Source organism: Ictalurus punctatus, chromosome 18 (genome assembly GCF_001660625.3).
Source record: "Ictalurus punctatus breed USDA103 chromosome 18, Coco_2.0, whole genome shotgun sequence".
NCBI lineage: Eukaryota > Metazoa > Chordata > Actinopteri > Siluriformes > Ictaluridae > Ictalurus > Ictalurus punctatus.
This window is the reverse complement of record NC_030433.2, coordinates 15,297,545-15,369,633: the sequence shown is the minus strand read 5'-3', so window position 1 is coordinate 15,369,633 and position 72,089 is coordinate 15,297,545. Positions and strand designations below refer to the sequence as shown.

The 72,089-nt window shown below is 39.2% G+C and overlaps 2 protein-coding genes across 2 annotated transcripts in view; both read left to right on the top strand.

The window, feature by feature from the left end:
• The first annotated feature begins 12,951 nt into the window (after nucleotides 1–12,951).
• caln2 (calneuron 2) lies at nucleotides 12,952–69,843 on the top strand. The gene is made up of 6 exons (XM_047161629.2): nucleotides 12,952–13,409; nucleotides 26,517–26,638; nucleotides 30,240–30,383; nucleotides 37,493–37,605; nucleotides 63,113–63,269; nucleotides 66,270–69,843. Exons 2-6 carry the CDS (start codon nucleotides 26,524–26,526, stop codon nucleotides 66,395–66,397), a joined length of 657 nt encoding a protein of 218 aa, XP_047017585.1. The 5' UTR covers nucleotides 12,952–13,409; nucleotides 26,517–26,523; the 3' UTR covers nucleotides 66,398–69,843.
• A 2,115-nt stretch (nucleotides 69,844–71,958) lies between these two features.
• Nucleotides 71,959–72,089, top strand: part of LOC108278728 (legumain) — a 6,909-nt gene continuing 6,778 nt past the window's right edge. Inside the window, exon 1 of the mRNA XM_017492237.3 lies at nucleotides 71,959–72,083. The gene's annotated coding sequence lies outside the window, so the exon portion shown is untranslated. The remainder of the gene's footprint in view (nucleotides 72,084–72,089) is intronic.

Sequence of the window (72,089 nt, the reverse complement as noted above, 5' to 3'; positions counted from 1 at the left end):
GCTTAGGGGCAGTCCATAGGGGCAACATGTTAATGTTTGTTAAGTCCTCATTCGCAAATCCATACATTTTAAATTCTTTGGAAATATTAATTATCTCTTTTGAGTGAATAACCACTTTTAAAAAATTTTGCTATTTGATATTCCATTAATTTGCTGATTTTCCATCAATTTGCTCACCTTTCTAGATGTTGTGCAATTGTGGTGCAGTAAGTTACGGTCTCATTTAGATCCATTGACGTTCAGTTATTGCTGAACCTAGTGGTCAAAATGGGAACTGCAACAAACATGAGCAACAGCGAGCCTTGGTGAATAGATATGGGCGTGTCCAGCATAGACAAAGTTGAGGAAAGTTTAACTTTATGGACATTTGGAGCAACTTGGTGCAGCAACTATCAATGGGAATGAAGACAGTAGAGCGCACATGATCCGTGATCCGGCATGCTGCGTGTAAGTCTGGATTGTTTCATGGATCCAGACAGACTGGCGCTTACACTTTCACCAAAGATAGATTGCTGCAATGGCAAAGAGCAAACACTGCTTCTGCATCATATCTCATATGTATATATATATATATATATATATATATATATATATATATATATATATATATATATATATATATATATATATATATATACACTGGTGAATTTTATTTACAAATGCTCTCCCTCCAGAATGTTTCATTTTAGTGGCAAGAAAACTGGTTTAATGTCAAAAATGGAATGGTAGTTGCGCCACCCACTGATAAATGTTACTATGGCAACCAGTAGTAGAAACACCTACTGGTGACTTTATAGTACAGCGAGTACAGCAACTTGCATCGCTAAAATCGCTGTATGTGTGAATTTACTTTAAAAGAGGCCTATCAGGGGAGGAATCATGCTGACCTGTGCTCATTCTGTAAACATTTTCATGGGAGTAGGAGCAGTGGATAAGACAGGGTTGCCTGGGTTATGACAAATTGGGCTAGTTTTAAATTACTCTCATTACTGTCATCCACCAAGATATTGTTTTGTAGCAAATAATCAGAATTTAATGTGAAAAAAATATTTGCAAAGACAAAATGTAAGTGCAGAAAGTGTGCCTACTATTTACAGAACCATATCTATTAGAGGAATTTTAGCCCATTCGCAATACAGAACAGCTTCAACTCTAGGATAATTGATGGGTTTCTTTACATGAACTGCTTGCTTCAGGTCCTTCCACAACATTTCTACTGGATTAAGGTCAGGACTTTGATTTGGCCATTCCAAAACATTAACTTTCTTCTTCTTTAAGCATTCTTTGGTAGAACAACTTGCGTGCTCAGGGTCGTTGTCTTGCTACAGGCCCCACTTTCTCTTGAGATTCAGTTCATGGCCAGATGTCCTGACATTTTCCTTTAGAATTCGCTGGTATAATTCAGAATGCATTGTTCCATCAATGATGGCAAGCCATCCTGGCCCAGATGCAGCAAAACAGGCCCAAACCACGATACTACCACCACCATGTTTCACAGATGGGATAAGGTTCTTATGCTGGAATGCAGTTTTCCTTTCTCCAAACATAACACTTCTCATTTAAACCAAAAAGTCCACAAAACATTTTTCCATTATCCTTCTGGCTTGTCCACATGATCTTTAGCAAACTGCAGATGAGCACCAATGTTCTTTATGGAGAGCACTGGCTTTCTCTTTGCAACCTTGCCATGCACACCATTGTTGTTCACTGTTCTCCTGATGGTGGAATCATGAACATTAACATCAGCCTACATGAGAGCAGTCTTTAGTTGCTTAGAAGTTACTCTAGGTTCCCTTGCGGACTATTAAACATCTTGCTCTTGGAGTGAACTTTGTTGGTCAGCCACTCCTGGGGAAGGTAACAATGGTCTTGAATTTCCTCCACTTGTACACAGTCTGTCTGACTGTGGATTGGCAGAGTCCGAACTCTTTAGAGATGGCTTTGTAACCTTTTATAGCCTGATGAGCATCAACAACTCTTTTTCTGAGGTCCTCAGAAACCTCCTTTGTTCGTGCCATGATACACTTCCACAAACATGTGTTGTGAAGATCAGACTTTGATAGATCCCTGTTCTTTAAACAAAACAGGGTGTGTACCTGATTGTCAACCTACTGAGTGAAAACACCTGACTATAATTTCACCTTCAAATTAACTGCTAATCCTAGATGTTCACATACATTTGCCAGTCACGTATATGTAATATTGGATCAATTCCTTAATGAATAAATGACCAAGTATAATATTTTTGTCTTATTTGTTTAATTGGGATCTTATTGTCTACTTTTAGGACTTTTTTTAGGTCATATTTATGCAGATATATAGAAGATTCTGAAGCGCTCAAAACTTTCAAGCAACTTTCAAATAACCGCACACACTAGGGTGACTTTTTTCAGAGAATTCAGAGAAAAGGAAGAAAAGATCCCTCCATTTTCCAAGGTCCAAATTATTAGGCTTAGTTTCAGGTATTTTTATGTGTTTTTTTTTTTTTCAATGTACTTGGGCTGAAATTTTACTGAAACCTCGCAACCCTGGTTAATGATATTAGCTCTTTGGGAAACACACCTGGTTTATAGAACAAAGTTGAACAAAGGTATGTCTAAAACCTAGAACCAAAATAAGCTGCTAGACTGTAAGCTGGATGGCTGTATGCAGTCTATTATGGGGTTACTCTAAAAATTTAATAGATAGTCACCTATAGCTACCATCAAGTGTAATAACTTCTCTACTTAATCTTGTATGAGGCTATGTTCTTAATGTCATCCTGCCCTCAAAATTGATGGTCACGAGTGACTGCTGTAAGAGTTACTACAAAAAGAAATGAAAAAATTAGGAACGAATCTGATCCCCCCCCCACCACCACCACCACCCCCCACCACCCCCATGTTCATTTTTAATTTATTTCTTTCTCCTCAGGAAAGTTTGCATATATAAGACAAACTGGCCAGCTTTCAATTAAAAATGCTTTTGGCTACTTTGTTTGATATATTAAACTTTCTAGAGGAGGACAGATTTCTTTGCTTCACTCTTTATTCATAGCAAATCCCTTATGTGTCATGCACATGTTTTAATGCCTAATAACTAAATTGCCTTCCTCAAGGGCAAAGCAGCAGCTCAAGATTTTCCTCTGCTTTGAATCCGAACAGATCCGTCTAAACGGTGGGAGTGGAAGTAAATAAACAGATGGGGTTTGGCGAGAGCGTGAGTGGATTAGTGACGAGGAAACCCAGACATTCATATTTGGTTCACAGCTCAGGATGAGAGCAGGCTGACAGTGAAGGGTTACACTCTTTTAATATAGTGTGACTTTGCACACAATCTGCCCAAGGTTTCAGCTAAATTCCAGTCATTCTCATACATAAATCAGTGTTAGTGAGCATTACACACAGAGGGAGAAAAGGTGTCTTTCACCAAGTTCAAGTACAGCATGCTGTGAAATCTGTTTTATACATTTTCAGAACATTATTAATGTCAGTGTAAAGGTTTTTGAAGTCCCAGACTGCAAAAACGACACATCCAAGCTGACATTTGCATTCAAACGAAAGATTACAGTAATAGTGTGTGTGAAATTCGACTGCTTATCCATCAGTGTGCTCTTTAATCACATTGACTGAATTCTTAAAATCCTTATCTATATTTGAATTATTTCAAAGTTGCAATTCACGTTGTTTTTCATTTTATGTATTTTTTTAAAAAAAAACTGTTTACTAAAACGGGTATTAGATTTCTGCTAAATCCTCTACATCTCTGTTAAAGCCCATAAAAGAAATTGCAATCTTGGATTATTCATTTGTTGCAGCTAAATAACACTTTTTTTTTTAATAGTTTGGACATCGCAATCTGTGCAATCTCACAGCAAAGGAAATCAGCTTTAAAATTAGCCCTGATGAATCTGGTGTATGTCCAACTCACAGTAGCAGAAGCAAGAAATAAGAGCTGCACATTAGAGGAGTGAGGATGGCCAGCTTCCTCCATTACAGTCCCGTGTCCATGTTATATTCACAATGTTTTGCATTATTCATTTGTGGTCACCTTCAGAGACTCCTTTAAATTCCTCACTTTATTTATTCATATGGCTCTGTTTCCATTTAATGGCTGGATACAGAGCTGCTCTATTTTTATAAGATAAAAACAGGTGCAATAGTTTTTTTTGCATGTTTGTTTCTTAATAGAGCAGTTAACCTGGAAAATGTAGATGATATAAATAATAATAGTTAAAGCTGCAAGCAGCGATGAATGAGCCCTCGCACCCAGGTGCATGTTGGGGCTGCTCTGTCAGGGGAACTCCATTCCATTTTCTTTACCACTTTTTAGCACTTACATGTTGTTAGGAGTGTATCACGATGTAAAACATGTAATTTCATGTTGCCAGTGGGTGGCGCTATGGCTATAACTGAATATTGGCATGTAGATGTCTTCAGGACTTTTATCAAACATGTGAAGTTTCGAGCCTACTGGACATTGTATGATTGAGTTATAACAACTTCCTGTTTTATGGCGAAACATCGAAATTAGTGAGACTGCCACATCCATGCTGTGCAGTGAAAATTCAAAAGCTTCGCAATTTAGCATTAACAAGGCCTATTCAGTAAACAAGTTAATCTAAGACTCTTCCTTAAAAACAGCAGAAAGTTTTACACAGTTCCAGTTTGCAATTACATCCTAAAACACAACAGAAATGTGCCTACTACCCTCAACCACACCTTTACAAATATAGGCTATCTCACCACAAGTGGTTTTACAAACTATATCTTTGTGCCCTTTCTCTTTAAGCATCTACATGTTACCTCCCTTTTCAACTCTATTTGGCTTCATGTGTATGCCATTTCTGTTTGAAGCCCACTTAACATTGCAAAACCATATTGAGCATCCATGCAGAAAAATTTGACACACATCTCACATATTGTATCTACACATTGATGTAGATAAATTTCAGGTAAATCAAACAAACCTCATACTAATATATCAAAGTGCAGTGCACCTACTTTTCCGTATAGGTGGCGCTAAAACTAAAAGCACAAAAGTCAAATAGATGTAATCAAATGGATGTAATCTTGCTATTGACTAACTACTTGATGTTTGAAGCCCAAACCAGCACAGAATTATTCACACTTCCTATTTAGCATGGCATCATTTATGACAATGACAACACCTTAATCACACATCACTGAACCCTATTCAAATATATCATCCACCTTAAGTTTCTAGGTTTATGTGACTAATTTTCAAGCAAATCAGACAAACGCTCTAGTAAATCAACATAAATCCATATGGTAAACCATTCATTTTTTTTTAAGTGCAATATAACAGTTTCAGTTTAGGTGGCGCTATAACAATGACTCATAATTGTCACATTACTGTAATCAGGAGTAACCCATTAGTAGCCATGCACAAGCTGAGGCTGATCAAACCAAACATCATCAAGTTATGTCCACTTCCTGGTTTGCCGTGGCATCTCATGCAAATCAATTTGCAGCCATTATGTCCTCATTTGGGATATCCATTATTCCTTCCCAATTTATAATCACATATATCTAAGTTTTTTCCAACCAAATTTAAAGGAAATCTGCTGAACTCTCTAGGAGGAGTATGAAAGAGTTTCTGAAAAATATGGAAATGAATTCCAAAATTGGCCAACTTTCTGTTGTGCGGAGTCACTCAAACAAATGTTAACAACTTGTACATTGATGACATTCATGCTCATGCCAAATTTCATCATGGTAAAATCAACTGTCTCCTTACCATTAAAATTTTTGAATCTGATTTAATTTTGTGCGTCAAGCAAATCTATTGCCCACTTTTATACCCTTGTTTAAGATATCCAATATTCCTTCGCAATGTATAATCACATATGTCTGGAGTTAATAATAATTAAATTTCAAGTGAATCTGATTATGTTTCTAGAAGGAGTATGAAAGAGTTTGTTAAAATTATATGAAGAAACACAAATCTTTCAAAATGGCCAACTACCTGTTGTTCGGAGTACAAGCCAATGGGAAATATGTCTGACATGATGTGTAAATATCAGACATACTTTGTGGCAACCACAACAATAAGCACATTCAGAAATGTGAGGGGCACTATGGAGTCAACTGGCCAAAACCTAAAAGAAATCCCCAAAGAATTATAAAATTTGGGCATAAATCGGATGAGTACGCCAAATTTCCCTCACTTTTCATACACTACAAGGGTCTCAAATTAGTGTTCAAAACCTAGGTGTCATTATGGAGCTCAGGAGGTACAACTATGCAAAACTGCAATATCAAGTGAAAAGTTGTCCTAACAAAACTAGAAATGCAAAGTGTCATGTGTTTTGATCCAATGTACGCCTCTCAAATCACAGTGGGAATGTTTGAAAACCCCACATTCTAGCTAGCATTGCTGACTTCCTTTTGGGCGGAGTCAGATGTGAACCAAGTGAACCTTGTCATAAATGATGAGTTCAAGGACCATACCAAATCTTGTGCTCCTCTGAGAAAATTAATCAAACTCCATTCCACCGTTCAGGGGCGCTATGGAGCTGCCAAACCACGGCCAAGCCTATTTACTACATCGTGTTTTAATTTTTAACGGGTATGATGCGTATGCTGAATTTCATTCATTTTGAAGCATCACAAATGAGTGAAATTGTAAAATAAATTAATAATAATAAATGCACAAAAACAATATGCTTTGCACCTTTGATGCTCGGGCCCTAATAATAAACGGAGCAGATCCAATAGGGCCTCACACCATTGGTGCTCAGGCCCTAATAATAATTGTTTAGGCAATGGCATCAGTGCAAGTGGCTGTGCTTCTCTGTGTTTCCATGGGCCTCCTGTCAGTCGCCCAGAACACCCTAGCAACCACCTGGCAACCACCCAGAGTACCCTAGCAACCACCTAAAACACCCTAGTAATCACCTAAAATACCCTAGCATCTACCTAGCAACCACCAAGAACACCCTAGCAACTGCCTAGCAACCACCCAGAACAACCTAGCGACCACATAGTAACAGCCTAGCAACCCCCCAGAACACCCTAGTTTATAGCTATAAAAAATCCCTGAGACGCTATGAGGAAGAAACCTTGAGAGAAACCAGATTCAGCAGGAAATCCATCTTCATCTGGGTGACACTGGATAGTATGCTTATAAATAATTTTCTTCTATAAATGTGCTAATACTACATGGTCAAATAGTTGTGTAACCAGGAAAATTCATTACAGTTTTTACATGAAGTCTGTTTTGATTGAACTTATCCACTGTTCACTGATGGAGACTTGAGTGCAAAACTGTTTGTGTCAATTACAGTCCTAAAGCTATCATAGCAATTGTAGTCCTAGCCATCATAGCATAACTGTTCATATGAATCGAGGTCCAAAGCCATCTGTATGGTTTTTAAGTAGTACCATCTTTAGGCTGTGCCATGCGGGGCCATCCTCAGCAGCAACATGTGACTTCCAATTGATAAGAACTCCAAGCAGAAGTAGGGCATCAGGATGGATCAGGCAGGTCCGGATAACAGAAGGGGTCAGGATCATTGGTATCTCAGGAGTATCATGTGTAGCTCGACAGAAAAAGAGAGGGAGCAAGAGGGAGAGATTACTATGCATGCTTTTTGTCCTGTAATGGTTAAGGACAATGTACTTTGCGTGAGTGCAAACAGGGACTCTACAGATGCAACATTTCTACTTTTCACTACGTTTGGATCATTAACCACATTCCATACATAAAAGGTCATGCATTTATCATTTGTATTTTAAAAAATCTCATCTTACCTACCCCTGTTTTTGCAAAACATTGATATAATTAATTTAATGTGTCCGATATGCCAACATATAGGGGGGGGGGGGGGGTGTTATGGCTGTATTAGTAGTATTACTACTACTACTACTACTAATAATAATTATTATTATTATTATTATTATTATTATTATTATTATTATTATTATTATTATTTGACATGATTGACATTATGACATCACAATTTATGAACAACCTTTGTCTGGTATGCACTTTATAAATAAATTTCACTTCTAACTTGCTAAGCAAAAACTATAAATAATGAGCAATTTAATTTCATACAAAGGTAATAATAGTACATAACTATATAATTCATGTTTGACTCAGTGCTTGTGAAGATTTAGGAGTAGGTTACATGGAAATGTGGATATATCTGGGCCTCAGTCCAAAACCTAACATCTTAAACATTTTGTGAGTGGGATTTGAGCCTGCCTGATCTTGTGTTCCTCAAACACATGGGACTCTATTTATATCTCAGTGTAATGTTACATAACACATAAATCAGACCCTACTATTAGCAGGCCGTTAACAGTGCTAGAATATTATGGGCTAAGATAAATTGCTCATATTATCAAAGCAAGGACAATTGGTCCTGTTTTCCCTCGTTGTTGATTGGGCTCTTTAATCCTAATCCACAGGAAGTCAATATATCACACTAAGACAATGATTACAATCTAAAGGTAATTTTCAAAGTGATTGGGTTCCTTTATTTATCTCATTATCTTCTTAATTAAAACACATTGGATCCTCCCTCTTAAACATCCACTGATCCCATGCCCATCAGGCTTCTCTCCATCTCAGACCTTGAATAGAACACAATCTGAGCTTAATATGGGCCTACATAACAGTATTACTAATAACAGTTTTAATCAGTTTATGATGATAATGATATGGAAAGTTATGTTTGTCTGTAGTACATTTGTTGAATGCTGTATGGAAGTACAGCAGTAAATGTGGAGAGCCAGTCAGATTTCAGCCCGCAAGATTCTGAAGCTTGTGGCAAGAAAAGTGTACAAAATCAGGTGATTCCTGAGCTGTGGAAGAAGCACATGATTGTTATTACTTAATAACCTCACTTGTGGTATTGTCACATGACATTTTTAATTACAGTCTTGCAGTATGCTCCGTTCTATTAGAACGTTTTCTTGCTATCATTTCTCCTACAAGACAGTCTAGGGCCAATAGACAGTGCTAGTGTGTGCAGTGTCATGTGACTTCTTTGACCCATAGAGTTAATTATCTTTCTCAGTGTTTTTTTTCTTCCTGCCCTGTTCTCAAGATCACAATCAGGTGGAGATTTCAGAGGATGTTTGCAATTTCCCTCAGAGTGGCACAGCCAAGTGTCTCAAGGTAAAGGTAAAACAAAAATCTCAACATTTTCATAGGAAGTAGTCAGAAAACAAGGCACGTGGTAAAATATATACATTTTTAACTATTATAGATTTGTTTCTATAGATCAGAAATATGACATTAGTGTATTTAAAAATGGATGCATGCACTGTAAAACTGGTTAGTTTATTTAATTCAAAAAATTTGAGGAAACTAATTACCTCAAAATTTTTAAGTTGATAAATCAATTTCTTTAAGCCAAATACACTTAAATATAACAAAAAATTAACTCAATTAACTCTATTTAAGTGTATTTGGCTTAAAGAAATTGATTTATCAACTTAAAAATTTTGAGGTAATTAATTTCCTCAATTTTTTTTAGTTAAATGAACTTATCCGGTTTTACAGTGTGCATCATCACACAAATTTAGTATTGATATGGAGAGCAGAAGCAACATAACATTCAGCCAAGTTAGGTGTGATAGCTAGCAGTATTGGTTAATACCAGACTATACGTGCTTCATTTTATGGCTTGCTGTCAGCAAAACTTTGTTCTCGTACCCCTTTCAAACCATTTGTTGTGGAAGTTTTTAATAGAAGTGTGTTTAACAGTTCACTTCAAAACTTCACAGTTCTAAAAATCATACTCACACAGCTAACACGGGATGCCCAAATAACTTGGATACTTGGATACCATCATCTGGTTATTTTATGAATGATATGTCATATACATGTTGTAAATCACAATACCATTACTCTGAAAGGACATTAAACTGTGTACATATTAGAGCCGGTGTTCTAAATGTCTCTATAACAGCATTAACATACTTTTGGAACATTCTGAAGACATTAAAAGGGACGTCCTTTTTACTGTTTACTGGACCTTACAAAATAACGACTTTATGACATTGAGAAGATGTCATTTTGTTAGATCAATATGTTCCTACCGCCTTATCTTGTCAGTTTCCTTTTTAAAATATGGATATAACTTTGATTTGGTCAAAGACAAAATAAATGTTCCTGAAAACTGAGAAAAATATTTAAAAATATTTTCTTGTTGTATTTGTTTTATATTTTAAATATTCACTATGAGTTGCAATACTTTTGGCAACATATCTTTGATAGAAATTCATTCTTAAAAGATTCTTAAAAGAATACTTTGTTAGAGGAATGGTATTTAAAATTTGTTTGAATGGAAAATGTAAAACATTTGGTGTAGTGTTTATTTTATGCTATAGTTTTGCCCGTCTCTTGAAGGGTGCCAGTAATTCTAGCTGACTGTACTGTATATAGTTCATTTAGGAGGACCACAAATAGAAATTTGCTGAAGGACCAAGTAGAATAGCATCAGTATTGATAAGCTTGTTGCTAATATATAGTATAACCAGTCAGTTACAGTTAATTTTGTCCACAAACAGAATGGCACCACACAGGATTCAGCCATTTTCATAAATTTAATAATTAAGTAATCAAAAATGTACAATGCTCAGTTTTTTCAGCATTACATTACATACATGACAGCCAAAAGATACATTTATACATGTTGGTGCAATCCTAATTAATAATGAGTAGTAGCTTCAGCTGCCCACTTATCTTTAGAATTTCAATTAGATCTGTGAAATAAAGAATGTATAAATCAAAGTCACTACAAATCAGTAACATTTGTACTTCTCATGATGATGTCTCACACTGCTGGATCTCAGGCACCCAGGGCACAAAGTGAGGTGTAATGGATGTCAAGGAGGAGAAGAGTATATCAGTCAATGCCTCCATATTAGTTCACCTTCATTTTAAACCTGTATTGATCTCCTGTACAGCGTCCGCACAGCTAATTCCACTCATTAGTCAATTATCAGTCCCTCTCGTCAAGTTTGTTAACACAGAGAAATCACTTAAACTGTGCTACGCCGAAACAGTAAGCAACATGTAGAACATGCATGGAGGCAATGTTCTTCTTGGTCCTTGGTTTGCTGTCCAGAGCTCTGTGAGTTTCTAATATTCTCCGCATGTCTGCGTTGGTTTTCTCTGGGTTCCAGAGTGTATGAATGCGTTTCGTGTATATTGTCAATCAGTGGACTGGTGTCCCATCCAGGGTATATTCCAGCCTTGCACAGAATGTTCCCATGATGGCCAGGATAAGGCACTCACTGAAAATTAATGAATGAATAAATGACTACCCTGAAAATGCTATTCTTGAATTAGACAAACTATCATTTGTACCTTTTATCATTACCATTATGAATCCATTTAACATTTGCAGGGTTTTTTTTTTTTTTTGTAAGAACTGCTTGGTAAAAATAATGAATCCACTGATGATGTTAATTTAGTGGATACATGTTTTATTCATAAACGTGAACAGCATAACCTACTTCCCGTATTGCTTACATTTTTTCCTCAAGGGTTCTTTAAATAGGGTTCTTAGCTTTTTGGACAGGAAACCCTCTATTGTAGTATTCCACAGAAAACAATTAAGGGCTCCTATGGAAAGATCAACCAAATAAACCAAAGAACCCTTAAGGGCTCTAGATTCAACTTTTTTCTACAATTTCCAAAATAAAGCTACCAAATTGTGCTTTTTCTTTGTAAATGGTGTGGTACCATCCTGGGGTACTTTGAGCAGAATAAATGTCCATTTGTGCAGCTCAAAGCAGCCACATAAATGGACATTCTACTGAGAGTGTTAGATTGTCTTTTTATGCAGCTTCTTTGAGTTTTTCATGTAAATTATTGAAAGTTGCATTTCCACAACTAGCTATGATGACACAAAAGTCTGGATCTTGGTAGTTTTGGAAGATTTTTTTTTTTTTTTTATGTCTTACATATTTGCCAATTCAATAGTCAAACAGTGACAGCTTCATAATGTGGGTGCAGAATATAGTCTACTAGAAAAGCTTTTATTCAAAGATGCAATCAGTAGTGAGGACACTATAGTTTTGCCCCATTGCCCATTATGCTTAGCTCTCACAAGACTGAAACTGGAGTGTGCATATATTGTACTGTATACATGGTCTTATGATACACATCAAGCATTTAGGGGTGAAATTTGCTGTCATGGTATTAGTTACTTAGTAACTAATTAGTTGTATTAGCATGTCCACATCTCTGTTTGTCTGCAACACTTGCAGTCTTTTTGAATTTGTTAATAAGTTTGGCAAAAGTGTCATGTGTGATGTGTCCATCGCAACCCGATCCAGCCATGAGAATTATTTCAATGCGTTCTTATTTTGTCGAAGACATTCTTAAAGGGTATCTGAAACACAATATATAACATCAACTAATGTATGTATGAAAAATTCTGGAAGACATTCTTCTAAGAAGTGTTAATTTCCCTTATGTGTGGATGCTTTTGGCACATGTATAATTTGCAATATCTAAATAAATAGATGAATTGGTTTAGTAGATTTCACTAAATTCTCTCTCTCTCTCTCTCTCTCTCTCTCTCTCTCTCTCTCTCTCTCTCTCTCTCTGATTCTCTCAGTGTCCTGGTCTATGTGTTGTCTTTCATTTGGTGGATGCTGTCTTTGTCTTGACTTGACCCGTACTTGCATACCTGTTGAGGTAAATTACAATGTAAACAAAAATATTATTTAATAGAAATTAAGGATTTAGAAAGTAGGATCTAGGTCAATGATGAAGCAGTAACTTGTGGCCTAGCTACAAACATACAATATTGCACTGGTAAACTGCTGGAGGAGCTATTTCGTACTGTTCCACCCTCCACCACTTTGGTAGAAAATGGGGGAAACGGGAAGCCACTGCGGAGCCGAGTGAAGGTGCGCGCGCGCACACACACACACATGCACACACACACACACACACACACACACACACATAGACGCGCGCGCGCTCAACCACACAAACACACGCCAAGCGACATGACACTTCGCGTTTTCCTGGCGTTTGACGACATTCACATGTAAACCTGGCAACCGTTTAGCAGGTAATTGTGAATGTTTATGGGAAGGTACTGGCAGGAGGACAGTGCACCTGCTGGAGAGCGGTGGTGGTAAAGGTGGTAAAGAGTGAGCGCTTTTCAACACAACAGCACCTCTTTATACATCTTGATGCCATGGAGACTGACGGAGCATCATTCCCCATCACTGAACTCCCCGCTGTGGAGTCTGCACACACCATCAGCGCCAAGAAGGATCTATGAAACCTGCATGGATTTGTGAAATGTTTTCTCATTCCCCCCTGAGTTTTCTAGGATGATATGAGACCACGGCTAGCGGACATTTCCCCCGCATCCTGGGCATCCTGAGAACTCATCCGCAACAGGACTCAGCCTTCACAGCCTTCAGGTAGGAGATGTAGTTCACTTCACACTGGCAGCCGGGTTGAAGTGCTCGCTGTAACAGTCGGCTCGGAATGTTTGTGCACCTGTTGTAAATCTTGTGCTTTGTGCCATTTGTAAAACTGAAATGCCATGGGCGAGGCATTTCTCCCACAGTGTCCCAGATATTGCTGTGTGGCGGAGTGAAGGTGGACATGCTGACTGCCCACTGAATGAATTTCTCTCCCTTTTCACTGATCAAGCCTGAGGACTTCAAGTAAGCTAGACATCTGATCAGTTTTTATCCGTTTTATGCTACAATACGCTTACTGTGTTTCTGTGCGTCATGGTGACCGTAATCCTGTAGTATGATCCTGAAGGCGTCCTCACTGTATGGATTGGATCGTGGCGGAGTGAAGGTGGACATGCTGACTGCTCACTGAATGAAAAAGAAAGTAAACTGGTAGGATATCCATGTCTGGTGTCCGGAAACAAGTTGGGGCTTGTGGTCACAGCGTCCGGCTTCAGTGAAGTGAGAAAAGGAGCGCAGGCGGATCAGGAGTCCTCAGCGCCGGGAGATTTGGGCTCTGCAGGTGGCCGGGGAGCGCATGTGCTCTGGGCTGAGTTTAACCCTAAAACCGGCTTGCTGGAGTAACCCACCTTCCATCAGCCGTTTCATAAGGGAGTGAAGTATGAATGCTGAGGGGTTTTTTTGTTCTGTTTTTTTTTGTGGTTGTTTTTTTGTTTTGTTTTGTTTTTTGATGTTCTCATATATTTTTGTTTAGATGCTTTGATGGGATGTTTTCCCCTTACACTAGCATTTTGAATCATCATGATCTCAACTTAATGGTGTAAAAAGTCAGGTATAAGGTCAAGGGGTGAAGGTTGTCTGTAGGCCACCAAATGAAAATCCACTAAATTGTAGCACAAAAATTTTAAAACACCGGAATCTCTAGAAGTAGAATTTTTACGAACTTTGTAAGATCTGATTCGTGCGTGCGTGTGTGTGTGTGTGTGTGTGTGTGCGTGTGTGTGTGCGTGCGCGCGTGCAAGTGCGCAGTGAATGCGACTTGCTGCTATTTTCATCCTTTTTCTAAAAGCATTTATTTGGCATATATTGTATAATACTGTCAGGTCCATAAGTATGTGGACAGTGACACAATTTACGTAACTTTGCCTCTGTACCACAACAGTGGATTTGAAATGAAGTAATCAAGATGTGATTTTAAATGTAGACTTTCAGCGTATTGCATTAAGTGTTTAGGAATTATAGCCATTTATTTTACATAGTCTCACCATTTTCTCAGGCTCAAAAGTAATTAGACAAACGAACATAATTATAAATATTAGGATTGTTTTTAATACTTGGATGCGAATCCTTTGCAGTCAATGACTGTCTTAATTCTGGAACCCATGGACATCACCAAATGCTGAGTTTCCTCCATCGAGATGCTTTGCGAGGCCTTTACTGCAGTCGTCTTCGGTTGCTGCTTGTTTGTGGGTTTTTCCACCTTCAGTTCTGTCTTCAGTAAATAAAAAGCATGCTCAGTTGGATTGAGATTAAAGAAAATTTAATTTATTTGCCTTAATATGCTCTTGGGTTGCTTTTGTGGTACGTTTTGAGTCATTATGGCATTATCCATCTGTACTGTGAAGCACTGTCCTAATGGCTTTGCAGCATTTGACTGAATCTTAGCAGAATGAAGAATTTTACATTCATGACTTGTCGTTCCCCAGTGAGCACTGACTAACCAGTGTCATCCACAGAGATCCATTACTGGGTCAAAGTTAAACTGGTCCATAAAACAACATTTGTGACCTTTGAATGATAAGATTCTATGTGGGTGAAAAATGAATGGCAGATAGAACCTTATAATAGAAAGCTCACACACTGTTATTGGTCAGTTATGGTCTGCCATAATTTGGCCCTTTAATGTACATGTATAAGCATGATGACTTGTGTATGACGTCCCAAAGATGTCTTTTAATTTGTTTTTGTTTTTTTTATATATACACGTTTGTGTTTACTTTGTAGTGTTTAGTAATGCAAGCTGACATAACTGGCTATTGAATGAAAAGTATGTTCACAGTTCTGACACTTAGCCTGTCTATTTGATTTAGGAGGAGATATTACTGTAGGCTAATGTATAGTGGCACAACAAATCTGTTCCAAAACAAGGTCTTCTGCATTGTTTTGAAGCAGAGTATATGCACTGAAAGGAGATCTGACTTCTGAAACAAACGCAGTGTCTAGTTTTTATGTGTTACAGTTTAGTATTACAATACATTACACTATAAACACTGTCCTGATATTACAGTCCACTCTAAAACGCTCTTAAAATCTAGCCTTTCCATTTGGATTATTTATGTTATACATAAAGGTTTAACGTAAACATATTGACCTGCCGATTTAGTGCATATTGTAAAGGTTGTTTATATGAAATAAACATTTGTCTTGTACAGGTTGGACTTTTTATTCCCGGCATTCCCATCGCTCTTGGCCAGGCATGCCCATTTAAGTTTTAAATTATGGCAGCTCAGAGCAACAGCCCCTGCAGCAATTGTCTGCCAGTTGTAAGTGCAACCTTTAGTCTTTGGCAGGGCTTCAACTGTCTACACTTTATTTATATTTGCACTTTTTATACATAAAAGGCAGCTCAAAGTGCTCCATATAAATAAAACAATATCACAAGAGAGAAAATTAAATGAGCTTTGAAGATAAATAAGTTGAGTGAAAGAAAATTAGAGATCATGGTGCAGTGCATTGCTGCCTCATGGCTCAAGCGATCCTGAGCTTGGGTTTCCTCTGGGTTCTTCGGGTTCCTCCTTCCTCCCAAAAACATGTCAGGAGCTGGTTAGGGTACTGTCTTGCCCTTTTGTGTGGGTGGGTGTGCAAGTGTGTTTTTGCATGGGGCCTTGCAATGTGCTGGCATCCCATACAGGGTGTAATCCCGCGTCATGTCTAGTGTTCCCAGAATAGACTCCTGATTCACCACAATCTTGATCAGGATAAGGCAGTTACTAAAGATGAATGAAAAACAATGAGGAAGGGCATAGCATTTTCGAAGAATAAACCACAAAATTAAAAGTAAAACAAATGTTCCTACCTTATAATTGTAGGATACCTGCAATGCCGTTCAGCTACCTGCTGATAGTGTCGCCAGTAGAAATTAAAACATGCTTAATCTCTACATGAAGAGAGAGATGCAGCACCACTTTAGTCCTTAAATCTGTCCAGTTTTCTCACCTCCGCATCTGTACACCCTGCTCAAACAGATTAGCATCTCATCATCCCAACTACCATAGCTAAGTCTTTTCTGTAACTCACCATAGCTGTGTCGTATAGCTGCATTGCATTCTGGAACTTTATCCAGATGTTTGTCCAGATGATGTTTGTCCAGATGTCCAATGTTTGTTGTTTCCACTACTTATACATTGGATTTCTTATAAATATGACATTAAATGTCACTGGGGTGCATGGTGGCTTAGTGCTTAGCACGTTTGCCTCTGTCCAGTGTGCACAGAGTTTACATGTTCTCCCCGTGCTTTGGGGGGTAATCTGGTTTCCTCCCCAGTAGAAAGTCATGCTTTGTAGGTTGACTGGCATCTCTAAATTGTCCGTAATGTGTGAATATCTGTGCGATTGTGTCCTGCAGTGGGTTGGCACCCCATCCAGAGTGTCCCCCACCTTGTGCCTTGAATGACCCTGTATAGGATAAGCAGTACAAAAACTGACTGAATCGATGTCATTGGAAAATGATGAGTAAAAAAACAGCTCTTTTCTTTTTCAGGCCTAACAGCAAAACCTAATCATTATTCCTTATGTTGGATATCACTGATTCTTTTTTTTTCTCTTATTAAATGGCATTGTAACCAACAATGTCCCCCTGTGATGTCAACGCAGTACACAACTCCTGACTTCTCATGGGAGAAAAGAAACTACAGCACCAACCAACAAATTAGCAACACAATTACTAAGCAGATCACAAATATTTCAATAGTCAGTAATGCTTCAGGGTAGAGCTTTACTTTGATACATCAATGTTAGCTTTTTCTATGGCCAAGACTAATGAGATGACAACTTATTTGACGCTTATGTGATCACGTTAATCAGTTCATACTGGATTTCACCGAGTTTTTTTGTGATTGTCGCAGCCAAAAATGCTTGATTTTGCTGTGGCTTTTTTCAAAAGTTTTGATGCAACTTTTTGAGTTTTTGGTGCTTTTTTGCAGAAAACTACTTGAATTTGCGAAATTGTAATCGCACGAAATCAAAAAGGGCTTTGGCTGAATGTGCGTTGTGATGACGTCACATGACGTGTCTTGGCCCAAATCTGTGGAAAATCTGCATTAATTCTGAAACATTGCAAGCTCCTCAGAATATTGCAGTGTTTGCTTGATTTTTGCTTAATTTCTGCGATTACAAAATCCTGGAGGAAGTGGTTCATTGGTACTTATTCTCAGTGGTCCCAAATGGTGCTCTTGTGTCATTGCAACTCTGCAAATTTTTCACGACCATTTGAGTGAGCAATAACAGTGATACAAATGCTTGGTTTTTAAACCCATATGCCCTTGATGGCTGGCAGTGCACACTTGTAGGAAGAATACAGGGCTTGAGGCTCTAGATTTCCTGCCTAATAGCCTTTTATTGCTCTTTCATTTCAGTCCAATGCAAATGAAGATCTATATTTAGGTGCATGTACTGTGTAGGTGGGTTTGATGTGCATCGCTGTATTATTATTATAAGTTTGGCTGACTGAAGAAAGCCAAGGTTATAGATACACACATTAGTAGATGCTAAGAGCGTTATGGTGAGGGGTCGTCTATGTGTCCCTAGAATTCCACTGACATTTCTGACAACCCTACAGCAAATCTGTGACAAATCAGAGAGTATCTTAGAGTATTCCTTTGACGGTCTGTCTGTCTGTCTGTCTGTCTGTCTCTCTCTCTCTCTCTCTCACACACACACACACACACACATTCTCTCTCATCCATTTTCCCTTCATACCAGTGATGCCAATGTTTTCATTACATTTTCATTATTATGATTTCTCTTCATGAGTAGGCTTTTGTCCTCATGAACTTTCTTATTTAATATTCATCACTGATCTCTTTATAAGCTTGTCAATGTCAGCTTTTGCCCTGACTAAATCGGAATCCAATGTACTTGTCAGCATGAGGATTGCAGTTAACCTTGTTGAAGGCACTAGCCACTTTTTCGAGGATCATTATCAGGACAAGCCCATGCATGCCTTTGCAGAGCTAGTTTTAATGACATGCCAGCAGCTGTGGCCGGTAGGTGCAGTGTCTGTGACCCAAATGCCACCAATGGCTTTGTTACTGATGCAGACCCAAAGACAGTCACTGGCACCTACAACTCACAAGAATATAAGCTTCATATCTGCACCAGCTCACTTCTAATACCTCTGTTGACATTTGAAAATTTCAGTAGTTCTGGTTCACTGAGAGCCACTTCAAGCTTAACCTGAATCCATCATGTCTTTGAAAAATGGCACAGACGATTTAGCACTTTAGATTACCCAGTTTTATTATCTATGTAAGGAATAAAACACAAAGGAAAATAATCAAATATTATGTAGAGTTGCTATTAACATCTCAAGATTCATTATTTTCCTATAAAAACACAAGTGTTTAATTCCTCTTATACTACAGCAATTTGCCAGCTTGTCATTTTTTTTAAAAGAAGGGTATATACTTTTTATCCCATTGTAGTTACTTTTAATCTTATTACATGTTAGTTTTAACAGCTACAAAGTCATTTCCTCACAACCCTCTCTTCTCTCACTCCCTCTCTCTCTATCAAAAAAGTAGTTTTCCACAAAAAATACAAAACTCTGCAAATTGCATCTCAGTTTTTTTTTTTTAAAAAGCCACAGCAAAATCAAGCATTTTTACTCACAACAATCACCAAAAAAACCTCAGTGAAATTCTGTACAGACTGGATAATGATGTTGCAATATTCCCAGGTGCACCACATGCAATGTGCTTTAAGTTTCTGAAAGACAGTGGTCTACATTTGTAAGAAAAAGAAATTCTACCCTGCATATTGAACTGCAGGGGCACAATACTTACTCTTTGTTCTATGGCACCTTTACACTATCCTCTTTGAAACTGTCAAGGTGATGTACTAGAAATCATGAAACTGGCTTGTCAAATTATCATACCATGAAATTATCCAGACTGCCCCATTTTGAGTTCAGATGGCACTTTTGCATAACCTTAGGCAGGAGGAAAGTCATGGTTCTTGAAGCACAAAAATAGTCATGGATTCAGGCTGTGAAATCAGCAGTGCCTTTCTACTTGTATACTCTGGTAAGAATCCCCACCAGATGGAAAGGAGGTGTGTCAAAATTCTTCTAAAGCTTGTATGAGATTTCCGATGGTCTGTAATTACCTGCAGAAACTTAAAGAAGTGAGAAAAAGTCTCCAGAAGAACTGTGGGAGGTTCTCCAAGTTGCTTGGAAAAACTGTATGAAAGGGCAGGACTGATGCGGTTTTAAATGCAAAGGGTAGTCATGCCAGATATTGATTTGCCTTAGTTACTGTCTACCGCTATACGTAGTGATTGATTTGATATAGAAAATTTCTTTGCCTCACAGATTTTATTTATACAGCTGCGTCTCAAAAATTTGAATATCATGGAAAAGTTCATTTTTTCCCCATAATTTAATTCAAAAAGTGGAACTTTTATATGTTCTAGATTCATTACACATAAAGTGAAATATTTCAACCTTTTTTTGTTTTAATCTTGATGATTATGGCTCATCATGGAAATCAAAAATCCAGTATCTCAAAATATTAGAATAAAGAATTTACAATACAGTAATGTCGACCTTCTGAAAAGTACAGTAGCTCACAAAAGTGAGTACACCCCTCACATTTTTGTAAATATTTGATTATATCTTTTCATGTGACAACACTGAAGAAATGACACTTTGCTACAATATAAAGTAGTGAGTGTACAGCTTGTATAACAGTGTACATTTGCTGTCCCTCAAAATAACTCAACACACAGCCATTAATGTCTAAACCTCTGGCAAAAAAAGTGAGTACACCCCTAAGTGAAAATGTCCAAATTGGGCCCAAATAGCCATTTTCCCTCCCCGGTGTCATGTGACTTGTTGGTGTTACAGGGTCTCAGGTGTGAATGGGGAGCAGGTGTGTTAAATTTGGTGTCATCGCTCTCACACTCCCTCATACTGGTCACTGGAAGTTCAACATGGCACCTCATGGCAAAGAACTCTCTGAGGATCTGAAGAAAAGAATTGTTGCTCTACATAAAGATGGCCTAGGCTATAAGAAGATTGCCAAGACCCTGACACTGAGCTGCAGCACGGTGGCCAAGACCATGCAGCAGTTTAACAGGACCGGTTCCACTCAGAACAGGCCTCGCCATGGTCGACCAAAGAAGTTGAGTGTCCATGCTCAGCGTCATATCCAGAGGTTGTCTTTGGGAAATAGACGTATGAGTGCTGCCAGCATTGCTGCAGAGGTTGAAGGGGTGGGGGGGTCAGCCTGTCAGTGCTCAGACCATACACCGCACACTACATCAAATTGGTCTGCATGGCTGTCGTCCCAGAAGGAAGCCTCTTCTAAAGATGATGCACAAGAAAGCCCGCAAACAGTTTGCTGAAGACAAGCAGACTAAGGACATGGATTACTGGAACCATGTCCTGTGGTCTGATGAGACCAAGATAAACTTATTTGGTTCAGATGGTGTCAAGCGTGTGTGGCAGCAACCAGGTGAGGAGTACAAAGACAAGTGTGTCTTGCCTACAGTCAAGCATGGTGGTGGGAGTGTCATGGGCTGGGACTGCATGAGTGCTGCTGGCACTATGGAGTTACAGTTCATTGAGGGAACCTTGAATGCCAACATGTACTGTGACATACTGAAGCAGAGCATGATCCCCTCCCTTCGGAGACTGGGCCGCAGGGCAGTATTCCAGCATGATGACGACCCCAAACACACCTCCAAGACTGAGGGTGATGGTGATGGACTGGCCAAGGATGTCTCCAGACCTAAACCCTATTGAGCATCTGTGGGGCATCCTCAAACGGATGGTGGAGGAGCACAAGGTCTCTAACATCCACCAGCTCCGTGATGTCGTCATGGAGGAGTGGAAGAGGACTCCAGTGGCAACCTGTGAAGCTCTGGTGAACTCCATGCCCAAGAGGGTTAAGGTAATGGTGCCATACAAAATATTGACACTTTGGGCCCAATTTGGACATTTTCACTTAGGGGTGTACTTACTTTTGTTGCCAGCGGTTTAGACATTAATGGCTGTGTGTTGAGTTATTTTGAGGGGACAGCAAATTTACACTGTTATACAAGCTGTACACTCACTACTTTACATTGTAGCAAAGTGTCATTTCTTCAGTGTTGTACATTAAAAGATATAATCAAATATTTACAAAAATGTGAGGGGTGTACTCACTTTTGTGAGATACTGTATGTTCATTTATGCACTCAATACATGGTCACGGCTCCTTTTGCAGGAATTACTGCATCAATGTGTACATATCCTTTTGTTTTAATGAAACAATCATTTAATCAAAAATGCTTGTTAACAATACAGATACCACCCCAATTCCGAAAAAGTTGGGACAGTATGGAAAATACAAAAAAAAAAACAGTCATTTGAAAATTCTATTCACCCTGTACTATATTGAAACCACATTACTAAGACATTATTTGATGTTTTACTTTGTGAATTTAATTTCTTTTTGAAAATATACACTCATTTCAAATCTGATGACTGCAACAGACTCCAAAAAAGTTGGGACAGTCAACTGCTTACCACTGTGTAACATCACTTTTTGTTTTAATAACACTTATTAAGCTTTTTTGGATGCTGAAGACACCAGTTGGTTAAGTTTAGCAAGCGGAATTTTTTCCCATTCATCCATTATGCATTTCTTCAGCTGCGCAACTGTATGGAGCCTTCGTTGCCTTATTTTGCGCTTCATAATGCACCACATATTCTCACTCGGAGACAGGTCAGGACTGCAGGCAGGCCATGCTAGCACCTGCACTTTCTGCTTACACAGCCAGGCACTTGTAATCTGTGCAGAATGTGGTTTAGCGTTGTCCTGCTCTGGATGGCAGCACATGTTGTTCCAAAATCTGTACGTATCTTTCTGCATTAACGGTGTCCTCACAGATGTGCAAGTTACCCATGAACACTGTCTATGGGGCCCTGACACACCCCCATACCATGACAGACGCTGGCTTTTGGACCTGACGCTGATGATAACAGCTTGGATGATCATTTTCCTCTTTGGCCCAGAGAGCATGACGTCTGTTTGGTCCAAAAAATATTTAAAATGTTGACTCATCGGACCACAAAACACGATTCCACTGTGCTACTGTTCATCTCAGATGAGACCGAGCACAGAGAAGTCGGCGGCGCTTCTGGACAGTGTTGATGTATGGCTTCTGCTTTGCAAAGTAAAGCCTTAACTTTCATCTGTGGATGCAGCGGCGAAAGGTGTTGACTTACAAAGGTCTACCAAAGTATTCCCGAGCCCATGTCAGGATATCCATTACAGACTCATGACGGTTTTTAAGACAGTGATGTCTGAGGGATTGGAGATCACACGAATTCAGAAGTGGTTTTCGGCCTTGCCCTTTATGCGCCAAGATTTGACCGGATTCCTTGAATCTTATAATTATATTGTGTACTGTAGAAGGTGAAATGCCCAAAATCCTACTGATTTGTCTTTGGGGAATGTTGTTCTCAAAGTGTTGGATTATTCACTGATGCATCTGTTGGTAGATTGGCGAGCCTTGCCACCATCCTTGCTTTTGAAGGACTAGGCCTTTTCTGGAGGCTCCTTATATACAATGATTAGACGATTGCCTCACCTGTTTCACATCTCCTTCTTATTTCAACTCGTCACATCGCTATTAGTCATAAATTGCCCATTTACAAATCACTCCTCTTTGTTTTTATTAGTATTTTCCGTACTGGTCCAACAGAATTGGGGTTGTAGATTACAGAAATAGATGGGTGGATGGGTAGATAGATAGAAAGATAGATAAGCAGAGGATAATTATGTAATGACACTGCAGATATAACAAAGTCGGTTGTTGGGTTGTTTTTTTTGTTTTTTTTTTAATTTTGTGTTTTTCACATAATTATTTTGATGTTTTAAACACAATTCTTTGTAAACTGTAGACTGTGTTGTGGATGAAAATCCCAGGAGATCAGCGGTTTCTGAAATACTCAAACTAGCCGTTCTGCCACCACCAACCATGCCATGGACAAAGTCACTGAGATCACAAAGTCACTGAGATCAAAAATCTACATTTTTCTTTACATTGAAAAAAAAAAAAAACCATGTGATCCCACTTCTGTTTTAGAGATATAGACTGTAACCTAATACCAGTGCAGCATTAGTATTTCATTCAGGAACTAACATATATGTGTCAGAGAAACTCTTTCAGGGAGGACAGAAAGGATCCAGAGGAGGAATCCCGAAGTTTATCCCTCACTCTGCTACAAAGACCTAAATCCCCCTGTCAGAAATATTGACATTTGAAGCAGGAGTTTAGAGCAGCTCAATGAAAAGCTTCCCCACTGTGGTCACTATGAAAGTGCTTTGTTGATTATTTATTTATATTATTTTTGGCCAGTGTGCCAGATACTGTAAGAGGTGTGTGTGTGTATGTGTGTGTGTGTGTGTGTGTGTGTGTGTATGTGTGTGTGTGTGTGTGTTAACAATATATTTTTCACACATGATTTTATATTAACTTGGCCGTAGCTTAATCTTCTGCGAGATATCCAACCACCAGCCAGGCAGATGGCTGTATTAAGCACTGCTGTGGATTTGTGCTGTGGTGTAAGATGAGTATGAGAGACCCACTGCACCAGAGTCTCTAGAGAATCACGCATGAATGAATTCTGGTTCAAAAACTCACAACGACAGAGATCTTGTGGATAAGACAAAAAAGCAAACACATACTCTCAGGATCATAAGTAATAAGTAAAGTAATTTTTCCTCTGTATATCACCATAATGGATTTGAAATGAAGCAATCAAGATGTGATTGAAGTGGAGTTTCACCTTTAAATTAAACGTTAAACAATCAAGAGATGCCTTCATGAATGTGAATACAGAGGGTTTACCTCAAGATGCAAACCACTGGTAACACTCAAGAACAGAAATGGCAGATTAGTCTTTGCTAGAAAACATCTAAAATAATAATAATAATTCAGATTCAGTCAAATGCTGCAAAACTGATAGGACAGCGTTTCCCAGTACAGGTGGATAATGACCCAAAACATGCTGCAAAAGCGACCCAAGGGCTGCTTACGGTAAAGAAATGGAATGTTCTTAAATAGCCCAGTCAGTCACCTGAGCTCAGCCCAATTGAGCATGCTTTCACTTACTGAAGACAAAACGGAAGGCAGAAAGAACCACAAACAAGCAGCAACTGAAGGTGGCTGCAGTAAAGGTCTGGCAAAGCATCTCAAGGGAGGAAATTCAGCATTAGGTGATGTTCATGGGTTCCAGACTTCAGGCAGTCATTGACTGCAAAGGATTTGCATCCAAGTATTAAAAATAATCCTTATATTTATCATTATGTTATGTTTGTCCAATTACTTTTGAGCCTGTGAAAATGGAGGAACTATGTAAAAATTGGCTGTAATTCCTAAACTGTTAATGCAGTATTGAATTAAAGCTGAAAGTCTACACTTCAAACACATCTCAATTGCTTCATTTCAAATCCATTGTGGTGGTGTACAGAAGCAAAATTCTGAAAATTGTGTCTGTCCAAATACTTATGGACCAGGCTGTATATACACACTTAGAGAAAACTAAAAACTGAGGACCTAGACAAAATTTTATATTCAAAACTTTGGAATGCAATATGTTTATTGGAATGACATCTAAAATGGGGCGCACGGTGGCTTAGTGGTCAGCACGTTTGCCTCACACCTCCAGAGTCGGAGGTTCGATTCCCACCATGGCCCTGTTTGTGCGGAGTTTGCATGTTCTCCCCGTGCTGCGGGGGTTTCCTCCAAGTACTCCGGTTACTTCCCCCAGTCCAAAGACATGCATGGTTGGCTGGTTGGCATGTCCAAAGTGTCTGTAGTGTATGAATGGGTGTGTGAATGTGAGTGTGCCCTGTGATGGATTGGCCCCCCGTCCAGGGTGTACCTGCCTTGTGCCTAATGCTCCCTGGGATAGGCTACAGGTTTCCCCGTGTCCCTGAAGAGGATAAGCGGTAGAAGATGGATGGATGGTTAGACATCTAAAATAACTACTTAAAGCCCAATATGCGTAGTAATATATAAATCATGAAGAATTTTACAAGGTTTTTATTTGAATTGTCATTTGTCATTGCCCAAACAATATGTAAGGAACATTCTCCAGATTTGCTCAGTCTGTAAGGATTTTGTGGATGTATAAACTTCTTGTTGTAACTCAGAATGTGTGTATGTTTTGGGCTCAAGGGTGAGCTCTTAATCATTTGACTGGTCTGTGGCCAACTAGAGACCTGTGGCCTCCAGTTAAAAAGATTAGGAAGATTAATTGAGCGACTAAGTAGCTTCCACTTTTGTTCTGAGTTCCTGGTCCCGGGGGGAACTGATACACGTACACTTGTACTGGTATAGTTTTAAAAGAGCCTGAGCAGAAAGCAGTGATTTGTAAAAAAAAAAAAAAAAAAAGAAAAAGAAAAAAAAATCCTGACAGCGAGTGTATTCACACATGCGACTCCCCTAACACACACTCTCTCTCTATCTATCTATCTATCTCTCTGTTTTTTTCTTTAGCCTTCATTTATGAGGATTGTATAGGGATTTCTAGCAACCACGAGCGTTGTAGTGTTTTGGTTGGAGGCAGTGATGACTGGTTGTGATTTCCGACAGGAGCATAACACCTAATATCAATATCTTAGCAATGAAACTATTAGTGTTCAGAACGATACAAGAATGATACAGTACAAGCCCCAGCCTCAATTTTCATACCATTCTCATTACTTCTTTGGTAGGTTTTAAATGTTGCAATGTTTTGCTGTGTGGTATGCCACTACTTTGTGTGTATGTGTGTGTGAGGTTTGCATTTGTATAGATTGTATGTTTCAAAATGTTTTGTGTGTGTTTCAGGGTGAAGATGCCTTTTCACCATGTGAGAGCAGGGCTGCTGTACACAGACAACTTCCTGACCCACTCACTCTCTGAGATCAGTGAGGAACAGTTATCCCACATCTCCACTGAAGAGCTTGATGGTGAGTGTGTGTGTGTGTGTGTGTGTGTGTGTGTGTGTGTGTGTGTGTGTGTGTGTGTGTGTGTGTGTGTGTGTGTGTGTGTGTGTGTGTGTCATAGCCAGCTCTAGCTTTTAGTATTCTATACATTAACCCATTATATAGTAACAGATTAAATTAAATTGCTGGGTTTTATTTTGCTGGGCTGCAGAACATTTAATCTTTCTGAATGCCTTCTTTCACCTTATACTTTTTGATACTATTATATCAAATATAGTCTCACAGTCAGATAGTTCATTTCTCCATATACTACCCTGAATGTAATCTGCTGGACTAAGCTGCTTGCTATAGTTTTGCCTTGCTTGTTAGCTATGTTAGCCAAACATGTCTTTGCATTTGGATTCAGCTGCTTCACATGACTACATTTTGGCTGATTACTTCCTTCAGTGCATGTTCTGAATATTTCATTTTATCTTCAGAATATTATTTTCCTTTCCTTTGTGTATATGTCTGATTAATCTCATATGTATATAGGAGGCGTCTGGGTGAGTTAATTAACCCGCTAGTAAAGCGCTTTAGTTTACAGCGGTTCATTCACTGTTCAGCTCACGCAGTTTAAGCGGCTCAACCCTCGACATTATTGACTATGGCTGGATTATTTTAATCACTAGAACTATTCTTTCTAGATTTTTCTTCTCCAAAAAAACATTGTTAGTGCATTGTTAATATCTTGCATAATTTTTTCAATAGTATGTTTTAATTCAAATCGGTGCTAGTGCTTGCTACACATCTTACATTCGAGTGCACACCGTTTTTGCATTCAAATGTGCATTTTTATCTTCAATTTGATGGATATTCGAAGTTCGAATTTTAATTTGAAAGCCCTAGAGCAGACAAGAGGACGGAAGCAGCGCGTATGGCTAAAATGTTGGTGACATTCATTCTTATTTAAACAAACACGCATGTAAACACAATGGGCAATCTCGAGGTCAGCGAAAATGACTAAGGTCACGTTCACATATTGTACAATAAGTCAATTATCGTAATTATCATTACAGGCGATCGGATACAATTTATAGTTTTGAGATTTATACTGCGCACATCATGCTGACAGTTGTGTATTTTGGGGTTTTTCTGCAATTGATGGATAGTGCTATCAAGTGCAGTGCCATCAAGACTGCTATTCTGTCTGTCTGTCTGTCTAATGCTAACTCCATATGGATAATGGGGAAAATAAAATAATCATAACACCGTGACCAATCTTAATTGTGGTTTATGATGAGATGTCCATAAAATCTTATAGCCCTATAACAACCTTATTTAAATAATAAATGACAGTATAATTCATAATGGCATTATGGGCAGGGGGGAGGTGTTGTTTAATTTTCAAAGACCAGCAAAAGATGTGCAAGGCTCCTGTAGCCTGGTGTGTATATATTGTGCTTATCTGCAGTTTTCTGACCCCATATATCTCACTTTACCTGATCTGTATCCACAACCATTTAATGTGATGAGATCACATGAACTGGTGGAAAGAGTAAACAACAATATTTAAAAGTACATATTTGAGCAAAAGCCAGTCTTCAGTACACAGAGACAAAGCTGCATTTCATGCAAATCTTTGTTTTGAAGAGCATGATTGAATCACCTGATTAGAGAGGCATGTAGAAAGCTGGAGGAGTTGAAGGAGAGATGAGATCGCCTCATAGGCCACGTTAATGATGAGATTCTGAGATTCCCGTAGGCTTTGCCAAGAGCAGGAAGGGCTCTTATAATCACAGCACAAAGCACATGGCACTGCCACTCCACTCCAATCACGTCACTGGGGCGTTTTTTAATGGGCTTTAAAAAAAAAAAAAAAGGTAATGAGGAGAAGTATGGGAGCTGAGTGGAAAGATGGATGGTGTTCTCGTTGTTATTGTGTTTGCCCCTTTGCCGTGTAGAGAATCTGCTCCAAAAGGGAGCCGTGAACAAGCAGCACAAACTATTATTTACTAATATTTGCTGGATGTCAGTTAATCAGTTACGAACATTCTGACTTTGCAGAGTCCCAGAAATAGTAAAACATGTTAAATTTGAGCATCACTAAAACTGTTTATCAAACAAGCCTGCTCATTTCCTGGTTGATGTGTGTGCGGAGTTTGCATGTGCGGAGTTTGCATCCTCCGGGTGCTCTGGTTTCCTCCCCCAGTCCAAAGACATGCATGGTAGGCTGATTGGCATGTCTAAAGTGTCCGTAGTGTATGAATGTGTGAGTGTGTATGTGATTGTGCCCTGTGATGGGCTGGCACCCTGTCCAGGGTGTAGCCTGCCTTGTGCCCGATGCTGCCTGGGATAGGCTCCAGGGTCCCCGTTTCCCTGAAAAGGATAAGCGGTAGAAGATGGATGGATGGACATTTTACCTCACAATAGCTAGCTTGCTAGCAAATTTGACTGTTAGCGTATCTTTGCTTCCAGGGCCCGATGTTCTCCAAATTTATATGGCACATAATGAACTCATGACAAAGGATCCTATGTTCCCCAGCTTTATATAGCACATAATGGGAACATGAAAAACATGTTTCCAGCTCTGTATTCACTTTAATATGACATGTGTTATAGTGGGAACTCTGTTCCCCAGCACTGCCGTATAGTGCTCAATATAATTGGCCTAGACTTGAAGGAACTAAACAAATGTTTGGAGTCATGGTACCACAAAAGTTCATAGCTTCCTTAGGTGAAAACTAACATAGTATGTCTTTAAATCTAACTCTGATGACATCATGTATCATGTATCTAATTTAATCCAGTGTATAGGACAGTGTATATAAGCTAGTGTATTTTAAAAGGTAATAAAGTTAATAGAGCCTTGGGAAAATGAGTTCTGACTACATAAAACCTTTTGAAAAGTTTACTTAATGTGTGTTAACAGAATTCTGGGGCACATAGGACACCATTTGACTACATGATTACACAATACAATAGTTTAGGTAGCATTAGCTACACAGCTCTAGGTTTATTTACACAATGCAATCGTTTACCATATATTAGCTTGCTTGCTACTGAACTTAGCTACTGATGTTAATTATACAATACAATTTTGCCTAGCAAGAGCTAGTGAATTTAGCTACTGGTTTTAATTACAAAGTAAAATAGGTTATCTTAGATGAGTTAGTGAAAATTACGACTCGTTCTAATTACACAAGATGGTTTGCCTTACATTAGCTATCCTGCTAGCAAACTTAGCAGTCTTAATTACACAATACAATTGTTTACCTAACATTAGATAGCATACAATGCTACTGGTTCTAATTACAGAATTGAAAAAATTAGTCTGACAATCAACTTTTAAGTAAACTAGCTAGGTAGCTACTTCACAATGCAGCTGATGTTGCCAGATGTTTATACTGAATAGCATATATAAGTTATACCCAATTATGCTAAGTAATAGCATAATGAGGTAAATGAAAATTTTAAAAAATAAACTGTTTACTGTGACATTAAATAGTGAAGTTTAAGTAAATCTACATGCAAGCCATTACAGCAAATCTGTTTATGTCACTTATTTGTGTGTATGTACGACCAAATCTACACTAATTGTATTAGATCTGGAGAAAATGTTGTTTATGTTTCTCCATGTGTGCAGAGATTCGGGAGGCATTCCAGGTGCTGGACAGGGATGGGAACGGTTTCATCTCAAAACAGGAGCTGGGCGTGGCCATGCGCTCACTAGGCTATATGCCTAGCGAGGTGGAGCTAGCTATCATTATGCAACGCCTGGACATGGATGGTGAGTTTCTCTCTTCTGCTCTACTTAATCCCCTTTCAGACTGTCTATCTCTCTGCCTTTGATTCTCTGAAATCTCCCAGTCTGTCTTCTTTCCTCTGTATCTCACAGTATCCTTTATCAGCCCTAATATTGTGACCAGCCTTATTTCTGTGATAAGAGATCTGCATATGGAGCCATACCCCTCATTTGTGCTATGCAATAAAGTCAGTGTAGCTTGGAAGTCTGGAGAATTCTTTAGATATTTAAGGAATAAAACAGGAAAATAATCAAGGGTGGAATGGTGTGATGGAAAGTGCAGTTAACGTTACCATCCTGAAGTTGATTGTTTTCCGAAATCAGCATGTTCCTAAGTGTTTTATTCCTCTTATACCACAGCAATGTGCCAGTACTAATTTTCATTTATTTATTAAGAACGACACATCGTACTTTTTATCTGCAACCCCATTTCTGAAAAAGTTGGGACAGTATGGAAAATGCAAAAAGAAAAAAACAAAAAGAGTCATTTGAAAATTCTATTCACCCTGTACTATATTAAAAACACATGAAAAACACATATTTGATGTTTTAATTTGTGAAGGTAATTTATTTTTGAAAATATACACTCATTTAAAATCTGATGACTGCAACAGACTCCAAAAAAGTTGGGACAGTCGACTATTTACCACTGTGTAACATCACCTTTTCTTTTAATAACACTTATTAAACCTTTTGGCACTGACGACACCAGTTGGTTAAGTTTAGTAGGAGAAATTTTTCCCTATTCATCCATTATGCATTTCTTCAGCTGCGCAAGTATACACGGACCTTCGTTGCCTTGTTTTGCACTTCATAATGCACCACACATTCTCAATCGTAGAAAGGTCAGGAAAACAGGCAAGCCATGCTAGCACCTGCACTCTCTGCTTTTGCAACCATGCGCTTCTAATCCAGGCAGAATGTGGTTTAGCGTTGTCCTGCTGGAAAATGCAGGGACGTCCCTGTAAAAAAAAGATGACGTCTGGACGGCAGCATATGTTGCTCCAAAATGTGTACGTATCTTTCTGCATTAAAGGTGCCCTCACAGATGTGCAAGTTACCCATGCCATGTGCACTGACACACCCCCATACCATGACAGACACTGGCTTTTGGACCTGACACTGATAACAGCTTGAATGGTGATTTTCCTCTGTAGCCTGGAGAACACGACATCTGTTTTGTCCAAAAACTATTTGAAATGTCGACTTGTCTGACCACAAAACACGATTCCACTGTGCTACTGTCCATGTCAGATGAGACCGAGCCCAGAGAAGTCAGCGGCGCTTCTGGACAGTGTTGATGTATGGCTTCTGCTCTGCATAGTAAAGCCTTAACTTTCATCTGTGGATGCAACGGCGAATGGTGTTGACTGACGAAGGTTTACCAAAGTATTCCCGAGCCCATGTCAAGATATCCATTACAGACTCATGACAGTTTTTAAGACAGTGACGTCTGAGGGATCGGAGATCACACACATTCAGAAGAGGTTTTCAGCCTTGCCCATGATGCGTTGAGATTTGACCGGATTCCTTGAATCTTTTAATATATTGTGTACTGTAGAAGGTGAAATGCTCAAAATCCTACCGATTCCTCTTTGGGAAATGTTGTTCTCAATGTGCTGGATTATGAGCTGACACTTCTGTTGGTAGATTGGCGAGCCTCAACCCATCATTGCTTTTGAAGGACTAGGCTTTTTTTGTAGACTCCTTATATACTATGATTAGACGATTGCCTCACCTGTTTCACATCTCCTTATTATTTCAACTGGTCACATCACTGTTAGTCCTAAATTGCCCCTGTCCCAACTTTTTCGGAATGTGTTGCATGCATCAATTTCAAAATAAACATTTATCTTCAAAAAACTATGCAGTTGATTAGGTAAAACATCAAATACCTTCTCTTTATACGTTTTTTGTTTAAGTAGTTTAAAAGTCAAAGTACATTTACAAATCACTTCTCTTTGTTTTTATTAGCATTTTACTTACTGTCCCAACTTTTTTAGAATTGGGGTTGTATTTACAGTTCCATTTAATGTTGTGCAATGTCCTGTTTCTGTTATCACTTACACTATAGAAGATATAAACAGTCATTTCCTCACCAGCCTCAATTCTTCACTTAAATTTTTAGCTTTTTTCTTCAGTGGCTTAGTGGAAAGCATGTTTGCCTCGCACCTCCGAGGTTGGGGTTTCGAATCCCGCCTCCGCCCTGTATGCGTGGACTTTGTATGTTCTGATTTAGGGGTTTCCTCCAGGTACTCCGGTTTCCTCCCCCAGTCCAAAGACATGCATTGTAGGCTGATTGGCATTTCCAAATTGTCTGTAGTGTGTGAATGGGTGTGTGAACACGTATACGATTGTGCCCTGTGATGGGTTGGCACCCCATCCAGGGTATCCCCAGCCTTGTGCCCAGAGTTCACTGATATAGGCTCCAGGCTCCCCGTGACCCTGTGTAGGATAAATGGTATGGAAAATGGATGGACTGTGAAAATGGATGGATGTTCCTGAGAAACTGAAAGTGCAAGATATCTGACCTAGAGACTTTTCCGTGTCAGAAAATGTAAAGGAAACACTTTACTTCTGACTTACAGTGCTGACACTGGAGACTTCTTTCAAAAATGTTAAACTTTATGCTTTACATTATCAACGATTATATATTTTTCTTTGTTAAATAACAAAAACTTTTATTTACAATTTTTATTAGACTTATAAATCGAATACGAAAGTGTATTAGAATGAGTGCTTTGTTATAAACCTGGAATTTGCTTTGCAGCTGGAACTGTGAGAGCTGCTGTTATGGAAAATAAAATAACACCTTATGACCAAACAGGATTGATAATTCAACAGCACTGTGGTATAAATAAATATAGAATTCTACCTTTTTGGATCTCACTTCTGCTTTTGGAGAGATCTGTCCTGTAATGACAGATAGAATCTGACAGGCATTGAGTGCATGTCGCTGTAACCTGCTGATTGAATTGCATAGGCACAATACAGATTTGTTTAAACATTGTGGGGTTTTACATCACTACCACACAAGATGAACTTCACACTCAGATTGATTTTTGTAAAATGAGAGACAATAGGTACAGTGCCCTCTAATATTGGCACCCTTGGTAAATATGAGGAAAGAAGGCTGTTTTTATTGTTTAACCTTTTGAACTTTTGTTTAAAATTTTCAAAAAAAAAAATACTCTACTCTCATAGATATCAAACAATTGCAAACATCCATCCAAGGAAACAAACTGCTGATGATCCAAGAAATTGGATTTGAACCAGTTTAAAGCCGTATTGGTAACACCAAATAGTGTTTCAAGACGAGTGAATAGGAGAGAATGATCTACAGTGTCAAAAGCAGCACTAAGATCAAGAACAATCAGAATTGAAAGACAGCCATTAACAAGTCATTTGTGACTTTAACTAATGCTGTTTCAGTACTATGGAGTTTGCGAAAACCAGATTGAAAGGGCTCAAAAAGATTGTTTACAGTGAGGTGAGTGTATGTTGAGAGGCCACAGTACGTTCCAGAATTTTGCAAGGAAGGGAAGATTAGAAATGGGACGAAAGTTGTTAAGATTGTCCAAGTCTAAATTTGTCTTTTTAGGTACAGGGGTTACAGCAGCAGTTTTAAATGCTGCTGGCACTACACCAGTACACAGGGAGTCATTTATTATACTCAGGACAACAGGACACATTGAAGCAAAACATGACTTGAACAATAGGTTGGAATAGGATCAACTATGGAAGTGGCAGCTTTCATTTGTGATACCTCATTTCCAACTGAAACCACATCAAGTGGGGAGAAATATGAGAGAAAAGTGCCAGAGATATAAGAAATATTAAAAGAGGAAGCAGTAGAGACAATCTTGGTGCTGAAGAAATCAAGAAATCTATTACAAAGGTGGGCTGAAGCAAGCACAGTAGGGGAACTGTTACAGCTGAGCGATTTGGTATGAAACAGTTTTCTGGGATTTATTTGATTATTGACAATGATCTGAGAGAAATAACGGGACCTAACGGATACAGTTTCAGCCTTATATTCATGCAAATGGTCTTTCTAAGCCTGGTGATGTACTTTCAGGCCAGATAGACACCACCTTCGCTCCATTTTGTGACAAGCTGCCTTCCTAGTGTGCAGCTCATCATTATACCAGGGAGCAGAACAAGCAAAAGAGACCGACCTTGTTTTGATAGGAGCAAATGAATCCAAGCCAGACAAGAGAACAGTATTGAGCGTGGAGATTTTGACCTCCAGAGGGTCAAATGGAGAAAAACAACTTAAAGAAGAGTCAACAAAGTCAGTAAAATCATAGAGATCAATGGATTTCCATTTGCGATAATTAATAGTAGTGGATTATTAATAGATAATTAACACAAGAGGAGATGCTAGTGTGAGGGAGTTCCATAATAAAAAAGATAATGTTCAGACAGCCCTAAATCAGCAGTGGACAGCTGAGACACAAGTGATCCATTTGTAATCACAAGGTCTAATGTGTGACCTTTATTATGTGTAGCACAGTCAACAAGCTGTTTCAAATCAAAGCACTCCAGTAAAGACAGAAAATCCTTAGTCATTGCAGTCTTTAATGTCCACATGCATGTTAAATGTTAAAGAATTATCTCAAGCTTGAGGCTCAACATAGACAGAAGATCTGCAAATTCTGATGGCAGTACTTAGTGAGGGGTGCGGGGGAACTCAGAATGACGTTCAAACGAATCAAACTTAGGAATAGCCACGTGACTCTTGTTGTATAGTTGATTGTGCAGTACAATGATGCCACCCCCTCTGATAGAGGGTCACGGCAGATCGAGCAACCGGTAACCAGTAGGAGTAAGTTCATTAAACAAAAGTCCATCAGACTGTTTATGCAGTTAAGCACACAAGGTCAAGTTTTCCTTCTGTGATAATATCCGATAAAATTACAGCCTTGTTGTTTATAGAGCGTGCATTAAAAAGCGCCAACTTCACTGATGCGGGGACTCAGAGGATAACGGAGAAAACTCTGTGCATTTAAGCGCACAGAGTTGTTAAAATTAACACCAGTGCACAGCAGTCTATGAGATTTGTAGTGATATGAAGGGACAGTGATGGCATCAGATGAAGAGTGTGTAAAAGAGAGCCTTGAAGAGCGATGCACATAGCACTTAGGTCGCAGTAATCCAACATTTCGGCTAAGTTCATAGCAGTCATTTGCCAAATAGTAGTTCCTATTAAGGTAAGCAGTGTACCTTAAAGCCATGGAAAGGGTAGATTCCAGCAGGTAAAGCTCAGAGTTAAAAACAGAAGTCCAAAAACACAGATGTGATTCCGCAAATCAGTAGGTTGAGTCACATTAAGGACTTCAAAGACTCCAAAACCCCACAACCACTTGAGGTAACACGCTAATCATTTGAAAGCAATAAAAACAATAAAACTGGGAGATAGGAATGGCAGCCACAGCATACCCTTTCAACTGGAAATGAACCCAATTTTCTTCCCATTTTGTGAACCTCAACAAGCTTTTGCTGCACATCACAGCTGTGTTCCTTGGGCTTACCCATTGTTATGAATGACTAAGAATTTGTCCTACATGTTACCTCATATTTATATCCCTGTGAAACAGGAAGTCATGGTTGAACAATTTCCTGTTCTTAGTTACCCAGATGTACTAAAAAAAATTAAATTATCAATGGAAATATACTTCAAATATATTCATATACTTCTTCGTATGAATTCATGGGGTGCCAATAATTGTTGCACACCTATATAACTTTTTTTTATAAACATTTGTTCTTTGATATCCATGAGAGCGGAGTGTTTTTGTTAAAAAAAATTTTAACAAAAGATGAAAAGGTTAAATAATAAAGACAATTTTTCTCAGCCTTCTTTGCTTATATTTATCAATATTGCCAGTATTAGTGTGTGTGTGTGTGTGTGTGTGTGTGTGTGTGTGTATACATATATATATATATATATATATATATATATATATATATATACACACACACACACACACACAAAAAAATACAGTGCCAAACACCTTTGCACAGTACTGTATGCATGTGTGTGTGTGTATATATATATATATGTATACATGCATGTTTTTCGCTTGTTTGTATGTCATTAAAGAAAGCAGCATATAATGTAATAGTCCAGTTTTCAGACAAAAAACATAATGAAGGCTTCTGGATTTCGCTGCAAAAATAAGAAGTAAGTGTGAAAGATGCTCAATAAAACATACCAGCTAATTTCCTTGTAAAACTGCGCAAACTGAACCTGAGATTACTAATAATTTTTTTTAAAGCAAATGCTCGACACACCAAATATTGACTTTGTTTCATGTATTTCTGTTTACTGTAGAAACATTTAATTTCGTTATGTATGAAGGCATCTTTGCTGCACAGCATTTCTTTGCATACGCCTAAGACTGTTGCACAGTAATATGTGTGTGTATATGTATATACACACACAGTAATATGTGTGTGTGTATATATATATATATATATATATATATATATATATATGGAAGCGAGGCGAAATACCACCTTTCGCCTCGCTTGTTTTGGTTTGCACTTGAGCATGATTTGTGCCCCAAGGAGGAAAACAAACCAGGGTTCAATTTAAATAAACCCTAAAACACTACAAATATGAAAGCACTAAATAATATATAAATATCCATTGTTTCTTTAAATATTGATGATGCCTCTACAGTCATGTTATGGCAAGGGAAACACTAGAGGTTACACTGAGATTTTGAGGAGTGTAGACCTTCTAGTGTAGATGTCAGGTTGGGATTTCATAAAGTCCTTTGTTCTAGAAGGTAAGTTCATGCTGGGTGACTCTTCCTCCCATAGCACTAGGCACAAAGGACTAGAAGTTGGCTGGGCTAGAACCACCAGGTATAATGAGTTCATGTGGGATATGTGGTATTAATAGCAAAATGAAATTTGCCTTTAGGTTATGTGGTATTTTACAGCAGTTAGATGTGCACTGTGCCAGCAAGGGCAAATAACTGTCTAACTTGAGAAATTATTATTACATTATGAATGTTGAAGTTTATAGGTTGCATCATTAGTGGGAAAGAAGTCACAGTTTTCAAACGTATTTTTTGCTGCAGGTGATGGACAGGTGGATTTTGACGAGTTTGTGACAATACTTGGACCTAAGCTCCTCTCGTCTGACACCAGAGAAGGCTTTCTCGGCAGCACTATTGACAGCATCTTCTGGCAGGTGTGGAAAATTTCCTTTTCTTTTTCTTTCACTAGTATTCTTGCTTTATTTTAACTTTTGCGGAGTCTATACCTGTCAGTCCCAATGAAGAAATGTTGTGCTGTTATGCTACCTTCAAGTCCTTCTTGCAAGTTATTATTGCTACTTTGAGTATGATGTAATAATATGTGTTGTAATGGTTTTGTTTGGAAACAATGCTCTCTTTGGTTTACTGGTATTTTATTGTCAGCAGAGAGGTGACATATATATTTTTATTTATTACTGAGAATTTGTTATTATTATTACAGAGAATGCAAATTTGTAAAGTGCCCAGTCAGTACTTGTGAAGGAGGTGTGGCCTCTGTGCATGCTAGTCCCAGTAAAGGATGCATGGCCTCTGTGCCTGTTAGTCCCTGTGGAGGAGGTATGGCCTATGTGTCTCTTAGTTCCTATGGAGGAGGTGTGGCCTATGTGTCTGTTAGTCTCTGTGGAGGAGGTGTGGCCTATGTGTCTGTTAGTCCCTGTGGAGTAGGCATAACCTCTGTGTCTGTTAGTCTGAGTGAAGGATGCTGGCCTATATGCCTGTTAGTCCCTGAGAAGCAGGCATGGCCTCTGTGCCTGTTAGTCTAAGTGAAGGGGGAATGGCCACTTTGTCTGTCAGTGCCAGTGAAGAAAGCGTGGCATCTGTGCCTATAGGGCCCACTGAAGGTGGCACGGCCTCTGTGTCCATTCGCCCAGTGAAGAGGTGTGTGCTTTGTGACTGTCAGTGCCAGTAAAGGAGTCATGGCCTATGTTTCCGTTAGTCCCAATGAAGCAGGTATGGCCTCTGAGCCTGTCAGTGCCAGTGAAGGAGTCATGGCTTCTGTGCATGTTAGTTGTAGAGAAGGAGCCATGGCCTCTGTACTCGTTAGTCTTTGTGTAGTCTCTGTCAGTCCTAGTAAAATAGACATGATCTATGTGCCTATTAGTCATTGTAAAGGAGGTATGGCATTGTGCCTGTTAGTCCCATTGTAAAAGGTGTCACTGTTTGCTCCAAATGGATTTTTCATGTACAGTATTGTTGATCATGTCTTCACTGTGGCTGTTCACTGTGGGCTGTGGTCAGAGTTGATGACTTAAGTTCAGTGCATGATAGATTTACTCTGGGAAAGTTTTTCATATTCAGAGATAGCTTACAGAGGCACTTAAGTAGATATTCTGTCTGGCCTATTCAGATTATTAAAATTATCTGGCTGTCAGATTTTTCTTGAGGTGAATTGTCCATGATGGAGATTTCTAGTAGTGTATAGACCACTGCCTTTAAACACAAAGCACTTGCTTTTAAGTGCATAATTGAGAACACGCCCCTGCTTATGGCCAATTCCTCTCTGTGAGAGTAACTTCAGCGCAGATGTCCAAGTAGCACCTAACTACACAGGTACGTCTAAGGTCTGAATAACTATGTGTGTAGTTTCAGTGTTTACTCCTCACTACATATGCATAAATCAACTGTGAATACAGCCCTGTGAGTGTAATGTCTTTTATTTGAAAACATTTTTACATTCTAGGCACGCAGTGTAGACTGCTCTCACATAAAGCCTGTTTTCCACGGATTATAGCTCACTCGCCCCCCTACCTGCATCCAGCGTCCCATGATGAGCAGCCAAAATAATTCTTCCCTCAAATCCAAGCTTCAAACTAAGGACAGAGTGCATGACTACAAAGCATAGCTCTATCTAGATAGACATATAGCCATTGTTTTCTTTCCAAGAGCTCCTCTAAGGGAATTCCAATGGTGTTACGGAATGCATATTAATTGAATGTTGCACAGTTCATTGATTTAATGTGAATCTGGATTTGGATGTCAGGGCAGCTCTGGGATTTTTGCTTGAAACTAATCTAACCACTATTCATGAGCATACTACATGCCTTAGTGCAAAATCAATAATGGCTGAATAGAAAATAGTAAAATCGCCTGTTTTCACATGCAGCCATTTGAATACCTCGACACGGGTGTGTTTGTGTAACAGCAAGGTCACAGACACTGCATGTCTCTGGGGTGATTTAAATGCTCACCTCAGCACACACCCAGTGGGACACAATGACTCACGAATGGAAGTATAATTCAGGTAATATCTTCACACCTGCTGAGCTGCATACCAATCACCCAGCAGCCTCAACTCACAGAAACAATCCCTCTTATTACAGCTGAAGTATCCATACGGGTTTAATAACATCACGGCGACAAGCAATATTGCGCTTATGATGGAGGAAATATCATCCAAAACTCACTCGTTACGAGCAAGGTTCATCCCTTTTTCATTGGATAAGTTTCATTTTCAGATGACATAGGCTATTAATGGATGTATTAAGAAAATTATTATTAATTAATCATCATCATCATCATTTGTCATAAATAATCATCAGCCTCAACTACATAGCACTTTTTCCATTTTGAGTAAAAAAATCTCAAAATCTTCAGAACATATATGTGATAAAGTACACAAATGCACAAAAATGACTGCAATTAATGAACAAAACTGTGTTTGTTTTGCAACTAAAACTTTCACTTGGATTATTACCAGGAGTTATTAATGTACATTTAAGTGGGCTTTTACACTGATAGTTTAGACCAAAACAGAGCACGGTTTGCATGAACAATTGTTCAGTTGAAAGCTGTCTTGAGGACCAGGAAGCGCACCACCGTATTGAACCCAACTCTACCAGTAGGAGGTGGTCTGAGTTTGGTTGCATTACAACTGTGCCTCAAACCCCGTGAATGTAAACGCAACTCGTCCTTGGGTCCGCACATGTTCAGGAAGTAAAGTAACCTGCATATGTGTTTTAGCTGATGACGGCCGATAATGTGTGCGTTTCCACAGCTTCCATAGTTTACCATGAGTGGCAGAGGAACGTTGTGGGACACAGAAGAGCTGAGGAGCCTTATTCAGATATGGGGTGAAGAAAACATCCAGGAGCAGTTAAACAAAACTCTCTCTCTCTCCCCCTCTATATATATATATATATATATATATATATATATATATATATATATATATATATATATATATATATATATACATGTGTGTATATATATATATATACATATATATATATATATATATATATATATATGGTGAGTTGTGTTGTGTTATCTATGCACGTTTGTGATGGCGTAAACATGAACGCAAATGCCCTGGGGTTTGATAGAACTAAGTGAGACTGTCGCACTCGGATTCGGACCACAGCAAACGTGCCCAGTGTGAAAACCACCTGTGTGTGTGTGTGTGTGTGTGTCTTTTCCTCTTCGCCCAGGCACAGCACTCAGACAAAGTCAGACAAGGTCAGACATGTGGTGTACCATATTCAGACTTTTCTGATGCAATTGCTGAATTCTTATGAGGTTCCTATCAAATTAATTACATTACAACTGTCTTCTGTTATGCTTTGAAAACAGAAACGCTCTTTGACATTGAGAGACCATCACTAGACAAAGTGGCATACACAATTTAACCAGTGCAAAATAGATTAAAGCCAAATTCTCAAGCCTGTGTATTTCAGTCTCATTGATAAATACGGTATAAAATTTAAACAGTTTCCCTCAGGATCAGTAAATTATACAGGTGCATCTCAAAACATTTGAATATCGTGGAAAAGTTCGTTTTTTTCCTGTAATTGAATTCAAAAAGTGGAACTTTCATACATTCTAGATTCATTCCACATAAAATGAAATATTTCAAGCCTTTTTTTGTTTTAATCTTGATGATTACGGCTTATAGCTCATGGAAATCAAAAATCCAATATCTCAAAATATTAGAATAAAGAATTTATAATACAGAATTGTCAACCTTCTGAAAAGTATGTTCATTTATGCAGGCAATACTTCGTCAGGGCTCCTTTTGCACAAATTACTGCATCAATGCGGCATGGCATGACCTTCCTGCCACATGTTATTGTATGTACAATATAAAAGACTTCAGAATTTTCTCTGAGCACGTCTTGAGTAGTAAAAGCCAGATGACGTAAGCAGACTTGTACACCACTCCACCATAGATCCACAAGGAACTTCAGTCTGTGGAAACGAAAAGAGGGAATTTCATACTAAACTAATAAATATATAATCGATTATATAAAAATATTTGTATGGCATATTTTAAACATATTTATATTTATTTATATATGACTATATTGAAGTTTTTGAACAGCAGTGATTATGCTCCAAAAATGTTCAGAAAGATTGATGTGGGTGTAGAGTAGACAAAACATCACACGTTTTCTTCACGATATAATGCTCCACTTGCTGTGATCCTATTTTCATGGTTGTATTAGGGCTATATGTGGTCCAAAAAACATGTCCAACTTGGGATAAATTTAGACCAAGTCAGACGGACTAAACGAAGGACAACTTTCAATGACTATTTTTGGGCTAAATAATGGCCATGACGGGCCGACTATAAACAACGTCCATGGACGTCTTGTGCTTGGTGAGTAGAATCTTTGAAATATTTATATGAATTTCAGAGTTTCCTAGTATTTGGTATGTCCCTTTTTTGCTTTTATGACAATGTGCACTCGAGCTGGCATGGAGTCCACAAGTTTGCGCAAAACTTTATGATCCATTTTAGATCAAATCCATCAGAGTGTCATCTGAACACATGCTTCAGTAGAAGAGATTAGGCATAAGGAAAATCTGACCTTTTGTACAAAGCAGCCAACACGGTCCGTATCACTAATTTGCCTTACATTTAAACAGGGACCTAGAAATTTTGCAGAATCTTGAATAATAAATATTCAAGATATGGACCATTCACTTTCTTTGTTTTAAATATTTGAAAATTCTCAAACTTTTTGTTTATTTCCAATTTTACATGAAAATTGTACATAGTCACAGACTAGCATGTAGATGAATGTGGGTTGTCAGTGTGATTTATCTCAGTGAATAATTTCTTCTCTGCTTGAACTTCACATAAACCAAAGCTGCTCCACCACATGTACGAGTTGTTACAAGATGTTATGTTGGCACCAAGCTGGTAGTGAACCATTTCATAACTGCTGGAGTAGCTCACCTGCCGTAAAAACACTTTTGTCTTGTCTCAGTTGTAATATACACATAGAGAGTAAGAGAGAGAGGAAGAGACAGAGTGAGGAGCGAAAACGAAGGGGTAAAAACTCATGTGTGCATTATATATAAAAGTCCATGAACTTATTGAAATGCTCAGTCAGGTCTACTGTTTAAATGTGTGTGCTTTAAAGATATGTTTGATCCTGAGAACTTTGCAGCACCAGTGGAACATAAAAGACTAAACACTCATTAGTGGGTCTGTTTCAAAAAGAGAAGTTTTACAATTTACAAGCTCATTTACGAGAAAGCCAGAAAAGAATAAAAGCGCTACTGATAACCATTGCATTTTTTTTAGAGCACATGGACCACAACACAAGCTTTTCTGCACCACTTCCTATTTAGAATCCGCTATGCTGTAAAGCTGTTAGATTGTGAATTAGCTAACAGCAACACTTTTATGGCTACTCACACAGCATTCAGTTGCTATCGCTTCTATCAAACTGTTATCAGACATTCATTAAGCAGTCCCTCCAGGATTTCGTGACTTTCTGAAATTAACGTAAAATCAAGGAAACTTGGTGATATTCAGAGGAGCGTGCAATTTTTGTAAATTACCAGGCACTATCCACTCATCTCAGAATATGATTGGGGAGATAAAAGTAGAAAAGGAGAAAAGGACAGGAGCACTCAAGGGCAAGCGTGTAACATTAGAACCCTACAGTATGTAACTATTATTAGTAATACCAATAAGTTTTGTATGATGGATGCTCAAGTCCATTTCAAAAGCCAATCTTAACAATTCACCCAAGTGATCACCTGAACTAACTGCTGTCTGACAATCGATATAACTAGCTAGCTGAAGCTCAGCCTTTTGAATTGTGGTCAGAGGTTTTGACACAGTAAAACCGATGTCTGTTACACATGCTGAGGAAGATGTCTTGGAATTCCTCTTGTGTTTTGCTGTAAAAGTAAGAAGCAAGTGCGACAGTCAAAGTCTCCAGAAGAACTGTGTCTGTTTCTGCAAGATGCTCAGTAGAACTTACAGCTCAATTCCTTATAAAACTGCCCTAATTGTACCGGAGACTACTATTTTTTCATTTTTATTTTTTTGTCACACCAAATTTTGACTTTGTTTCATTTACTAGTCTTTACTGCTCTTTACGGTATTTTTTTTTAATGTAGAAACATTTAATTACATTATTTTAAAGCTGTCTTTGCTCTACAGCATTTCTTTCCATGTGCCTATAACCTTTGCACAATACTGTATATGAGCTCCAATACTTGATACCGTAGGTGGCGGTGGATACGGTTTTCTTGGAGTAGAGGTGAGTTGCTCTCTCTCACAGCTAGCAGAAAATAAGTGCAATTTACCATAAGGACGATAGCAAAACAAACAAACAACAAAAAGAAAACACAGGAAACTCAATACCTAGCTGAATCAAGCAATCAAGTATGCTAATGTTAGCTATAAGGTGAAATACACTAAAGCACTGATATTATTGTGAGGCTGTGAGCCACAGTGTCAATCAATACATCCCAAAAAACCGCAAGCAAAAACTTACTAATTAGCACAAACTAGCAAATGAAACATTTTCAACCCTTTTTGAAATAATAATTTAAAAAATCGTATGCAAGATTAAAACTGACATGTTGCTCTCCAGTCTTTATCTGAAGTTGGTTTTTTCGTTTGTTCCTCTGTACCTAATGGATAGTGCTGCTTCGATGCTGTTCTAACTCTAGTATGTTAGGAAATGTGGAATACTCTCAGCACTGTGTGTTATTTACAATATTGGGATCTGCATGCAGTGTTGGGTTCCACGGCTTCCAAAGCTACTTTGCTAATTACATTCTCCTCATATATCTTGCACAAGATCAAAAGTAAGACTGGTCTGAGTGAGTCAGCTGAACGTGTTTTATTTTCACATCCTTCATTAATATAAAACCCTTCGGCTTAAATGTGATGAATCACAGTGTGACAGAATCCAGTTGTGTTTATACATAGCTGACCTTTTTGAGCTGAGTGATGACGTATAATTTAACTGAATGGACTGTTTGAAACTATGACTGCTATACAAACGTTACTGTGGGATTCACTGCACCTTTCCAAAGCAATGAGGAAATCACTTAATTAATGTATTTTTATTACATTTCTGACTGATTCATAAGTTCTCAGTCTTCGAGTTTCCCTGAGATGCGGGTGGTTTTCGCCAATTATCATAAAGTTCTATGCAAATAAACTTGACTTATTGAATATTTTCCAGCAATAATTCCAATTTTCCTGAACATATTTCATTAGCATCTGCTATTTATTTATTTATTTTGAAGTCGTCTTCAGCCTTTTTTTTACACCAAATCATATGTGCACCATGTTCAATACACTCATATGTTAGTCAAAGTGTAAACAACCCTGCTGAACAAGAGAACTATAGAAACTCTCATAGAACTTGTAATGGTTTTAATGGTTATAATGGGAATTGTATTGGTTTTAATGGAAACTGTAATGGTCCCCTGTGGATCTCTACTGGTAATTTTGTTGCCTTCTATTATTGGCATGTTATGTCTAGAGGATATCATTAAGGACCAATAACAGTAACGGTTTTAATGGTTAGCTGATGGTTTGTAATGGTATTTGTAGTGGAAAACATTAGAATTTCTGTGATGGTTCTATTGGTTTTTTTTTCAGTCCAGCTGGTATTTTTATGATTCTTATATAGAAATGCTACAATATTTGTGTAATTATTGCAGGGTATAACGTAAAATATATCTGGAGTGGGATGTTCAACAGGCACATATGGTTGTTATGGCCAGGTGTCCACATACTTTTGTCCATATATTGTATTTTCAAGCAGCAGAATGCAAAAATAATGTTCCATGACCTGGTGTGAAATGGGCTTCCATTGTTGATAATTTTTCTTATAACAGGCTGCCCTGTCATGTTTAATTCCTTATATAACGCATCATGAATATACAGTTAATTCTAGCTATAATGAAAACGAATTGGCAGTGTGCACACTGAACATGAATGCTTTTTATAGAGGACTGTCATAAACCCACAGAAGCTTGGTAATTCAAATGACCAAAAAAAAGTGTGCATTTCAGTAATAAAGTTAATGAAAACATCAGCATTGCAGTACATCTGTATACATGTACGTGTTAATGTGTTAGTGTTACTGGCTGGTTGATGACATATTAGCTATGTCTGAGAGTGTTGGGTGTCAAGCACTTAGCAGTTAGCAAAAGCCAGGCGTCAGATCGTAATGAATGGGAGCAAGAGTGGGTAATGATGATGAGCATAAACATGAATGAAAATGGGAATTATGCAGTGTTGTTGGTGGGCTGATAAACCCCACACTCCATGCTGTAATAGCCCTGCTTCCAGCCCCACCATGCACTGTGAAACACCATCTGTCCAACTCACACTTCTCCAAATGACAGTAGAAGCTCTAGGGACTGAATTTCAGGCTTCTACTGCCTTGGAAATTGATTCCTAAAAAATGTGTGTGTGTGGAGAGAGAGAGTGAGTGAGAAAGAGCGTCTATTTAATTCAAGGTCAAAGATTAAGTTATTGCCAAAACATACAGGTGCAATATCACATGGTAATGAACCGTTGAGTCACTGGGTCTGTGCTGATAAGAATTGTTATCTGGTGGCTTCTGATGTCTTCATGGAATAATGCAGTATTGATTGGATGATAAGATTAAGAAGAGAATTGTGCTGGAATTCGTTGCTCTAAATCATCTCCAGACGGTATCTATGAGGTGAGATTAGTTTATCGTAATTCAGTTATATCCATGGACTGAATGGGAACTGAATGAAAAATATCTTAAATGTTGTCTATAGTCATCATAGAGCAGCACCATGAGGTTTGGTGTTCTATCACCTATCAGGTGTTAACACATACCCTTGAAATGAAGAACTAGAATTTTAAATAGCTAACTTCTCATGGGCAGTCTATTGCAGTTATATATGTAACCAGATGAGTCATTTAGCCTTGGAGAGAAGTCGTAGTAATTTTCAAAGGGTGCTTAACAATGTCACCAAGAAAACTGCGCCCTAGATAATAGAGTAACACTAATATACAATAACAGTACATGAATAATCATGCACTAATACCTGAATTAATACTGACTTAAATATGAACTAATGATTAGTTAAGGCATGTACTTATCATGAACTAATGAAGAGCTAACCTTAACTACGATATGAGTCTTATGAACTCATGTGAGAATAATGACCACCTTAAGAGCCTGTGAGTACATTTTGGTTACTTAATGTATTAATTAACACGTAGGGTTAATTAAGCTGCTGCGTACACAAACATCATTGGATGGCGCTGGATTACTTTCCTGATTTACATTGATCGTCCTCATGGAATGTGGAAAGACGCATTAATAATAAGGAAAGTATTAAGAAAGTAAATTATGAAAGTAATCCAGAGGTTTGTGTACGTAGCTACATATGGCTAATTATATAAACAATTTGAAATTATGCATGCTTAATTTATATTCTTTCTTAAAGAACATGTTTGATTTAGTTTAATTAATATATTCAATATAACAATCATGTACTTAAGGTGGTCATTATTCACACATGAATTCATAAGTCACGTTCGTACTTACGGTTAGCTCTTCATTAGATTATGATTAGTACATGCCTTAACTCATCATTAGTTCATATTTAAGTAAGTTTTAATTCAGGTATTAGTGCATGATTATTCATGTACTGTTATTGTAAAGTGTTACCAATACTAGTTACATAAGGAAAAAAACGTGACGAGGTGTGCTGTTATAGGAAAATAATCAACAACAGGGAGGATACAGTATCTCTGGGCCGCATCACACTACGCTGCACATCAAGAACTGTTTTGTTCTTCTTATACCACAGTAATTTGTCAGTGCTACCAATATTTTTTAATAATTAAAAAAAAAAAAAAAACATTGCATTACTATCCATTTATAGTTACATGTAATGTTGTGGAACACAATGTCTGCAGAACATCCAATACCATAACATCTGTATAACAGCTCTAAACAGTCAATCCCTCATTAGCCACTTTCTAAATTTACTGACCAGGAACTGCATAAGCACTGTTAAATTATAAGAGCATTTTAATTTAATTATTTATTAGTACAACATTTAGGAATTATGCCCAGTGTAGGTCAGGATTGTGTCTCATTGTAATAACATGAGAAAGAATGAACAAAGAATTTCAGATTTTTAACATTTGATGCTAAATATTTATGTATATCTGTAGAAACTGATTCTTGCGAGTATTAGATAAGGGTTCTGTTTGTGATCTCACAAAAACGGCTCCACAGCACTGAATCTACATGCAAATATTACATGCTGTGGTAATCAGAACTACACACCTGAACTTGCATGCTAAACTAATGTATATAGCTAACCTGTATAAAGTTACTAATGAAAAAAATCTTTTACTAGCACTTAACTAGCCAGCTAGCTATGGTGCTAATCTCACCTACAGTACTGTACAGTTCAATGATTGGCAAATGGTAAAAGCTTAACCAGGGTAGTGGAGAAAAGGATTGGGATGGCTGGAAAACATGTGGGTGTTTACAATTTGCATAATCATGCATATTCATAGCCTGTGGAATTTTTAATCAGGGTAAAGTTGTAAAGATGTTTATTGGCCTATTTATTGCTCAGCCTCGATTATTTTCATTATATCTCTCCATGGCCATGCATGGACTTAGCTGTGAGTTATGAGTAGGACAGACAGGAATGAATGGGATAGACAGTGAGTCGAGTTCCTCTTTCACACATGATAAATATGTCTGGACACCTTCGACACTGCCGCTTCCCGCAATCGTCCCTGCTCTGCAGGTCAGCCAAAGACATCTGCCTCTGACACTTCACTTCACGCTCCATCTCTCTTCACACTCAGATCTGTCATGACTTGTTACATGCAGGGAAGGTTGTCTTATGGATGGCAGGCTGGTTTAGAGGTCATTGTGCATGTTTCTTTCAAGGAGAGCTTTGAACAATTTTTATTGAGATGGACCTTCGAACTGCACCGTAGATCATTCATTATGTCAGTACTTGCCACTTGACTAAACAGCGGGCATGATGGCATACTACAGTTTGCAGGACATTGTAAACAGTGATAATAATAAAGATTTATGAAAGAAATGAGGATACATAGGCATTTAACCACAAACTAAACTCACTTTCCCTTCTGAGTCCTTTCTACTTCCTAAACCCCACCTATAGCTAAAAAGAAAATGATTAGACTGTTAGTGTAATGACATGGGACTGGAGCAGAAGCAGGTGCAGATCAAAGTCTTCATTTTTACTTAGCAGGATTCACTCAGGTAACACGGTCTAGACAGGAACAGATGGTCTAGCTTTAAACACGAAACTGGATACAAGGCAAGAAACAGAAACAGGACATGAAAACAAGACCGCTTAGCACACGTAACATATTCACCAATCAAATACTCATTCAACCTAAATACTGCGCAAAGTGCACAGCCACACGAGGGGTTTAAATAACAAACACAATCAAACTGAAACATAGACACCTGGATTAAATCAAGACACACCCTTGCACATCAGCCAATGTCTGAACAGAAGGAGGACCAAAACCAAAAGCCAAGGCGCGTGTCCATCCACAACAGTTCAGTCACATGCACGCTTGCACTCAGAAGCCGCGCCGCAGTGCCATCTGCCGGTGACGGCATAACAGAAGGTGCTCCTCCCGGAGCGCCAGCGAGCACCCCCCTCCAACGGCGGCCCGGGGCCCCTGTGTGAGCTGTCTCTCGCTGTATCGGAAAATGAGGCAGCCTTCGCCGGGCAACAGACAGACGGAGCACCACCCCCAGCGGTGGTGAAAGTCAGGGCGCTGTCCTCGGTGGGACTGGAAAGCTGGGTGATTCCCCCAGCGGGGCTGGAACACTGGGCGACTCCCCCAGCGGGGCTGGAATGTTGGGCGACTACCCCAGTGGGGCTGGTTAGCAGGACAGCCTCCCCGGCTGGACAGGGAAGCGGGACAGCCTCCTCGGCTGGGCCGGACAGCGGGACGGCTTCCTCGGCTGGGCCGGACAGCGGGACGGCTTCCTCAGCTGGGCCGGACAGCGGGACGGCTTCCTCGGCTGGGCCGGACAGCGGGACGGCTTCCTCGGCTGGACAGGGCAGCGGGACAGCCTCCTCAGCTGGGCTGGACAGCGGGACAGCTTCTTCAGCTGGGCAATGCAGCGGGACGGCTTCTTTAGCAGAACAGGGCTGCGAGACAGCTTCCTCAACAGAACAGGGCAGTGGAACAGCTTCTTCAGCAGATGAGACCTCCCCACAGGTCTGAACCTGGTTCTCTGAGGTTGTGGTTACCAGCCAAAAAAAGTTCTAGGCCAGCCTTCGGTTCCAGACTGGGCAGGGTGACTGGGTTCTCAGCAGGGCAGGAAGGTGGAGCGCTGTTACCCTCCGGGTCGGAAGGTGAGGCGCAGTTCGGCGCTACGGGGCGAAGCGCTTCCTCCGCGTTGCAGAGTATCTGATCTATTTCATCCTCCCACTGCTTCCACTGCCAAGTGTCGTACTCCTCCTGCAGCTTTTTTAGCACCGCTTGGTACTCCTCCAGCCGCGGGAAGCCCCAGGAGTTCGGGTAGCTCTGCTGGCTGCATGGCATGGTGTAATTCCCCTGCAGTGGGAAGCCCCAGGAGTTCGGGTAGCTCTGCTGGCTGCATGGCATGGTGTAATTCCCCTGCAGTGGGAAGCCCCAGGAGTTCGGGTAGCTCTGCTGGCTGCATGGCATGGTGTAATTCCCCTGCAGTGGGAAGCCCCAGGAGTTCGGGTAGCTCGGCTGCCTGCGTAGCGCGGTGTAGTTCTCCGGCAGCGGGGGCAGGGAAACTTGCGCGGGTTGAGACGTGGCACATGGCACGGCTTGCTGCAGCGGCTTTAGAAGGCGGTGGAGCTGAGCAAGTTCATCGTTCAGCTGTTTGTTCTGTTCCCAGAACAAGCAACTCCACGCCTCAAACTCAGCAGCTTCAGCGGCGCTCATGCTGAAATGCTGCTTCCGCATGGTAGGCGCAGTATTCTGTAATGACATGGGAGTGGAGCAGAAGCAGGTGCAGATCAAAGTCTTTATTTTTACTTAGTAGGATACACACAGGTAACGCAGTCTAGACAGGAACAGATGGTCTAGCTTTAAACACGAAACTGGATACGAGGCAAGGAACAGAAACAGGACATGAAAACAAGACCGCTTAGCACACATAACGTATTCACCATTCAAATACTCATTCAATCTAAATACTGCGCAAAGTGCGCAGTGACACGAGGGGTTTAAATAACAAACACGATCAAACCGAAACATAGACACCTGGATTAAATCAAGACACACCCTCGCATATCAGCCAATGTCTAAACAGAAGGAGGACCAAAGCCAAAAGCCAAGGCGCGTGTCCATCCGCAACAGTTCAGTCACGTGCACGCGTGCACTCAGAAGCCGCGCCGCAGTTCCATCTGCCAGCGAGGGCGTAACAGTTGGAATGAACACAGATTTTAAGAATAAGAAACAAATAAAGCGTTCTAAATATAATCAAATTCCCAATGATTATCTTTGAAAACCAAATTCTCTCAGTTCTGTAAACCACCATTTCACTGATGGTGCTCTGCCATTCTTCAGAACTTGAGAATAATTCTTCTATCTATTTAATAAAGTAATAACATTTAATTTATGTTCTTCACTGAGCCACCCCTAAATTTTAACAGATTTTCAAATGCGTGAAACATGGCTTCAGTATAGGCTAGTGGTAAAAGCAATCAGGCTGTCTAAAGATGTCTAAAACCTTGCTAGGTAAAGGCTGGATTGTATTTGATTTTAACTATGCAAGATGGCTGCCGTGTGTATATAAACATAAACAAAGAATTTGGTTTGCAACCAGGTGTCAAAAAGTCCATGGTGTTCCTGTTCCGCAGAATGAATCAAATCTTTTACCCTTTTCACTTTTGGGGGTAACTATTTCTTTAAAATGTGGTTGAGATATAGGGAAACATATTTCAGCTCAGGAAAGCCTGTAGTTTTTCAACCTGTATATACAGTATTTGGTAGAAAATGGCAAAGTTTCACCATTTGGTTATCTGCTAATTTGACATTACATTTATTCAAATCAGAGACCCCCAACGGATGTCACTCTGTTTAGCAATGTAGAGAGGTTTTTGGTCAATACGGCAGACGCTGCTCACTTCATATTTAATTTTTACTCTCTCTTAAATTCTCAGGCCCCAAATCCCCTGAATAGTGCAGCTTACAAGTGGGAGAAGGATCTCTGCAATGAATATATAGAGGGTGATTGGCAGGAGGCTGTTACATGTGTGAGGTCTACTTTCATATGTAACTGATTAAGAAAGTCTCACTATAAGATATTATACAGACTACACATGATCCTGGTCATAATGAACAAAATCAATCCCACCTTTATCTGTGAAATGCCATACAGACTTAGGGACCTACTTTCATTACTTTTGGGAGTTCAGGCACACATGCAAATTTTGGAATTTTTTACCGCTCAGGAAATTATCATCAAATTAAAAGTTAAAAACGATCCAGGCACTTTTCTGTTGGGTCTCCCATTAAAAACACAAATACAATCACTGAAACACTACTACTTCTGGCCAGGAAATGCATTCTTAATAAGTGAATGAAGGACACTGCCCGCTCTGTTACTCAGAGATTTTTTCTGTGCTCCCTCATGAGAGAATGCTTCCTGTGCTCATAGGCAATGATCAATCATTTCTGGCAATATGGAGTCCAGTCAAAGGCCACATTGAAAGGCCAAGGCTCCCTGTGGTAGAGCCCTCTCTTGGGTGAGTGCTCCAATGATAATTTGGATAATCTCAAAGGATAACTTTAAAACATCTGGAGTGTGTGTTTTATTTTCTTTCTAGAGTATGGTCTTTGTAACTTAGTTGGTCTTTGTAACCTAGGTGTTTTTCTTGTCTGACTTTCTCTAGGTACCACGTCTCAGTTTGTGGTATCTATGCAGATATTATTTTGTAAAAAACTGATAAATCATCCATTTAAAAAAAAAAAAAAAAATCACTATGTGAAAGATTGTCCCAGGAAGCTGAAAAAATAATGTCCAACTTAAATTTAAGTTTAAAATAGATGACAAAAAAAGACAATATAAAGAGCCACCACTCATGCCCTAAGCTATTTTGGTGCTACCTTTCTATTGATTCCTTTGTGTCTCTTTGTCGCTTTATCTTGTACCATCTCTGTCCTCTACAATCAATTTCTTGAGGTATTTTCATTTTCTTCCTTCCCCTTCCACCCTTGCCATGCTATCAGGCAGATAATTGAAGTGTAAATCCACCCATTGCTGAGCAGTTTATGCTGAATCATTGATTTGTAGTGAGCAGTGGCCAAATATGTAAAGAAATGTGAATAATGAGAGGTTTCTTAGCTGCATGTGCTGCATGGACATACAGAATACATTATAGACAGCCTCCTATACTCAAACTATTGATTTCACGGTATGTTATTAAATTTGGTGTGGGAAGCTGGTGGTCTATAAAATGACTGTGAAAACAAGTATGAGAAAAGAATCCGGAGTTTGAGATTGCGATTGAGGAGGACTGTGTCTAATTTAATTTAAACCAGTTCAGCTCTGTTTTGGCTCCTGTGTTTTCAAAGCAACACAAATTCTATTAAATATCCACACTAATCCTAAACAAAAGCACTGTATGGACTTTTCTAATTTATGTACTTTATTGCTTTTTATAACCAAAACATGTTTAATTCTTGACTCTGATCGGTCCATTGGAAGGTGTTTAAATTTCTATGACAGCAGTTCTGGCTGCAAAGCAAATCACAAGTTTTATATGAATGCACTTGTTCTAATACGTTATCCGTTTTATATAATGGCTAATTCACAGGGACATGAATGCCAGTCATTCCACATAATCTAAGTCTAATAATAAATGGCTTAAAATACATGCTGTTCTTTAACAAATTAAAATGTCTGATCCTGGTGAAGTTTTCCCTGTAGAGGAATTTATTTATCATCAGTGCTTTGTAACAGTTAGATACCGAAGCTCTAAGAGGCCATGCATCATTATTTTTTTCTTTCTTGTTTTCTCATGATCACGACTTAATTTTCTTGTGATCTCGACATAACAAAATAGCTGTTTTCTCATCTTTTGTTATGTTGAGATTATGAGAAAATTAAATCGGGATCACGAGAAAACAAGAAGGAAAAAAATAATAATGAATGGCCTCTTCGGGCATGCGTAATTAGAGGTAAAGCTGTAACTTTTGTTTTTCCATTGCAGTTTGTGGTTTCTTAGTATAAAGCTTAATATAATTTTTTTTCTGTATCATTAACTTCAAGAGACACTAAAGGAAGGACAATTTACAGCTGCTAGACTGTAAGTGATAATAGGAGTTAACTTGTTTCATGGGCAGTCCACAACATTAAATGTAACTATAAAAGGATGAACAGTATTATCTGTCATTGTTTAATTAATAAATTTTAATTACTGGGGAGAAATTTACTTTAGGATAAGAGGAATAAAACAATAGAGGATGCACTGTTATGGGAAAATTGTCACAATTTCTCCTCGCGCTAGCACAGGAGCACGCAGCACGCTCCAAAGCTCGAAGCATAAGCACGCGCTTCCGGGTTTTTCAGTGACATATGGTTTATGTCCTGTTTCTGCCCCTGTATTATCTTTGGTTGTTTCCCTTACATGGCATCAATGTACTCAGCTGTTTTGTGTTTCACCCCTGATTAAGTTTGTTATTTAAACCCCTTGTGTGTTTATGTTCAGTGTTAAGTATTACATGAGTGTTTTCCATATACCGATCCTTTGTTCCTCGTTTCTGTGCCATAATTTTGATCCTGTTCTCATCCTTATTCTTTGATTCTAGTTTAGCCTCGTTTGTGCCCGTTTGCAGATCGCCTAAACCATTGCCTGTTTTTGACTACGCTATTGATTCACATTTTGCATATGTCTGCCTGTCTCTCTTCAATAAAGCTCTTAACTGCACTCCCCTCCATTTCATGACAAAAATAATCGGTAACAGATACCGGCCTCAGAATTTAATTCTTGGACCCATGCTGCTGTTTCCTTCTCAGTATCGAGCTCTGGAAGAAGTCACACAGACACAGAGTTCAGTGAAAGCTTCTTAGTTTTATGTTCATATAGGCAGAGTATATACAGTGCCTCGCGAAAATATTCACCCCTCTTGGCATTTTTCCTGTTTTGTTGCCTTACAACCTGGAATAAAAAATTATTTTGGGAGGGCTTGTATTATTTGATTTACATAACATGCCTACAACTTTGAAAATGCAGAATATTTATTATTGTTAAACAAACAAGAAATAAGACAAAAAAAAAACAATACTTGAGCGTGCATAACACACTCACAGTCATATACAGTATCTCACAAAAGTGAGTGCACCCCTCACATTTTTGTAAATATTTGATTATGTATTTTAATGTGACAACACTGAAGAAATGGCACTTTGCTACAATGTGAAGTAGTGAGTGTACAGCTTGTATAACAGTGTAAATTTGCTGTCCCCTCAAAATAACTCAACACACAGCCATTAATGTCTAGACCGCTGGCAATAAAAGTGAGTACACCCCTAAGTGAAAATGTCCAAATTGGGCCCAATTAGCCATTTTCCCTCCCCGGTGTCATGTGACTTGTTAGTGTTACAAGGTTTCAGGTGTGAATGGGGAGCAGGTGTGTTAAATTTGGTGTCATCGCTCTCACACTCCCTCATACTGGTCACTGGAAGTTCAACATGGCACCTCATGGCAAAGAACTCTCTGAGGATCTGAAAAAAAGAATTGTTGCTCTACATAAAGATGGCCTAAGCTATAAGAAGATTGCCAAGACCCTGACACTGAGCTGCAGCATGGTGGCCAAGACCATACAGTGGTTTAACAGGGCAGGTTCAACTCAGAACAGGCCTCTCCATGGTCAACCAAAGAAGTTGAGTGCCCATGCTCAGCGTCATATCCAGAGGTTGTCTTTGGGAAATAGACGTACGAGTGCTGCCAGCATTGCTGCAGAGGTTGAAGGGGTGGGGGGACAGCCTGTCAGTGCTCAGACCATACGCCGCACACTGCATCAAATTGGTCTGCATGGCTGTCGTCCCAGAAGGAAGCCTCTTCTAATGATGATGCACAAGATAGCCCGCAAACAGTTTGCTGAAGACAAGCAGACTAAGGACATGGATTACTGGAACCATGTTCTGTGGTCTGATTAGACCAAGATAAACTTCTTTGGTTCAGATGGTGTCAAGCGTGTGTGGCGGCAACCAGGTGAGGAGTAAAAAGACAAGTGTGTCTTGCTTACAGTCAAGCATTTTGGTGGGAGTGTCATGGTCTGGGACTGCATGAGTGCTGCTGGCACTGGGGCGCTACAGTTCATTGAGGGAACCTTGAATGCCAACATGTACTGTGACATACTGAAGCAGAGCATGATCCCAGCATGTATTCCCTTCAGAGACTGGGCCGCAGGGCAGTATTCCAGCATGATAATGACCCCAAACACACCTGTAAGATGACCACTGCCTTGCTAAGGGACTGGCCAAGCATGTCTCCAGACCTAAACCCTATTGAGCATCTGTGGGGCATCCTCAAATGGAAGGTGGAGGAGCACAAGGTCTCTAACATCCACCAGCTCCGTGATGTCGTCATGGAGGAGTGGAAGAGGACTCCAGTGGCAACCTATGAAGCTCTGGTGAAATCCATGCCCAAGAGGGTTAAGGCAGTGCTGGAAAATAATGGTGGCCACAAAAAATATTGACACTTTTGGCTCAATTTTGACACTTTCACTTAGGGGTGTACTCACTTTTGTTGCCAGCGGTTTAGACATTAATGGCTGTGTGTTGAGTTTTTTTGAGGGGACTGCAAATCCACACTGTTATACAAGCTGTACACTCACTACTTTATATTGTAGCAAAGTGTCATTTCTTCAGTGTTGTCACATGAAAAGATATAATCAAATATTTTTATAAATATTCACCGATATAATCAAATATTATACATATTCACAGTCAATACTTTGTAGAGCCAACTTTTTCAGCAATTACAGCTGCAAGTCTTTTGGGGTACATCTCTATAAGCTTGGCACATCTAGCCACTAGGATTTGTGCCCATTCGTCAAGGCAAAACTTCTCCAGCTCTTTCCGCTGGTGTAAAGTCATACCACAGACTCTCAATTGGATTGAGGTCTGGGCTTTGACTAGGGCATTCCAAGACATTTAAATGTCTCCCTTTAAACCACTCGAAGGTTGCTTTAGCAGTATGCTTAGGGTCTTTGTCCTGCTGGAAGGTGAACCTCTGACCCAGTCTCTAAACTCTGGAAGACTGAAACAGGTTTCCCTCAAGAATTTCCCTGTATTTAGCACCATCCATCATTCCTTCAATTTTGACCAGTTTCCCAGTCCCTGCTTATGAAAAACCTCTCCACAGCATGATGCTGCCACCACCATGCTTCACTGTGGGGATGGTGTTCTCGGGGTGATGAGAGGAGTTGGGTTTGGGGTGTGTCCCACATGCCTTTTGGTGAATAGCAAATGTGTTTGCTTATTTTTTTTCTTTAAGCTATAGCTTTTTTCTGGCCACTCTTATGTAAAGCCCAGCTCTGTGGAGTGTACGGCTTAAAGTGGCCCTATGGACAGATACTCCAATCTCCGCTGTGGAGCTTTGCAGCTCCTTCAGGGTTATCTTTGGTCTCTTTGTTGTCTCTCTGAATGCCTGGTCCATGAGTTTTTGTGTGTGGCCCTCTCGTGGCAGGTTTGTTGTGGTGCCATCTTCTTTCCATTTTTTAGTAATGGATTTAATGGTGCTCCCAACCCTGATCTGTACTTCTCCACAAATTTGTCCCTGACTTGTTTGGAGAACTCCTTGGTCTTCATGGTGGCACTTGCTTGGTCGTGCCCCCTTGCGCAGTGGTGTTGCAGACTCTGGGGCCTTTCAGAACAGGTGTTTATATACAGAGACATGGTGACACTTAGATAGCTCACAGGTGGACTTTAATGAACTAATTATATGACTTCTGAAGGTAATTGGTTGCACCAGATCTTATTTAGGGGCTTCATAGCAAAGGGGGTGAATACATATGCACACACCATTTTTGGCTTCCCTCATGTGTTTAATAATATCATTAACATTTTGTGAGTTGTCAGGAATATTGAAACAGCACGAGGCATTGAGCATGTTACAAACACCTCCATGCTCTGTAGTTCTAGGACCGGTCTATTCTACGTGACAACTAGGCAAAGGACTTCTAGTTTATCATTAATTAGTGTGACTGCTTTCTCTGTGTCATTGGCCAAGGAGAGCATCATGTAAGTAAGCCCATTAATATTATTCAAAGCAGCAGTGGTAGCTCCTCCCAAAAACAGAGACCATCCTACTGTTGCGCCTGGGGTCGTCCACAGATCAGCGAGGCTGTATCCCCGGAAATGCTGAGGTGAGTTTCATCTTAGTCTAATCATGATGAACTGGCCCCAGGATGGAAGGGATAAGATTGTTCCCATGGGGAGGAAACATGAACTAAAACAGAGGGCACACAAAGGCAGGATAGTAACGTCCTGTCCAATTCCAGTGTCCAGGTATCATGGTGTAAGCATGTTTACCACAGACCCAAAGAATGGTGTTGATGGAAGCTAGGGAGTTAAAGGGACCTTTGGCTGTGGTAGAACCATACATATTACTAGGAAAAAACTTGCCGTTTATGCTACATAAGGCATCATTCGAGTCAGCAGACAAGGTAGGCGAGGAGGAAAAACCTTTTGACAAGCAAGAGTGAGAGCAACAGATTCTGCAGCCTGAGCAGAATGAAAAGGGATGGAGTGAACAATATTTGGTAATGAACAAACAGAGTAGCCACAGATAAATGTGGAGTTGTTGGGTTTAGAACATGACCCATCAACATATACTTCCTCCCCTCCTTCCAGAGGGTGCTGTGATAGATCAGGACAGAGTGATGTATGGAGGTTAAGCAGTCATGCTCCAGCCAGGCCTCGGGTGCAGGCTCCTCTGAGCAGGCACCCAGAAGTCTGTGAAGCAGGACAGCAGGGCTATTAGCCGTTGTCACAGATTTGGTGGTCAGGTTATTTGTGGGGCAAAGGATGGCTTCACACAGATTGCACTGTGCAGTCATGGGTTGAGTCTGAATGTTATTCAGGGTAGATAAGACCTGATGTGATGCGAGCAGTGTGAGTGGATGGGATGGCACTAGCTTTTCAGCGACATTGACAATGAGCGTGGATGCAGAGACGGACCGCAAACAGGCGGGCATACCTTGAACTGCGGGTTCTAGAGTTTTTGAGAGATATGCTACAGGACGATAGCTACCACCATGTTTCTGGACCAAGACCCATGCTGCAGTACTCCCATCCTCAGATACATAGAGCTGAAAAGTGGACGAATAGTCCGGAAGTCCCAGTGCCGTGGCTGAGCTTGGTGACTGTTTCAGGTAGCAAAAGGAATGCATCGTTTCCTTGGTCCACTCAATATTTTGAGGAGAGTCTTTGAGAGCATTGTCTGAGGACCTTGGTGACCTTGGTGCTCATGGTGTGAGCAGTCAGGGATAAATTGACAACAATAGTTTATGAGTCCCAAGAAGCTCAGCATGCCTTCTTGTGACAGAGAACTCAAGGGAAAAGGGATGTCTCGCATGCGACTAACAATAAACAGCAGGTACATGAATCCCCTAGCTGTTTCCTAACTGGCTTCCAGAACGAGTAGGAAAATAACTTACATTTGCCTTTATTCTGAGACCATTCCATTTTATTTATAAACACCCCTTCGTGTCAGGATGCATCACACCACCCTGCTTTTGATTATGTTCCTATAACAGCATGCACCATTCTGTTTCATTCCTTACATGTATACAGAGAAACGTGAAACAGAGCCAATCTCAGTGCTTTGTCTGATACTTTAAAATTCATAAAAATGACCTTAATTAAGGTATCAGAATGTGGGTTATTATTAAGCAAGCTGTGAGCAGTTGGGCAGTGTATGCTATTGCTTCCAGGATTCAGGGGAAATGTAGGTTACATTTCACTGAGATCACTTATAAGGTAGGGAGTCTTTTCTCCCTTTAATTTTCTTTTAGCAGACAACTCATCTGTCACTTTATTGCTGACTAGCTCTCTCAAAACTGTGTGAATTTAAACAAATCTACAACTATACTTTGCCATAATGCAAAGTATCCTAATTCAGTTTTCTGTAAATCTACATGAAAATGAAGTCAGGCCTTAGCTGTATCCCATGAGGCCAGTCCTGCGGGAGAGTACTGAGTCTGTCTGTGAGAGGGAGAGGCAAAGCTGCAGGTGCTTCTAGGTTCATCACTCTACATGAGCTTGTTGTATATACTGCTCTAGATTTCAAGTCTTAATATGGTCTGGTTAAATTGGTTTCAGTGTAAGATGTACAGATTGCATAATTATTAGCTAAGGCAGACATTAGTGTTAAGTTTGGTTACTGGTTAGTAGATGCAGAAGTTGGTTATGAGTAGGTTATCCATCCATCCATCCATCCATCCATTTTCCATAACGCTTATCCTACACAACGTCTCTGGGGAGCCTGGAGCCAATCCCAAAGAATTCAGGACACAACCGCACACACATTCACACACTATGGACAGTTTTGTAAATGCAAATCACCCTATAATGCATGTGTTTGGACAGGGGGAGGAAACCAGAGTACCCAGAGGAAACGGCCAAAGCACAGGGAGAACATGCAAACACAGGGCAGACACGGAGGTGCGAGGCAAACGTGCTAACCACTATGCCACCTAGACGAGGCCTGGAAATATGAGCCGCGAGGTGGGAATACATCCCGGATTGGATGCTGGTCTGACATATGGTGCCATACATTCACAGACTCATTCACACCTAGGGGCAATTTATTGTTACCAATCCAGTGAAACTGGAAAACCTAGAGGAAATCAACACAGACACAGGGAGAACATTAAACTCCACACAGACAGCTCGTGGACAGTACAGACAGACAGACAGTAAACCAAGCTCAGGATCGAAGATGAATAACATGAAAGAAAGAGAGGCTGATGGGGGAATGACTGTTTATAGCTGCTATAATGGAAGTGTTAACAGAAACTAAGTTTCATAATGTTAAATGTAACTACTATATAAATGGATTAAAAAAGTATTTTCTTAATAAATAAGTACCTTGTCGCTGATTATTTTCCTATATATTTTCCTCCCATACTGCTTTATGTTTAATTTCTTATATATTTTGTATTGTGAAGGCCAAAAAATGTAGGATGGGTTTACAATATGTTTGGGTTTATGGCAATACTGGATAGGATTAGATGTAAATTTAGTACATGATTGAATTAATGAAATGATGGGTTAAGGGCAGGACTAGGTGTAAGGCTGTGATATACAGACTATACAGTATGCTTCGTGGGTATATGGACTAGATTCTAACCATAATGCATTGGGCTGAATTGAATGTTCAGGTCGAGTTAATGAATTAGATGTATGCATGTGTGCATAGCTAAAAGAAAAAGTGTCTAGATTTGTTTATATTATATATTTATATAGACATAGACATAATAAAAAGTATTTATTTCCCAAGAATTTTATATATATATATATATATATATATATATATATATATATATATATATATATATATATATATATATATATTCAGCAGATCTATATTGCTTTGTTTGTAGTATTTTATAATTACTGCACAGATTCTAAGAGCTGCTCTGAGAACATCTAGCTTCTCTGCTTTCATGTTTAAGGATTCAGTCCATGAGACTTAGGGATTAGAAAATGCATTAGTGAAAGCTAGTGGATAATAAAGACCATAGAAAACACACTCTTTTTGACTCTGTACTCAGTTGCCTGGGGACAGAACATCCGAAAATCACTGCATGGCTGGCTCAAAGATTTTGTGAGATCTTTGGGTAAGCGCTTAAATGTTCTGGGCTGTTTGTCTCTGGTAATAAACTAAAACTGCAAAACCCTTTTCTAATTGTTCCACCATTACTCCTCTTCTCGTCAACCTTTATGAGACACAAATGCATTTTTTTTCACGTTTTTGACCATGTATCTGTCTCTAATGCAATTTGTATCTCTATATTCTATACTTTAACACCTGCAATGTTTATTCTTCTGAGAAAGCTGGCTTGTGATGGACTTTGAGAGAGTGAGGACAGAGCAGTGCTTGTGATGACAGACCTCCAGGAGCATATGTTCCCATAGGTGTAGTGTACTAAATTGGCTGGTTATAGAATGTCGTGTACCTTTCTTGCCGATTGGTCGACTGGCATCATTAATTAGTTGGGAAAAAATGTGGGGAAAGAAACCTTCAGATTCTTCAGTTTGTCCCTTTCTTATAAGCTTTTCATTTATATGCACGACCTCTTATTGAGGTGTCCCAGTATCAAAGTACAATAGACTCCACATTGCATTGCACCATTCTGTGCCTCATCCTTGTTCATTATTTTACGTAATCAGGATACTTCAGTTCATGGTAGCTTTTTTATTTCAGACTTTTCAGAATGAATTATGGCTTGATAGAATTAAGCCTGTTGGAATAAAGCGTAGGTACCTACTGCAAATCAGTGACGATCTGATTCACGTGGTCTGTACCAGCATGTTGTTTTACATTCTTGTAAGGCTATACAATTAATCATATCTTCAATTATTCATACATTCATTCATCTTCAGTACGTGCTTCAACCTAGTCAAGGTCACAGTGGAGCAATAAGCAGTCCCGGGAACACTGGGCAGAAGGCAGGAATTCACTCTGAATAGGAGGCCATCAAAGCCACCATTCACACAAGTTCACATCTAGGGGCAAATTTAGAGTTGCATATCGGTATGTTTTTGGGACACAGACCATAACATGAGGTCAGGATCAAATCAGCAACCTTAAAGCTTTGAGGTGACCGTGATGCCCACTGTGCCACCCAATTCTTCAATTAATTAAGTGTAATTGGCAACAATATTGGTGGCTTAGTGGTTAGTACATTTACCTTGCACCTCCAAGCTTAGAGATTTGAATCCTGTCTCCGCCCTGTGTGCATGGAGCTTGCATGTTCTCCCCATGCTTTGGAGTTTTCCTCCTGGTACGCCAGCTTTCTCCTCCCAGTCCAATGGCATGCATTGTAGGCTGATTGGCATTTCCAAATTGTCCGTATTGTGTGAATGTGTGTGCGATTGTGCCCTTTGGTGGGTTGGCAGACCGTCAAGGGTGTCCCCCGCCTTGTGCCCTGAGTTCCCTGGGATAGGCTCCAGGCTCTCCCGCAACCCTGTGTAGGATAAGTGGTATGGAAAGGTCGTAGTGATAGAAATGCCATTTTCTGTTGATTTGAAATAATAAAATGGCATTTTGGGATAAATTGTGAGAAATCATCATGATTTCAATGTTAAGCATAATAGTCATGATTATCTTTTTAGCCATTATCATGCAGCCTCTCTACTGAGAGATGTAATGTCGTTCGCCTGTGCTCTCTCCCTGCAGTTTGACATGCAGCAGATGTCTCTGGAGGAGCTGAAACAAGTCCTGTTCCACGCCTTTCAAGACCATCTGACAATGAAGGACATTGAAAACATCATTGTGAATGAGGAGGAGAGCCTGAAGGACAACTCAGGAAACTGCCATACTGAATTTGAGGGAGGTGAGTGGTAAAGACTGCAGGACGGTTATTTTAGTGGTTTCACAGAATCGCTGGCTGATTGTGAATCATGTTTCTTGCCTATGGCTTCAGCATAGGGAAGTGACAGTGAGGAAATTTTCCCACCGGTTAATTGACGTGTGACAGCACTGGTAATACTGGTATTACCGGGGGTGTTCGCTTCTGAATGCCCATGCGGCCGTGAGCATTTCCCTTTCGAATTAGCAGCAGTTCAGGGGCGGCAATTACTTGAATAGTGGGTTCTTTATTATTCACAACAACAAAGCAGTACAATGACAAACACACTTATAGTAAACATAGAACTTTATTAACAAAACGATTAAGATGGCTTTATTAACAAAATGAATAAGCACGGCATACACCACGCTGTAATATAAAATAACAAATAAATTACACAAAGTGTAAATAAAACAGTGAAAATCAGCAAACATTTTGGAACCAAATAAATGAGAAACGAATATAAATTCGCTTATATCAAACATAGAACTTTTATTAACAAAACTAAAAAGACAGCTTGGAGGCACAGCATGGCTACACCATGCTTTAATATAACAAAAAATTACACAAAGTTTAAATTAAAAAAGTGAAAATCAGCAAACACCGTGAAATCTGACTCCTGCTGAACTGTGCTGTGACTCATTTGGCGCATGCTGAATTGAGCAGATGTGTTCAGTTTTTGACTGTAGTGTCCGTGCTCTAAGTGAACTAAATTATTCAATTACTACAAAATAGCAAAACAACAGTTTGGGCAGTGCCGCGATGGGCAAGTGATGTAATCGGTGTGTGGCCGAACACCATGTAACACCGGTAACACAGAATATTTCAGCAAGCCTACTTCAGCACAAAATAAAGTGGTTATAACTAGCTTGCTACTTTAAGAGCATTTGTTCTTCTGTTCATTCCAAGGCTAATAATTTTGCAGTGATTACTGGTTCTCAACTGTCCTCAGAGCAGCTGAAGAGGACATTTAACTTTTCCTATAGACTCAAACGGCCATTATGTTTAGTGTTTACAAGATGCTACACTACCAGACTTTAACTTCTTGTTGAGAGCTATGCAACACACTTATTATAGGCTAACATCTTACAGAAATGTGTTAGCATAAATGAGAACATATACAGTACACTGATCAGCCATAACATTAAAACCACTGACAGGTGAAGTGAATAACATTGATTATCTTGTTACAGCGGCACCTGTCAAGGGGTGGGATATATTAGGCAACAAGTGAACAGTTAGTTTTCAAAGTTGATGGCAGGATAAATGGGCAAGCATAAGATATGAGCGACTTTGGCAAGGGCCAAACTGTGTTGGCTAGACAACTGTGTCAGAGTATCTCGAAATATGGCAGGCAATGTGGGGTTCCAAGGAAGGATAACCGGTGAACCGACAGGGTCGTGGGCACCGAAGGCTCTTTGATGCATATGGGGAGCGAAGGCTAGCCCGTCTGGTCCAATCCCACAGAAGAGCTTCTGTAGCACAAATTGCAGAAAAAGTTCATGCTGGCTCTGATAGAAAGGGGTCAGAGCTCACATTGCATCACCGCTTGCTGAGTATGAGGCTATGTAGCTGCAGACCAGTCAGAGTGACCATGCTGACTCCTGTCCATCGCCAAACGCACCTACAATGGGCATGTCAGCATCAGAACTGGACCATGGAGCAATGGAAGGAGGTGTGGTACAGCATATAATTTCTTGTTTCACATACTCATCTGGCACCATTTGTTCCTCCCTCTCCCTTTCATCTGCCATTCAGATTTGCAATGTGCCAGATGAAAATGGCCTTTGGTTTCACTCTGAACATTACAGTAGATGAATAATTCGTAAACTAGGCCAAATGTAGCAGGAGACAAGAGATCAGACAAGCAGATGAAGGGAAAGAATCATAACGTGATCTATTTCCTCACAAGGACACATAAGTAGCTCTGGTTTTCCTTTACACTGATCCATATTGGAGAAGAAAAAAAAATTAATCGGGTGGGAATGAAAGAAAATCCTTAATCAGAGAGGTAAATTAGGAGCAGATTTGTAGATACACTTACAGCCCCACTCTCAGAGCTCTGGAGAGACTCACATGGGCTACTCCTCCACTTTTTTCAGCCTCACAGATTAGAGAGCAGCAGAGCTCTTTTAGCTTGCCTACAGGTGAGAGACACTAAGTAAAATTAAGTAACTGTTACCAGTTGATAAAAAGCTTAATCTAGAATGCTAGGCTGTGGTCTGAACTGAGGAATATTATGCAGGGCAATTCGAAGGGGAACACACCAATGGCAGTCATTTGTGGGGTCAGTCCAAACAGAAGTCATGGTAAGGGCTTTCAGAACAGATGTTTTGAAGGGGATTAACATGTGTTTTTAATACTGAATGAAAAAATGGTCACAGCAGCAAGTGAGCTTAGCTATAAATTAGAGTTGTAATCCAATGACATTGTCTGTATCTGTATTAGCATTCATATTTAAACCTGAAGTGGGTGTGGCCTAAAGAAGAATGGTTCCCTGTGATCTTTTTTGGCAAGGTTTCTCGAAAAAAAATTGTCCTTCTATTCATATCTGTATCTGTTCAGAGCACATTATGCATTCTGAATAATGTATTCATATTCGGTAACATTCCTACTATAAATGTATGTCAAATCTGAAACATTACATAGCTGATATTTAACATGATTTCTTTTAACATCATCTGACAATGTTTGCACATAAACATTATCTATTTAAAGTATTTGCCCCTACGGTTGATAATTCTGTCGCTTTTAAATTGCTTTTGTGTTCTCTGGCTAATCAGCAGCCAATCAGAGCTAACCTGTGAGGCAAGGAAGGAATGTGATTGGTTTAGTCCACTTGGACAATAAACAGGAGTGCTGCAACCACTAGTCACAAAGCAAACTTAAAATGTTAATATGTGGTCTTTTCACAAAGTCCGACTGTCTGTTTTCACTATCAGATTCCAGCCGAACATTTGTTTCTCTTCTGTGTGACTCCTTTAGTGCATTCGAAAGGGAAGAATCGGCAAACGTGCGTTCGCAAGAGCCTCATCTGTGCTTTCGCAATGGCCTTCATCATCAGCGTCATGCTCATTGCGGCCAACCAGATGTTACGTAAGGGCATGGACTAGCTCCGTCCACTGTGACCCCTGAGTGATATTACCTCTGCTCCACTTATCTAGCCAAACAAGACATACTGTATCAATGAACCTCTAAATAAGTCATTGATGTTGATCGCATTGTAACTGGGTTAGCAGTGAGCAAGTGTCCCACTGTTCGGAAGACACCAGCCCACTACTCTCTGGATTTAATGCACTCTAAAGACTTCTATGCATCCAGCTTTAAAGCATCTAATGAAGTACTACTTTCTCAGAAGAACTAGAGCCAACACATGGATGTAATTGAAGTCACAAACTGACATGATAAAACTCTAATAACAGTTGTTTACCCTCCCTTTATCTCTCTGACAGGAAGACACAAGGGCTCCTCTTCGGTGCCCCTTTAATGCAATAAGATTTTGGCCCCCTCTTGTATTGTGTATGTTTTTTCTCTCTCATCAACTCCAGACTCCATCTGAAACAGGAGTCATGAGGAGGACACCACTCACCAGTATCTCCCATCAAGTTCAGTTCATTGTCTGTATTTGAGCATGTGCATGTAACTTGCTTCAGTCCGAAAAACAGCATTAGCTTTTGCTATTGATTAAAAATGGAGTCACACAAGCTGTAGCAAACACAGTGACTGAAGGCTGATACCATATTTTCCAGACAATAAGTTGGTCTGGAGTTAGAAGGTTCATCTATGAGGAAAGTGTGGGATTCAAATATATATTCGTTTTATTTCTGATACCTAGCTATAGTATATAGCTGGTCAAGTTAACAAACAGCAGATGTGTTATTTGAATCTTTTTCTATGCAGTTCAGACGTTACTTGCTTTTAAGTCACCAAGATCACCAACAGTTCAACAGGAAACCTTCTGCCAGACAATATTTACTTGATTGTATCTTTACAATCATGCAGATTTAGGTCACACAGGCAACATATTAGACAGACAGGCAGAAATGCTTCCTTATCCTGATTGGTTGGATGTTGGTGGTCCACATCATTTAAATTTTCTCTCATTTACAGAGCTTGGCGCATCACAGAGACCAAGAGTTTCTCCTCTGAGCAGATATTTAATTGAATATGAGGAGAATTTATAAATCCATGGGGCACGGTGGCTTAGTGGTTAGCCCTTTTGTCTCACACCTCCGCAGTTTGGGGTTCACTTCCACACCTGTGTGCATAGCGTTTGCATGTTCTCCCCATGTTTTGGGGGTTTCCCCCAGGTACCCTGGTTTCCTCCCCCCAGTCCAAATACATGTCTTGCATTTCCAAATTGTCCGAAGTGTGAATGTGTGTGCAATTGTGCCCTGCGATGGGTCGGCACCCCGTCCAGAGTGTAGCCCGCCCTTTCCCTGAGCTCCCTGAGATAAGCTCCAGGCTCCCCTTCAACCCTGTGTAGGAAAAGCAGTACAGAAAATGGATGGATGGAGGGATTCATAAATCCCTGAGTCCACCTTTAATACAAAACATCCAGCATTTATTGTCTGGAAAATATGGTACATAATTAAACACAGGGTAATTGCCAGTACCTGTAAATAGAAAACTATGTGTAGCTATAATAAAAAAATTAATAGATATGTTAGTAATTGCTAGAAATGATTGGAACATGTAAAGACATGTCAGGGGTCATTCTATCTGATCTAAACTGAGTATAAGGTCTTCTAAAGGTCTGATAAACATTTTGTCTGATTACCAGTACTTCTGCAGAAGTGTCTACGACAAGTTTTTGGACTTTTTTGGTCCATTTTTGATTACTCATTCTGTTCAGACTCAGGCTCTGTGAATGCAGCATTTACGTGCACCTGTAATAAACTGGTCTGTCTCTTAACCTTGTCTTTTTATCTCCTATTACTGTATGTAACCCTTTTCTCTGTAGTGAAAATGCTATAACTATTTTTGAATATATTTAAATGTGTCAATATTCCCTTTGCCTGTTCACTCTGTTTATGTGTAATAGTGTAGCAAAGTCATGTTTTCTCATATAGCACTGCATGCATGTCTATGTATATTATGCTGTATAGCAGAATTGTCTGTTGGATGCATACCTGAATGTCTAGTCCATGCATGTCAGAAACTGTTTCTACACATGTGTGTAAAGCACTGGGATTGCTGGGGTTTTGTTCTTGGAAGCAATCAGCTGTCTTCCTGTCATCTCTCATGTTAGAAAAGACTTGATGAGATAGTTGAATGAAATGGGCCATTATGGGTGATTTACCGTATGTAAGTAATAAAACACACTAGGACATGGTGTTATACGAAAATTAACAATAATGAGGTTGATTATATTGATTGGTGTTACAACCCTGAAGCTAATTATTTTCCAATAACAGCATGTTCTGAAGTATCGTATTCCTCTTATATTACAGCAGTTTGCCAACTATAACAATTTTTTAATTAATTCTTAAAGAACAACACACCGTACTGTTTATCCATTTATATTTTACAATATATTACAAAAATATGTTACAAAAGAAGTGAATTCCTGTTATTCCTCCCCTCACAAGCCTCTCTTTTTTTCTCTTTCTTTAAGTTAATAAAAACAAATGCAACTTGTCATGTTAGTGAGAAAGCGCAAGGCCCTCCCTCCTGTTGGAAAGCTTAAAGTTACAGCTTTACCTCTGACTGTTACAAAAGTGCTGACACTGGAGACTCCTTCCAAAAATGTTAAATAAACGTCTCCTCATCTGTCTATGTCGACCGTCTGACATGCAAGTTCCTGTGTATGTTGTTACTAAAGAACCAATAACATTAGAAAGGAGTACATTAATACAAACCTGTGATTTGCCTTGCAGCTGACACTACTGTCAGAGCTGCTGTTAGAGAAAATTAATTAATTAACACCTTCTGACTAATGAGATTGGAGAATTCATCAGTGTTGTGGTATAAGCTTGAAATAATAACTGTACATTAGAGATCAGAGAAATGTTTAGCCGTGTAAAGATTTACTGAATATTCAAGACAAGGCTACACTGATGCCAGACAGTGTGAAGTCCAGCAAGAGTCAGGAGGCAATGGCGAATGAATACAGGAAATTGCAATAGCACATGTGCATCTCTTTCTTATTACCATGAAAATATTAGGTACAAACGTTCCAGTCCCAATGAAGAAGGTGTGGCCTCTGTGCATGTCACTTCCTATGGAGGAAACAAGGCTATCCAACTGTTTCTGCACAATTCTGAATCACATTATGTCACATCAAAACAAACTGTATTATTTAGAATTGGCAGATCTTTCCTAGAATAGATTGTTAATGTGCAGAGGTTTTGTGATGTGCAGAGTTTTATTCATTTAACAGCACACTGCTGTTAAATGAATAAGCGGACAGTGGCTCCACCTAGTGAGCTTTGCAATCTGTTGTTTTTTTTGTTTGTTTGTTTGTTTGTTTTTAAGGAGAAAGCAAATATTGATAATGTAATCTACTTACAATGACCTATATTTAAAATAATTCATGAAAACCAATCAAATATGTTTCAATGCTATAATTTCCAGTTAAAAATATAATTGCAAAATATATGCTATGTTCTGTCCATAGAAAAAAAATATGATAAGGTCTGTGCTTCTGTCATGTATCAGTCATGTTGATGCCATGTAGTAGACTGAATGTGCCAAAACTCCAAGTGTAATAGTTTGTTTATGCCCCAGTCATTCAGTTTAATCTACTCATTACTGTCAAATCTACTTCCGTCACTGTCTTCAATTACAAACACTCAGTAAAAAGACTACTTTTGGTGCATTGTATTTTTTTTTTTTTTTTTTTTTTTTTTTTTTTTTTACTGTATAGGTTTTTGAAATAATTTCCTTTACTACAGTTTATTACAGTTTTTATTTTGCTTATAAATTATTTGTTTTTGTTCCCTAGGTTTTTATTATACATTCAGGATTTTTTATCTGGTTAAGGGGACAGTGGGCTCTTGAATATAGTTTGCTCTCAATCCAGAATCCTCTCTTTTAGCATGCCAAGTGAAAATGTTCAGAAGAAATTTTTATTATTTATTCTAATGTATATGATGTATTTTATTTTTAAGAAGTGTAAGAGGGATTGAGGATCTGTATAATGGTATACACTTTGCATGCAGACTATGGATTGACAGTAAAAAATATATATATATAGCAATATGATTTTTAAATAATAAAAACAAAACTTCTAAGAAAATATGAACGTATCATTTGTATATTGAATAAATGACCTATACAGTGAATGTGAAAATAAACACCTTGTATCAACTACAGTGCAGACTCTTCTTCCTTCCTTTCTCTTGTATTCACTTTTTTGTTCCTTCCTTGATTTTCTATCTATGTATCTACTATATCTTTATTTATTTATGTATTCATTCATTCATTACTGAGTTCACATAACTTTAACATTAACCTAACATGTTCTGTGAGTGGAAAGGTCAGGAATAAAAACTCTATAGCTCTAATAAGTAGACAAAATATTATCGTATACATTTAAATCATGTTGAAATAAATCTGAAATAAACATGTACTGAGGTGGTCCTTTGAATTTATTTTGCAGTTAAAAGGGTCCCAGGTTACAGAAAGATTGAAAACAGGACTGGACTCTGTACACAAGGCAGGTTGGGTCCATGGACTCGTGGTATTGGTACCAAATTCTGACCCTACCATCTACCTCAGCAGAAATCCTGATTCATCGGAACAGGCTACATTTTTCCAGTCTTCAACTGTCTAGTTTTGGTCAACCTGTGCCCACTGCAGCCTCAGCTTTCTGTTCTTGGCTGACAGGAATGGAACCCAATGTGGTCTTCTGCTGTTGTAGCCCATCCGCCTCAAGGTTTGATGTGTTGTGCATTCTGAGATGCTTTTCTGCTCACCACAATTGTACCAAGTGGTTATCTGAGTTACTGTACCCTTTCTGACAGCTCAGACCAATCTGGCCATTCTCTACTGACCTCTCTCATCAACAAAGCATTTACATCCCCAGAACTGCTGCTCACTGGATGTTTTTTCTTTATTGCACCATTCTGAGTAAATTCTAGAGACTGCTGTTTGTGAAAATCTCATGAGATCAGCAGTTGTAGAAATACTCAAACCAGCCCATCTGGCACCAACAATCATGTCACAGTCAAAGTCACTGAGATCACATTTTACCCCCCATTCTGATGGTTGATGTGAACATTACTTGAAGCTTCATGGCCGTAGCTGCATGATTTTATGCATTGCACTGCTGTCACATGATTGGCTGATTAGATAATTGCATGAATGTGTAGGTCAGGGCATAGGCCTACAGGTATTCCTAATAAACTAAAAAAAAACTATATAATAAAAAAAAATGTCTGAAATCCAGTATTCAATAAATTTTATATATATATATATATATATATATATATATATATATATATATATATATATATATATATATATATACACACACACACACAGAGAGAGAATGTAGTTACTGCGGTGCGGTCACAGTTGTGCTTATATTGAAGATTTTATTATTATTATTATTATTATTATTATTATTATTATTGTTGTTATTATTATTATTATTATTTAGAGCAGATTTTAGAGCCGAAACTATCCGTTTTAAATTGATAAGTTTTTATTTTGGTAAAAGTGGGAAGGAGAGTCGGGGGAGATAACGCTGTGCTGCTCTCTGATTGGATGAAAGCACACACGCGCTCACTTTCCGTTTCATTTTCTACATAAGAACAAGCCGCAGTTTGGATTTCTGAGGATACTGAAACTGCGGTAAGT

Bases quoted from the DNA above. Each gene is read 5' to 3' on its own strand.
- caln2 (XM_047161629.2), top strand. From the start codon at position 26,524: ATGCCTTTTCACCATGTGAGAGCAGGGCTGCTGTACACAGACAACTTC. The intron at 30,384-37,492 runs GTGAGTTTCTCT...TTTTTGCTGCAG, and splicing joins GCAACGCCTGGACATGGATG to GTGATGGACAGGTGGATTTT. The intron at 63,270-66,269 runs GTGAGTGGTAAA...TGACTCCTTTAG, and splicing joins CCATACTGAATTTGAGGGAG to TGCATTCGAAAGGGAAGAAT.